The sequence below is a fragment of the Bubalus kerabau genome, chromosome 15 (genome assembly GCF_029407905.1).
Source record: "Bubalus kerabau isolate K-KA32 ecotype Philippines breed swamp buffalo chromosome 15, PCC_UOA_SB_1v2, whole genome shotgun sequence".
Taxonomy (NCBI): Eukaryota; Metazoa; Chordata; class Mammalia; order Artiodactyla; family Bovidae; genus Bubalus; species Bubalus kerabau.
The window spans coordinates 51,061,974-51,127,009 of NC_073638.1; the positions used below are offsets into that span (position 1 = coordinate 51,061,974).

The 65,036-nt window shown below is 42.4% G+C and overlaps 4 protein-coding genes and 1 pseudogene across 11 annotated transcripts; 2 read left to right on the top strand and 3 right to left on the bottom strand.

The window, feature by feature from the left end:
* The first annotated feature begins 2,705 nt into the window (after positions 1 to 2,705).
* Positions 2,706 to 3,718, top strand: LOC129629138 (olfactory receptor 51I2-like; annotated as a pseudogene).
* Positions 3,719 to 4,240: 522 nt separating this feature from the next.
* LOC129629128 (olfactory receptor 51E1) lies at positions 4,241 to 29,417 on the bottom strand. Of its 5 annotated transcripts, none has more exons than XR_008703076.1 (4): positions 29,255 to 29,379; positions 28,799 to 28,887; positions 28,434 to 28,485; positions 4,241 to 5,381 (listed from the first exon to the last, which is right to left on the bottom strand). XR_008703076.1 is itself a non-coding variant. In XM_055548897.1 (4 exons), the coding sequence occupies exons 3-4, from the start codon at positions 28,461 to 28,463 to the stop codon at positions 8,313 to 8,315; spliced, it is 1,026 nt and encodes a 341-aa protein (XP_055404872.1). In that variant the 5' UTR covers positions 28,464 to 28,485; positions 28,799 to 28,887; positions 29,255 to 29,294; the 3' UTR covers positions 5,394 to 8,312. The 5 variants fall into 5 exon arrangements, 3 of the variants coding, with proteins under 3 accessions (XP_055404872.1, XP_055404871.1, XP_055404873.1); XM_055548897.1 differs by lacking the exon at positions 4,241 to 5,381 and adding an exon at positions 5,394 to 9,308 and having other exon boundaries at positions 29,255 to 29,294; XR_008703075.1 differs by lacking the exon at positions 4,241 to 5,381 and adding an exon at positions 22,279 to 23,852.
* LOC129629134 (olfactory receptor 51D1) lies at positions 23,866 to 29,323 on the bottom strand. 2 transcript variants are annotated; one of them, XM_055548904.1, is made up of 3 exons: positions 29,255 to 29,323; positions 28,434 to 28,485; positions 23,866 to 24,985 (listed from the first exon to the last, which is right to left on the bottom strand). In XM_055548904.1, the coding sequence occupies exon 3, from the start codon at positions 24,939 to 24,941 to the stop codon at positions 23,997 to 23,999; it is 945 nt and encodes a 314-aa protein (XP_055404879.1). In that variant the 5' UTR covers positions 24,942 to 24,985; positions 28,434 to 28,485; positions 29,255 to 29,323; the 3' UTR covers positions 23,866 to 23,996. The 2 variants fall into 2 exon arrangements, with proteins under 2 accessions (XP_055404879.1, XP_055404878.1); XM_055548903.1 differs by lacking the exon at positions 29,255 to 29,323 and adding an exon at positions 28,799 to 28,886 and having other exon boundaries at positions 23,869 to 24,985.
* A 5,190-nt stretch (positions 29,418 to 34,607) lies between the features above and the next one.
* Positions 34,608 to 50,158, top strand: TRIM68 (tripartite motif containing 68). 3 transcript variants are annotated; one of them, XM_055548909.1, is made up of 7 exons: positions 35,994 to 36,117; positions 39,083 to 39,564; positions 41,757 to 41,852; positions 46,245 to 46,505; positions 46,952 to 46,974; positions 47,552 to 47,652; positions 47,855 to 50,158. In XM_055548909.1, the coding sequence occupies exons 2-7, from the start codon at positions 39,139 to 39,141 to the stop codon at positions 48,403 to 48,405; spliced, it is 1,458 nt and encodes a 485-aa protein (XP_055404884.1). In that variant the 5' UTR covers positions 35,994 to 36,117; positions 39,083 to 39,138; the 3' UTR covers positions 48,406 to 50,158. The 3 variants fall into 3 exon arrangements, with proteins under 3 accessions (XP_055404885.1, XP_055404884.1, XP_055404886.1); XM_055548911.1 differs by having other exon boundaries at positions 36,059 to 36,117; positions 39,444 to 39,564; XM_055548910.1 differs by lacking the exon at positions 39,083 to 39,564 and having other exon boundaries at positions 34,608 to 36,117.
* Positions 50,159 to 54,618: 4,460 nt separating this feature from the next.
* On the bottom strand, positions 54,619 to 56,374 carry LOC129628242 (olfactory receptor 52I2-like). The gene has a single exon (XM_055547658.1). The coding sequence runs from the start codon at positions 55,588 to 55,590 to the stop codon at positions 54,619 to 54,621; it is 972 nt and encodes a 323-aa protein (XP_055403633.1). The 5' UTR covers positions 55,591 to 56,374.
* Positions 56,375 to 65,036: the final 8,662 nt, after the last annotated feature.

Consider the following 65,036-nt stretch of genomic DNA (forward strand, 5'->3'; position numbering starts at 1 on the left):
GTCCCGTGTCAGGGACTTTACTGGCTTTCTGTGTAAACCAAAAAACATCAGCCTCTTTCTCTCTGCCTTATTCTTTCTCTTTATTTTTATTTTTATTTTGACCCCGGACCACCAGGTCCCAATCCATTATAAAACCCGTGTCATCTCTTTCTCTCGCTGACACCGTCTATCCTGAGGGTACCCTAAGATCCTGCTGGGGCTGGACCCCAACAAATTGAACTGATTGAAGTAGCTTGAGAAATCTGCCAGGAGAGGAGGTGGTAGTTTAGGTAAGAGAAATGATACCAGCCAAGCATCCACCCTAAGAAACTATAAAAGAAATGATGAGATTATGAACTATTGAATTAGGGACTGAATGATAGGAAGGAGAGCACAGATGTAAGGCATATTGGGCAGATATAGGAAGTTGATGAAAGGACATCCATTAGCTTTAATTCTAGGCAGATTATCCAATAGTAAGGTTGTAAGTACACATATGTCTGTGAAGGCCCCCATCACACTTCTTAAAGCAGTATGGATAGACCCAAATACTTGAGATTCATTGTTGACCTTAATTCTTTTTATAAATTCATTTTCAAAAATTTAACAAGACCCTTCATTGGGCATTTCTCTTATGCCCAGTCATCCATGAATCAAACATGTTTTCAATTCTATAATGCATTAATGCCTAGGATAAGACCTCAACCACCTTCCTCTTTAAAATCAGCCCTTTTCCCAATATTTAGAGGATAGGGGAATAGTAGTTTTCTTTTCCTTCTTCTCCTTTCATTGAGTTTACAGACTTGATTATTTATTTTGTCATTTATTTATTCAAACAAGCAAATATTGACTGAAAATCTGCTCTGTTCCAGGCACTGCACAATGCAAGAGCTCTGTGTCAGCAAATACAACCATATGGCTGTTGTATTCATGGCTCCTCTAGTCTAGTGAGAGAGAACAAAAGATTTCAAGGAAAGAAGCAATCATAAAATTTTAAAATATGTGGAGTGGTATCAAGGAAACTAAGTATGTGTAGGGTGAAGATAATGGGTTTGGTATATGGCTCTTGGCACCTACTTAATGAGGGTCAACCCAAATGATATTTAAGATCTAAGGACAGAGGAGTGACCCAGGAGAAAGCAAATAGAGGGATAAAGGATGAACAGGAAAGCCCCAAAGTGAAGCAGTAACTTGGATTTTTTAATAAACTGAAATAAGGTCTGTGTGGTTAAAGAATACTGAGCAAGAGGTTTTCTGTTCTGTGATAAGGGTGGAGAGTTAGAAAGGTAGGGTTGAGAGGGATAAATTGGGAGCTTGGGACTGACATATACATGCTACTATATATAAAATAAGTAACTAGTAAAGACTTGTTATATAGCACAGGGAACTCTGCTAACTCTATAATTGTCTATGTGGGAAAAGAATCTTAAAAATGAGTATATATATGTATGTGTATAACTGATTCACTTTGCTATACACCTGAAACTAACACAACATTGTAAATCAACTATATACCAATTAAAAAAAATGTTTAAAATGATAGGAGTCAGTATCACCATATAACATCATATCACAAGCATTTTATCAGACTGCACTTAGGAATGACTGAAAGATTTTAAGCAGGGGAGTAGCATAAACAAGCCACTTCTCTGAATCTCAGTTACATTATCCCTAAAGTAGGGATAGTAATCCCTTCAGAGTCTATATCACAAGATAATTGTGAAGATTAAAGGAATAATATACAGAGAAGGGTTTAAAGAAATACATATTACACAATAATAACAAAAATCATGCCTGTGGTGCTTTGCGCTTAAGACAGTTTTCAAATACTTTCTCTCATTTGAAGAAGTCACAGGAAAGAATATTGGATTTGGAGTCAGAGAGACTCGGATTTAATGTGAAGGACTACAACATAGGAGCAGTTCACTCAGAGGCCAGCCACTAGAGTTGAGTCTCAGTTTTCTCATCTGTATAATGGGAGAGGGGAGGGGGCCTTGTCCAATTCAGTCAAAAATTCTTATGCACAAATCAATCCATTTATTATACTCAAAATGTTTTGTACAAAAGTCAAAAGCAAGAAAAACATGGCACCTTAGGAATGCCTGGTTTCAGGAAGTGTAAGGCCATCTCCATGGGGGAATAAAGCAGCTAGTCACTCTTTCAGACCCTCTCTCTATCAGACTGCATGAGCTCTCATCCTTGCCTCTTCCTGGATATCTGATTCAATTGTCCTTCTCTCTCTCCAAACAGGCATTCTTCTTATATCCCAATGCACATAACAATACATCCTCTATTTGGGCAACAAGTAGACAATGATCAGATTCTCTGAATTCTAATCGCTATTTCCATACAGAGAAATTTCATCAGCTCATACCTGGGCTCAACATTAGGGATGGTAAACTTTTGCAAGATAAAATTATGTCATAGTGACATGACTCATAAGGTCCAATATTGTGGATGAGGGGGAACAGCCTTAAAAAGAAATTTATGACTTTAATAATGAAATGAGAAAATCTAGGCAATACATTAGCATAGTACATGAAATATAATAGGGGGTCTGCAAAGATTTAAATTGTTATTATCATTAGGTTTTAGACATGTTGGTAAAAAATACAACCAATTACTTGATTGTAGTGGGACTTGATCAGGTATGGGACTTGATTTTTAGAATTCAGATTCAATATTAGATTTTTCTTTACTATCATTCTGGATCCTCTCAGTGCCTGCCCAGATTAAAGAAGTCACATCTTTCTGGAGATCTGATCTGTAAACTAAAGATGCTCTCTTCCTGGTCCTTTGCCAACTTCTCCTTCTTCCAGCCACATGCTTTCCTGATGATTGGCATCCTAGGCCTGGAGGCTGTTCATGGCTGGATCTCCATCCTTTTCTCCTCCATGTACACTACAGCTCTCACTGGAAACTCCCTGATCCTCTTGACTGTGAGGAAGACCCCCAGCCTGCACTAGCCCATGTACTACTTCCTGTCCATGCTGGCCCTCACCAACGTGGGCCTCACCTTGGCCACAATGCCCACCACACTGTCTGTGCTCTGGTTTGACCATCAGCTCATCAGCTTCAATGCCTGTCTAGTCCAGATGTTCTTCCTCCACTCCTTCTCCATGGTGGAATCCTCGGTGCTCCTGGCCATGTCATTTGACCACTTTGTGGCTATCTCCAACCCCCTGCGCTATGCCTCTATCCTCACAAACAATGTCATCATCAGGATTGGGCTGGCCATTGTGGCCTGTGCTACTTTGTGCCTCTTCGCTGTGCCATTTTTGATTAAGCGTCTAAACATCTGCCCTGGAAATAATGTCCTGTCTCACTCATTCTGTTTCCATCCTGACGTGATGAGAAAAGCCTGTGCTGACATCAGCATCAATATACACTATGGGCTCTATGTGGTTGTGTCCACTGGGGGCATAGATTCCCTGCTCATTGTCCCATCCTGCACTCTCATCCTGCACATGGTCTTGAGTCTGGCCTCTCCCAGGGAGCGCATCCGAGCCCTCAACACCTGTGCCTCCCATAACCTGGCTTTCTTTGTCTTCTTTATTCCAGGTGTCACCATGTCCATGATCCATCATTTTGCGAGGCACCTTCCCGCTGTGGTACATGCCCTTGTTTCCTACATTTACCTAGTGGTGGCCCCTGCACTCAACCCCGTCATCTATGTGTCAAGTCCAAGCTCATCAGGGAGGCCATGTTCAGGATGCTAAGGGGGAAAGACAGAGGCTGACGTCATTATGACATGTTACAGAGTCTGGATACCACAAAAGACACTTTCTGTATCCTCATAGGATCCTGCTACCCTCAGCAAACATTGACAATTCCTAGTCTGTGCTCATGCAGTAGGAAGACAATGAGGCTTCTTCATGATATAAATGGATATTCACCACTTACTTTGTACCAGAAGCAGTGCTTAGGAGGAAAGGCTAAGAAATATTTTAATCATGGTCCTTTCTTTCTAGGAGTTCACAATATTGTGCCAGGATAAAGGCATGTAAATACACAATCAGAGTATAGATTTATATATACCATAATAAAATTTATGGCAAGAGATCACAAGGACAATAAATCCATACATGCTAGAACTTTCCTAGGAAGATCAGACAAATCTCCACAAAGGGGAGAAGGCTTTTTATTTCATCTTGGAAAATGTATAGGGTTTTTCTAGGCAAAGTATGAATTAAGGAAGAGGAAACTCTAGAGGAAAAAAACAACATGAAAAGCCCACTTTTAATTTTTTCATAAATTTTTATTGAACAAGTGAATAAATGTGTTAATCATGTGATATGGTGCCACCTGCCTAAGCACTAACTCTTCTTGTAACCCCTCTTAGGAGTGTCTTTTTCTCCAAGAGACTTGCTTGCCTGACAGATTCCAAGGTGAAGTCTGACACTGACAGTTGCATCCTCTCCAATAACCCCATTTCAGATTTCCAACCGAGTCTTCATACCCTTACTCTTCAAGTGTGTTAGAGTTAAGAACTCTACATCCTTGTTGGCTTCCTTAGGAATAGCAGATTACAATCTGGTTCTGCATCAGCTTCATATTCTTTGGCTCAAATTTAGGATAACAAAAACTATGAGATTGCATGAAGTACTTTGAAAGTACTTTGCTTAAGAGATAAACAATGAACATCAACTCTGAAAGCCCAAACCAATGTTATAATATATTCCTTTCCCAAGTTCAGATCTGCCTATGTCAAGAAGGCCAGCCATAGTGGAAGGGAATGACCCTCCACATGTATGTCCATTGCATACAAGGGAATCTTCTCAACTTAATTAAAATAGTGATATAAGATATGTTACTATCTTAAACAGATATAACTCAGAGATCTCATTCTACTTTTCTGAACTGAAAACAGTCCAGTTGTAAAAATCTTCAAGAAGTCAGAGCACACTGAAGAGAGAATACTTCTTCTAGCCTGACAAATCATGAATAGCTTCATTTTATAAGGATAGCAAAAGATCAGTTCATACAATGGAACAGAGTGAAACAAAGGCTTTAAAAATGCATGAAATCAATCAGAGACACCAAGTAGCTGAATAATATGTTGTGTGGAAGAATTATAAATGTTATACTGAAAAAATAAGACAGGAACAGGTATAAAAGAGAAAGGTGTAGCCTACTGTCTTTCTGAGAAGTAAAAACTTTTTAGGGGAAGTAACAAAAGATCTTTGATGGATTTTAAGCAGGGAAGTTAATCAGAGGTGTGTTTGGAAAAAACTCCTACCAGCTCTGTGGGATTTAGGACTGGTGCAAATGATATTCAAAGCAAGGAGACCAGTGTGAAGCTTTTGACAATTGTCCAAGCAGCAGGGGAGTATCTGGACTAGAGAGCTGGTAGTCATAACTGGGAACACAAGACATGTTTATAGATCCTTTCTAGGTAAAACCTAAAAAAAAAAAAAAAGAGAGAGAGAGAGAGTAAGTGACTTAAAGGCTGAAATTTCATGTTATTCCGACTTTTCTAGGACCCAGAAAAGGGCCAATTAGCTGCAATTGTGGGGCCAGAGACAAGAATATCTAAACAAAGGAAATGGGGCCAAAAGAAGATGTCCAGGTAAAATGTATATAATAAAGTTCTTTGAAAAGTGAAAGTGTTACTTGCTGAGTCGTGTTCAACTCTTTGTAACCCCATGAATTGTAGCCTACCAGACTCCTCTGCCTGTGGGTTTTCCCAGGCAAGAATATTGAAATGGGTTGCCTTTCCCTTCTCCAGGGGATCTTCCCAACCCAGGGATCAAACCCAGGTCTCCCCTATTGCAGGCAGATTCTTTACTGTTAAAACTACCCAGGAGACCTCTCATTTCCAGTCAACTCTCCTAAAAAAGGCAGCCTCTCTTTTCATCCTAATTCTTACCTCTGGGCCCTCCAGATGACCCAGTAAGTACTGAAGTAAATGACCAGATATAGTTTTGTCCCTAAATCTGGCATTTAGTACTTATTGAGAAACACAGGAACGAAGGTAGTGTAAGTGTTGATGTGTGTGCATATGGGTTTACATTTACCAAATGGTTAATCCTTTTAGGATCAAAACCATGAAACTTTATCCTGAGCATATTAACTATTATACACTTGGAATCTCTTTTGAAATCTATGATAATAGCTGCATCCCCAGAAATAAAAGTTAAAAATGTGTCTTTCTGATTTGTCTCTTTTTACTCATTTGTCTACGACTCTTGTGGGATTTCAACTATAAAACAGATACCCACATTCATCATATACCCATACAGAAGCATGTATACAAACACTTACTAGAAATCTGGAAGAATAAACACCAAAATGCCAGCAGTACTTTTTTTTTCTTTAGGGTGACAAGTTTACTGGAGTTTTTATTACATTTTTATTTCTGTTATATTTTCAGAATGTCTAAGATTTTTGTTTACTGTGATCATATACTACTTTCCTAATAAGAAAAAAGTCTTTCTCTTCTCTCTCATTCTGTTTCTTTCTTTCAATCGTAGTGTCAGGGCACTATTAGGAATTGGGATGTCCCCTATACAGTTCAGAGTGACCCTAGCTGGCATTGAGAGTAGTTTATATACCTCGATCTGCTGGTCACCACTCACCGGGCACAGCAGATTCCCTACTGCTCACAATTCTTATCTTCTGGATTCCAGTCGAAGAAACTGGATATGTTCTCCTGATATCCTTTCTACCAAGTAGTCCTGTGCTTCTGGCTATGGCCAGAAAATCTGGCCAGCCATGTACCATGCTCACTACTCTCCTACCTGCTTCTCACACTTACCTACCTCTCCTTAGGTCTGCCTAGCACTCCCCTGTGGGTGGAGATCTCATTCCTGCTCCATTCATTCCTCCCGCACTCCTGCAATGCCCACACACATTCTTCCCATTTGGCTTCCTTCTGCAAGTGCTATACTTGGCCTGGGTGGGCCTTTGGAACCATACTCATGCTAAATACAGCTATCAGAGATACAGTCTTAAAAAAAAAAGTCTGTATTGCATGACACAACATGTGGAATCTTAATTTCCCAACCAGGAATCAAACCCTTGGCACTTTGATGCTATGGGTGTCCCCAGCAGGGTACCTCAGAACCCTGGGAATACATGTTGTCCACTTTTATGTCTATTCACTTTCTGTGGACCTATGCTTGCCTTAGTTTTTCTTCCTTGCTGGTCACCTGGGCCACTGACCCTACTCAGTCTCACAATGCTTTGTGCTCTCGACTACCTGGTCTATGGTACCAGCCCTGCCCTTTCTGCCATGAGCTCCTAAGTTTTCTCAGCTGCATCTCTCTATAAAGTGTCTCTCCAGATATCCAGTGAATGCCCCAACTACTAATCATACTATTACCCGAAATAGCCACTGTTTGGGAATTGCCCAAACATATTCCTGTTGCTACGACATAAGTACAATGGCAAATAGGCTGGGAACCTTTGAAATTAAAGCCATCAACAACATTAACAGGAAATTCCTAAATACAATACTGAACGAGAAAGGAACTTAAATACAGAAAATTCAAGACTCTAGAATGTCTGACTTACTACCCCACTAGTCTAACAGCCCCTCCTCAAATATGGGATTGGGCATCAAAAGATAATGTTTTAAGCCCATGTGATCTCATTGAACATCAGTTTCCCCATCAGTACAATGGGGACACTAATCATATTCCTGCCAAAATCAAAAGGTTGATAAGAAAACTGGAAAATAAGGAAAACTGTCCAGAGTCTATGAAAATGCTCAGATACAGTATCATCTTTCATTAATGTAGATAAATGTAATCTTTTGTGAATTTACTTTCAATCCGCTTCTTAAGGAATGGTAGTCAGAAAAAAAAAAAAAGAAATCATGTTTTCTCTGTGGAGGTCACTTTGAAGAGGGAAATCCAGGTATGTCTCCTTTCCTAAGATCCAAATGGTAGGGGATTCTGAAGAGGAAATCAGTTTTAAGCCAGATTATCTAATTGTATTATGTTCTTGTATTTAATTTTTGTCATACTCAAACCTTTGATAAATGTCCTTTAGAAATATCGCCCTTATCTCAGAATGCTGTGAACTATCAGCGCAAGCAATTGTCTGAATGGTTTGGACTTGAGAATTGAACTGAATTCCAACCAAATGGGAAGTAATAACCCTCCAACCACAACCACCCCAAAGAACTACAGGGAAAAATAATATTGAAAAATAAGGATTGGGAGTATACAGTTCTGCTGCCCCTACACACATGGAGATCCTCCAACCAGTTTCATCTTTGAAGGATCAGTTGTGTTTTTATAAAGAATTTTTTTCCTAATACAGTCTTCCAAAATGTTGATATTAAAATCTGAACTGAAAGACTTTGCACGAAAAAGAAATTTGATCCCTTAGGGATCCAAAGTGTGGGTGGTCACATGAAAAAGACGAAGGATGCGCTGTCGGATCTCCTTTGTCTTCACTCCGTAGACAATAGGGTTGAGAACGGGGGGAACAAGCAGGTAGGTGTTGGCCAGGATGACAGGCAGGAGGGAGTCATGCTGCTTGCCAAACCGGTGCACCATAGACAATCCAATGAAAGGCACATAGAATATGAAAACAGCACACACATGAGAGACACATGTACCAAATGCTTTTGCCTGGGCTTCACGTGTCAAGCCCAACACAGTCTTGAGGATAAGCAGATATGACAAAGAGATGAGAAGTGAATCCAGGCCAATGGCTGAGATGATGACGATGAGGCCATAGATGATATTGACGCGGATGTCAGCACAGGCCAGCTTCATGACATCTTGGTGCAGGCAGTAGGAATGGGAAAGGATATTGGAGCGGCAGAAGGGTAGCCTTTTGATGAAGACAGGCAGGGGTGCCATAAGTGCAACCCCCCGCACCACAGCAGCCATGCCAATCTTGGTTACACGAGGCAATGTTAGCACAGTGGCATGGCGTAGTGGGTGGCAGATGGCCACATAGCGGTCAAAGGCCATGGCCAGCAGTACTGTGGACTCCATGCCAGATAAAGAGTGGATGGCAAACATCTGTAATAGACAAGCATCAAACTGGATGGTAGTGGAGTTGAACCAGAAGATGGCCATCATTTTGGGCATGGATGAGGTGGAGATGAGAACATCAAGGCCAGAAAGCATGCAAAGAAAGATGTACATGGGTTCATGAAGACTGTGCTCCGTCCGCACTATGTAGATGATCGTCAAGTTACCTAGCACAGCAATAAGGTAGAGGGAACACAGTGGGAAGGCCAGCCAGAACTGAGCTTCTTCCAAGCCTGGCAGGCCTATTAGGATGAAATACGTGGCACTGGATTCGTTGCCATTGGGACCCACCATTGTGAAGAAGCTGAGCTGCAACCAGTGCCAGGCAGGTATAGGCTGGAATACAAAGATAAACCATTGTCAGATCCTCTAAGATTTTTCTGTCATTTCCCTCCCCACCACCCCGCTCCCTGTTCCATTCCCTATTCTCTGATAAGAACTCTAACTTCATTGCCTATCCAAACTCTGATTCTATTCTAAATTCAACCTAACTATCCTTCATAACTCAAGGCCCAAATGAGCATTCACCTAGTCTTACTTACTAGCCTCACCTCAAAGTGAATTTGGAAAACAAATAAAATACTGAAGCAAAAATTCTAAGTGTTTTAAATCATGTAGTTCACCAAGAAGAGGTAGTTGACTAAGTTAATATCAGACACAGATGATAAAAACTCCCATTGCTTCTATCCTAACTACCCTGTGCTCCCCTATCTTTAATACCTACTGTAATTCTATCATTAGACTATCTTTAAGACTAATCACAGTCCAATGTAGCAATACCCTAGTAACACAGACTAACACTGAAATATAACCTTCTAATGACTTCTCCAATTCTAGCCTTAACCCTAACTTTAGCATTAACCTAAGACTTCACTCCAGTAGCTATTTAAAACAATGTAAAACTTAATAATAGCCTTCCCAGGTGTCTCAATGGTAAATAATCCACCTGCCAATGCAGGAGACATGGGTTTGATCCCTGGGTTGGAAAGATCCCCTGGAGAAGGAAATGGCAATCCCCTCCAGTATTCTTGCTTGGGAAATCCCATGGACAGCTCCAGTCCATGGGGTCATGAAAGAGTTAGACAGGACTTAGCAAGTAAACAACAAAGACTTAACTCTTGCAGCTATTTAAAACTTAATGTAAAACTTAATAATACCTATTTTATTATGGTAACCCTTAATTCCATTAAAAAAAAAAAAAGATACACGAAACTCATCCTGAACTCTAACTCTACATTTTTACTCTTGTTCAAATGTTCACCCAAAGTCTTATACTTGTTCAGACTGCCCAGTTTATATCATTAAAAGAACAATGACTGCAATGGATGCCATAGGTGTCCCACTCAGATCCCCTTCACCAAGCCAATGCATCTATATCCCTTCTGCAGTGGATGTTGAGTAAGACAGGCTCAGAATTTTCCCTTTCTACAGAAAATTTTTATTTACCAAATGAGAGGCACTTCACCCAGAAAGTCATGTTATCCCCACCAGGGCGGATCTAGGGGTCAATGAGTGCCTGACACAATGGCACACAAAGCCAGCCTCCTTGACTCCAGGTGGGGCCAAAGCTGGGAGGCAATGTGTGCTCCAAAGCTTCCTGAGGAACCAAACCTGTAGCTGGTCTCCAGCTGAAACCACAGCTTCACATTATTTTCTTTCCCTGCTCTATCCTATTTCCCTCACTCATCTTCTCGTGACAATATGTCCTTTAAATAAGAATTTCTATTTAGGCTCTGTTTCTAGGGCACCTACTAGGCCGAAGAGAGTGAGACTGACACAGAGGACTAAATGTGAAAGATGATGGCATTAGAAGCACTGGAGGAACAATCAATCCTATACCAGGGTTCCACCATCCCCAAATCTGGCTACTGAAGTGAGGGATATAAGTAGAGATTCCTGAGGTGGGAAATATCAGACTTGAGTTATCTCAGTTCACATCTCTGTTGAAACAATAAGAGAGTTAACTAACTTTCTCCCTGTTTCCCTTTCCTCCATTCATTCATGAATATTCACATGCTCCTATTATTTATTAGATTATATAAATTGTATTTACACACACCATATAGGTGTATATATTACATATATATATATATGGTTTTCTCCTCTTCCCATTATGCTAGGGTATGTTTAAGATAATGTTATTTTGGTAAGAAAAAAGGGGGCTTTCCTGGTAACTCAGACGGTAAAGAATCTACCTGCAATGCAGGAGACCTGGGTTCAATTTCTGGGTTGGGAAGATCCCCTGGAGGAGGGCGTGGCAACCCACTCCAGTATTCTTGCCTGGAGAATCCCCATGGACAGAGGAACCTGGCAGTCTACAGTCCATGAGTTTGCAAAGAGTCAGACATAACTGAGTGACTAAGCACGACACAGCAAGAAAAATAGAAGGACTAGGTTCTTAAGATTGGTCCTTGATAACTGAGGTAGGGGCTTCTACATGGGCTACCAGACAGCAGTTGAATGCAGAGAAGAGCTCACAGCCAGCATCAGGAGGGGCTTACGCCATTCACTGGGCTCAGAATGCATCGATGGTTTTTGTTCCACCATTCATCTGTCACCCAGAGGTTCCCTTGGCCCAGACACAAAGGGGAAAACACTGAGACCGTGAGTTTTAGAACAGAGAGGGACAGAGTTTAATTCCAAAAACTGGAGGGAGAAGCTCTAAGGAGTCATGCTTAATGAAGAACTTCAGGTTAAGAGACCAGTCTTCAAAGTCATTTAAATCTTCTGTATTGACCTCTCCATAGCATATGACACTGTGATTATTTCCCTCCTTCTTAAACCTTCTCCTTGATCCTTCTGCTTCTCCTCATCTCTCTGACCATTAGTCCCTGGTTCTTTCTGGATCTTCAGCCTCCTTCACTTGACCCTTAAGCATGCTTTTAAATGATAGTGCTCTCAGAATTTTATCCTCAGAGCTCTTTTCAATCTATATACATTCCCTGAGCCATCTCACCCGCTTCAGTAAACCTTCAGTAAACTGTTGATTCCCAGATATTCCTGGGAAGGCCTGAATTATCTTTTGTGATCCAGATTCATAATTCTAAAGTTACTAAAAGAAACAACCTAGTTGTCTCTGAAACACATCAAACTCTCCATGTCCAAAGATCAAGGTCTTCCAAGGGCAGTATTGTACAGCTGTTAAGACTGGATTTAAATCGAGCCTGGATTTAAATCCTAGGCAACAACTTTGTCAGCTGTACGATCTGGGGCAAATCATTTAACCTTTATAATCCTCAGTTTCCTCATCTCTAAAATGAGGATAATAGTCCCTGCTTAATAGAAATCAATGTAAGGATTAACTGAGATGATCAGTGTTAAAGTTTTAACACAACGCCTGGAACAGAGTAAATCTGCACCCAAAAAAAAAAAATTATATGTGTTGCTGTTAGCTGTTTTCCTATAGTGTTTCCCTTTTTCTGTTATGGTGGCCTAAACAGACACAGGACTTCCCAGGTGGCGCCAATGATAAAGAACTCATCTGCCAATGCAGGAGGTATAAGAGACCCAGGTTTGAAATTAGGTCACCATTTGTTGTTTTAAAAAATACCTTTTATAACTTGAAATTAATTCTGGAATAAAGACAGAACTACTAGGGTGGGGCAAAGCTCTGCCTTTCAGCATCCAGCCCTAGTTTCTCTCTGACCACTCTTCCCATGGTCCCTATACTCCAGGCACATTGGAATACATACCATTTCATAAATGTAGCATTGATTTTGTGCCTCTGTGTCTATTTTTCTTTTTTTTTTTTACTTTTCTTTTGTCCTTTCCTCCTAAATCTCCCTCCTTTTCTTCCCACTGGACAAAACTGCATCTTCCACATCCTGGTTTACTGTCTCTCTCCTATGCATTTTCCTGAACCTCTTTCCCCTTGATCCCCTTGGGTATAATTAAATGTTTCCTGTTCTGTGCTCCCAAAGAACTTTGTTTAGGTCTCTTTTTATGCATTTACCATCCTGAACTAGAATTATTGCTATGTTTGTTTGTCACTAAATTTTAAATTCCTAAATGGCAGGGACCCAATCCTGTGTTTAGTTAATGTTTGTTGAAAATAAAAGAGTTTTATCACAAGAATTCCTCAGTAAATGTCTAATGAGGGTAGCATAGCCAAGGGGATAAGAAAGACTGCCAATTGTCTGAACTATAGAGATTTTTGAGGAAAAATAAAAACTGGAAATTCATAGCAGGGTGTTGTAAGTTCAGAACAAGAATTTTTAGGATCAAACAGAAAAGATCTTTCTCATTCAGGGATCCAGAGGGCATGAGAATGGATACATAGAGAACAGGGCAAAAGCAAAGCCTTGACTCTAAATAAATGCAAAATGGACATATATAACTGGGAAGGGTTAAATCTGACTCCATATTGGATCTGCTTCTGTGACTTTAAATCTTATTTTGCCGATTTTATTATTATGTGGTTTAGTCGATAAGCCGTGTCAGACTCTTGTGACCCTATGGACTGTACTGCCAGGCTTCTTTGTCCATGGGATTCTCCAGGCAAGAATATTGGAGTGTGTTGCCGTTTCCTTCTCCAGGGGATCTTCCCGACCCCTGTCCTTCTCCAAGGGATCTTCCCAACCCAGGGGTTACAAGCAGATTCTTTACCAACTGAGCTATGAGGGAAGCCCTTTTGTAGGCATTCATAACAGCCTTGCCTCAGGGAGCCCTGCCTGCCCACCTCTGCCTGAGCCCTGGGCTATGGTCCTTTTGTTTGACTCATAGGCAGAAAGCCTGACCCTGCCCTTGAGTTCTTTGTGTGGGAAATGGTGCCCTTTGTCTCTTGCTTACTAGCTTGGCTCAGAAATTCACATGTGGAGGGCCGGAATCACAGATAGCTGTGGCATATTTGTTTATTGATATGACAAGAGATACTCCATTTCATACCACCTGTGAAATGACTACAAGGAAGTGAAACTAACACAGCCCCCTGCCTAAGGCTTGCCATTCTAGGAGACATTTGCAAGAATTAAATGGTCTTTTACTTTGTTTCCTCACCTCCCCCCATCTCTGATCCATAAAAGAATCTAGCATCTAAGCCCTGGCAGCCAGAACAATATAATTATTTTAAGACACTAGTCTGTCATTTTCTCAGTCAGCCAGCTTTCCAAAGTCATATCGCTTGCCTCAATACCTCATCTCCCAGATTTATTGGCCTATCATGTGGCAAGCAGAATGAGCTTGGACTCGGTGACACTTGCAGCAGTTTGTACCCAAGAGAGAGGGTGACCAAGGATCCCTGACCTGGAGATGTCAGCAGAAAGATTCTGGTGCTCCAGGGGGTCAGATATCAATACCATCCAGAAATTTCACATGCACAGACAATGCAAAACTGGGCAGTTGCCAGGATAAAGATGCGCTACCTTAGGAAATATACTGAGAAGAAATTATGGGTTGGCACATTCAATCCTGTTACCTAGAGGGTAAACTGATGTGTTGAGTGGAGCCCTGGGACTACAAATGCAAGTCCTGGGTCCAAGTAAATGCAGAGGATGATAATAACCTCATTGTGCTGTTGCAAAATCAATGAGGTCAGGACTGTCAAAAGACATCATAAAACAGCATCACAGTGTACAAAGTGGTTTTTTTTTCTCATGTTTGCATAAAAATGGGGAATAAGGGCTCTGAAAATGTCTGAGGTTTCCAAAAACTTTTTATCACCCCTGCTCATTTGTCACCTTAATTTCCACTTTACCTCAAGCACATCCTCATAGACACATGCATACTAACTAGGAGCCAATCTCTCCCAAAGGCAAAGACTGAGAACTGAGGAGACACCAGAAATCAGAGAGAGGAGGATTTAGCTGGCCCAGAAGAGAGGTGCCTCGACAGCATAAAGTGGACAGCTATTTGAGGTAAAATCAGGCTGGACCTCAGATGGAGGCTGCAGGAGAGAAATGAAGGACTGGAGGGGGAGCCAACACAACGACCCAAGCGTCACCCTTCAGACTGCTCAGCCCTGAAGCACCCCAGTCTTCTACAGTCCTGCCAGCTGACTGCCAGCCTGAGCAGCAGTTAGTAATTAGAACCATGGCACACACTCAGATAACATTTGGAGGCTCTGAAGGAAATTGGAGCTAAATCACTCTATTTTGAAAACAGAACATAATCAAGGAAAAATAAACAAAGAAAGGGTCTGTTTCTTTTTTAGAAAGCCTACACTGACTCATTGGAAAAGACCCTGATGCTGGGAGGGATTGGGGGCAGGAGAAGAAGGGGACGACAGAGGATGAGATGGCTGGATGGCATCACCGACTCGATGGACATGAGTTTGAGTGAACTCCGGGAGTTGGTGATGGACAGGGAGGCCTGGCGTGCTGTGATTCATGGGGTCACAAAGAGTCAGACACGACTGAGCAACTGAACTGAACTGAACTGAACACTGCCTTAAACCCCCAGGGGATAGCTCTATGCTTGAGATTTTCTCTGAAAAGTCACATCATTTTAACGAGTCTCAGGAATGTTTCTTGGAGAACTGTGAAAAATCTTAGCCCTTTCTTGAGGACAGGGCATTAGAGCCTCCAGTGAGGTGGAGTAGAAATCTATGTTGAGGCTTTCAGTCCTCCACATTCCTTCCCCCTGGCCTCCAGGACTCTTCCCTCAGTGCCTGCTCAGCCCCCAGCCCAGCCCATCCTCAGATTCTTCCCCAGAGTCTCTAAATTCCATGTCAGAGAAGCATGGAAAAGTGGTCAGGGATACACTATCCAGGAGAGCAACGAGATCACTGCCAGCACTGAGTCTATTGTTTTTATGATTAAAACAGAAATCACAGACTGCCTACAAAATGCCAGATCCTGCCTGTATAGAGATTATTTAACCCAGGAACAATTCTCCATAATAAGACTTTTATGTATCATGTCTACATTATAGGTGAGAAAACAGAAGCCCACCCCTCAAAAGTTAAATATTCCCAGGGTTTAATAGTTGGCTGGTAAAACAGAAACTTGACCTAGACTGTTCAATTCCAACACCTGTACGTTCTCCCCTTTAACTGTCTTTGTGTTGCACCTTCTGAAAGCTAATAAAATCTGCCCCAGAGGCAGAATAGAAAGGGGGCTTGGCAAGTAGAACACCTGGCCCAGTTAGATCCTTGGAAGAGAAACCAAGAGGGCCCTCCTGGACTGGGACTTAGGCACTTCCCGCCTTTCAGACCCAATTCTGGCTGTGACTTGGGCAGGGCCCACAATGGAAAGTAAAAATCTTTACCCTCTGTTGAGTACTTCCTTCTCATTCAATACAGGCCTCTCATCAAGTTGTCAAGCAGCCATCATTAATCCCATTTTGCATACAGGGATGTTGAAGCTCAATTAGAGCTCTCAGCATCATATCCATGTGCTTTCCAATATGCCAAGCTACTGCCCTGCCTCTCTCCCAGTATCCTTTTGAATGATTTTTTAAGGACTATTTCAAGGTTAATCTCCAAGGAATCCAAAATTTAAAAAATCCATGAGTCCAGAGGGCTTCTCTAGGACTCAGGACACCTGACCAGCTGTCCCCACTTGGGTTCAGTGGGGAAGGGAGACAAGGAGGGAATGGAAGAGGGGATTTGTGATCACTGTTCTTACCTTGGCTAAACACACAGAATGTTCTGTGCCTAGAACAATGGGGTGGGGGCCTCTGGTGCCCCTGCCAGCATCTGTGGGAACATCTGGAAGAAAATGTCCTTGGAGGGAAGCCCAGGAATACCTGGGAACCTCTGACTGTTACTGCCAGGCCATAGAGGGAAGGCAGTCCTCAGGGGTGATACTGTGACTGGCAGGACTACCAGGGCTCATCACTCAATTCATGGAGAGGGAACCTTCTCTTCATACTCTATAAGGGTATGATTCACACGTGCTAAGTCACTTCAGTCATGTCCAACTCTTTGTGACCCCATGGATTATAGCCCACCAGGCTCCTCTATCCATGGGATTCTCCAGGCAAGAATACGAGGGTTGCCATGCCCTCCTCCAGGGATCTTCCTGACCCAGGGATCGAACCTGCGTCTCCTATATTGCAGGCATATTCTTTACCGCTGAGCCACCGGGGAAGACCCTAGAAGAGTACCACATCTACCCGAGTCATCTGCATTTTCTGCCCCTTATACCTTGCTTGTATTTTATAATGCAGATGAACCCTTACAGGGCCATTCTAAAAAGAATGGCCACAAAGAGACTGGAAAGGTGAGAGAGTACAATTTCTGACTCTCAAAAGGCAGAGTGAGGCTCCCATCTCCACTCTCCCTCCCATCCCCGTTCTCCTCACTCAATCCAGTCTGTCCCTCCAAAATCAACCACAGTCAGAGCTCCAAGTATTCATGGCCCTGCCCCTCCACTTCCCAAGTAGGACCAGAGCCAAGAAGGTTCCCACACACCTTCACATTTTGATCCTTATCAGAGACCTTCAGAGCTTCTTTGATTATCATCTATATGCAGCAGAACAGCCTGAACTTGGACTTTGATTAATATACATTTTTTTGTTTTTTTTCAAATATCAGACTATGCCAGACTAAGCACCAGAGATACTAAAACACAGAGTAAACAAGTCATGTTTCAGCCTTCCAGTGGGGGGGGAGGGGGGGGCAGTGGGGAGAGAAATTGAGACAAATATGCAGCTATCATAACATGTTATGATAAATGCTAGGGCAGGGGTAAGTACAAGTGGCTCAGAACAAAGCAGACAATAGTTCACCAACTTGTCAGGCTCTGAGGAGGTGACATCTGAGCCAAGACTTGCATGGCCAGTCACAGTTAGCAGGGTTGGGAACACGGGGCCAGCAGCATTCAGTTAGATGACAAAACACATCAAGTGCCTACAATGTGCCCAAAACTGGAAATAAAACAGTGGATGCAACAGAAAAGATCAGTGCTTCTATGGAGCCCAAGCACTAGGAGAGCCATAATAGAAAAGAAACAAATAAGCAAGAATATTTAAGATAAAGATAAGTGCCCTGAAGATAAGACAGAGTGATGGGATAGAAAAGGACAGAGGCAGGACAGCCCTATTTGAGACAGGGGGTCAGTGAAGGTTTCTCTGAGGTGGTGACATACCAACTGAGAGATGTGTGATGAGAAAACACCGGCCATTCTAAGATCAAGGCAAAGAGCATTCCAGGCAGAGGAGGCAAGAGAAAAAGGTCTTCTGTTTTGGAGATTCATAGGAGGAAGAAGGTAAAGGTGGCCAGAGTATCAAGAGCACAGGAGAGTTGTAGGAAATGAGCTCAGAGAGGAGAGGAGGGGACAGGTCATGTAGGGACTTGCAGGGCACGGCCAGGAGCTTTGATTTAATTCTGAGTGACTTGGGGGAAATTAAGCAATAGGCTTGATCTAATTTGTTTTCAGAAGTGCATTCTACAAATGCAAAGACCCAGAGAGAATGAGAACACACCCTGTTTGGAAAGCTGCAAGTGGTTCAGTGTGTGTGCATATGTGGCGGGGCGGGGGGCAGGGGGGGTGGTAGGGGAAGGGGGGACGCCTAAAGAGTGCAAGGCAGGAGAAGTTACAGCGTGGACACAAAATCCAGTTTTTTAAGTGGGCTGAAGACTGAACCCTGATCCTAGACATGGACTGGGTCAGGATCGGAACCCCAGGAATTGTTCTAAGTTCTAGACTCAGCACAGCCTGACTTCTGATATAAAGTATAGCATGAGCTCAGACCCCATTCAGAGCCCACACCCAACACAGGGCTATAATCTGACCCTTGATCATAAACCGAGCTTCAAGCACACCAACAACCTGGGTCAAACCAGCCCTGTTCACACAACAAATCCCAGTCCAACTCTAGTGTGGTCCCAGCCCCATCTGCTCTCGACCCCACCACCTTCATTTAGCCCCATCTCCACCAGGCCCAAGATGGGTGCCCCAGCAAACTGATCACAGGAAAATGTCTTAAAAACTGCAAAAGAAGCATCCAGCACCACCCACGTTCCCTTTACCACAGGAGCACAGAAATTGCTGAGGCCATCTGTCCTGAGTCCGGGGCCTCCTTCACATCCCCGGCCCCACTCCCTACTTCTGGTTCTCCTCGGCCTGGTCTCTCATTCATTTAGCAGGCCTAATGAGGGACCCCTAGCTGCAGGAAACCCACACCCCAGGAGTCACCTCCAGTCTCCCACACTCACCTCAATTGCACTGAAGGAACGAGTGCCCTTTTCTCCAGGACTCTTCCAGCAGCGATCTGGCAGGCTGCACCGTAGTTCCGCCCTCTCAGTATCCGCCCCCTCCCTCGTCAGGCTTATTTATTCTGTCATATCTCCTCCCCTCTTTTGGCTTCTCCCTGCTGGGGGTAGGGCGCTGCCCAGAGGGTCTATCTGCAGATACCCCTCATACCCAACTGTGGGACTGATGTCCTTCTGGGCTGCTGTGTCCTGAGAAGGTGTGTTTGGGGTATGGGGAAGGAGGGTTAGTGGGTAAGGGGTCTCTAGAGTCCTCCCCAGATGGGCCCTGTGCCAGTTGGAGTATTTCTGCCAGCTCCCAACGTGAAGTTAGGGTGAATGAGTATGGAGAGTCTAGAGAAACTCATGTGTGTGGCCATGGTCTCTGGGAGAGGCTTTCTCCAAATTTCCCCCAGCCTCATCAAACTCAACCAGAGGAAAAGCAGTATATGTTTTCAGGGAGACCCCGTGATTAGGTGCCAACTCATCACCTGCCTGAAGCTTTCTCTGGCCTCCACCTTACTTCCATGGGTGGTGCCTGCTTGGTCCTTGCTGGGCCTGCATCCCAGTGGACCCATCTGTCTTTCCCAAAAGCTATAGGGCTGCGTTTTCTTTCTAGGGCCCGTCTCTAGCTAATTCATAACATGGATCCCTGGGGACCATACATCTGACTTCTATTCCCTGGCCTTGAACTTCGTGTTGAGAAAGGAGGATGTGGTTTCCTTAGCCCTCCCCTACCTCCAGCTCCAGCCATATAAGACCAATGCCATCTGGTTTCTCTCTTAAGGGCAAAAATAGTGAGAGAACATTTTAGAGGGTTAGAGATCAGTGGGAATGAGAAACTAAGTATGTCACATATTTAAATAATTTTTAATAAATCTATTAATAAAGCAGAGTGAATTTTCATTGGTTTCTCCTTGTGTTTTTACTGATCAATTTCACAACTGCAAGTTTTAAATTCACAACACAGGGTGATCTGATATAAGTTATGCAAAATTAGACAATGTCAATCAGACAATTCCAATTCAGACCATATCAAAACTAGCGATTACAAGATCTCCAGGTACCTGTAAACCTGCAGCCTGTCATTCATTGCTATCACCCTAGAGCCATCTCTGTTGCTTCCCTCAAACTCCCAAGGACTGAGAAGGTGTGAAAGACACCCCAGGGACTTCTACTTCTGGCCAAGAGAGAATAACATGAGGTAACATCCCACCTGAAGGAACCTAAAATAGACAGCATACATTAAAAAAAAAAGTCTGCAAGATACTAGATATCAGGCAATGAAGGACAATGGGCCCTGAGGCATGGAAAACAAATGGAGTGAACCTGGGGTTTCCCCAGCTTACTGCCTTGAGAGGTTCCCTGCTGCAGTCCAGGGAAGGAGAATGCAGAGTCCAGAGGATATCTTAAGTTAAAGATGTAGAGCTGGTAGTCCAGGAAGCCCCAGCTAGCTAGAATTTGAAGACCAGGTATTGGAGGTGAGAGATCTACAGAGAGAGAACTCTAGAGACATGTAGAGGATCCTGTGCAAGAATCCAGCTGAGTACTGAGCCCACATGCATGTGAACAAGCTACTTAAGACTGGGGACAGAGCCACCTGGAAAAATTAGAGTTGGCATCCCCACCCAGGGTTCATATTGGGTCACAGATAGTGACTGTTCCTCCCTGCCAGATTGGAGAATTTCAAGATTCACAGGGCATTGAGTAGAGAATACAGAAGGATCCTGCCTCTGTAGTGGGGAATAATTAACCAAATGTTATCTGCAGTATCATGTGGATTTTAGATCATAATTGATCATCAATGAGTGGGGAAAGTAGTTTGTTGACTTTATAAAATAGTACCAGTCAAACTAAGGACTTTAATTTATAGAGACAGGAACAAGAGATGAGTGTGGATGGGGGTTGGAGGGGGTTTGGAGAGGGATAAGTGAATTTGGTTTATCTTAAGTAAGTAAACCAGAACCCACTCAGGCTCTCCTTCTCTCTGAGAGGTCCCAGACAGACAGCCATTAAGCATACAGTATTTCAGGCCCTGGAGACAGAGAAGCCTAGTCCTTGTCCTCAAGGGAGACAGACAACTATGTATAAGGATATTTCAGTTCTAAAGGAGATCAGTCCTGGGTGTTCATTGGAAGGACTGATGTTGAAGCTGAAACTCCAATACTCTGGCCACCTGATGCAAGGAGCTGACTCATTGGAAAAGACCGTGATGCTGGGAAAGATTGAGGGCAGGAGGAGAAGGGGACAACAGAGTATGAGATGGTTGTATGTCATCACCGACTCAATGGACATGGGTTTGGGTGGACTCCAGGAGTTGGTGATGGACAGGGAGGCCTGGCGTGCTGCGGTTCATGGGGGTCACAAAGAGTCGGACACAACTGAGCTACTGAACTGAACTGATGGAAGATAAACATACAGCTATCATAAAACTGTTTAAGCTCTATGACAGAGGGATAAACATCCAGTTGGAAAATAAAACTTTAAAGTTTATGATCAAGGGAAACAGAGTTTGTGGGAACCTCAGGGAAGCCCTTAATATAGTCTGGCACTTAGCCAAGTTTTCAAACCAGCAACAATTACCCCAGTCATCACCATTTATCAAAATAAAGAGATTCTAGAGGACTCCAAGATTTCCCAAGATCTCCTGAGAAAGAAGGCCATGAGTTAATATAAAACCAGAGACACTGTTGCCTGGATAAGAGACTAGCTTCTGGCCTTGGCACAGCAGGGCCTTATGAAAGGTGAAGTCTCTTGTCTGAATATTCCCTAAAATGGAATAAATATGCCTCATTTAATCAGTTTTATTATTTAAAACCATTACCACCAACATGTATCGATCACTATTTTCCATGTGTTTTCACATCTGTTATTCTACTTAACCCCCACAACCACCCAACAGGAGGTACATTATATTTCATTTTTTACAGCATTTACAATTCCCAAAATTACTGAGGTGCAGTAGGTTAAGCAATGAGCCCAAATATTAAAGCTAGTGATCCTAATCTCTATTGATTCTAATCCCCACCCCACAATGTCTTTCCTGATACAGCTATCAACCATGTTTAAAGGAACTTCTTGGCAAGGTTGTGCTTTCTTTGAATTTCATTTGTAAATTTGCACATCACTTGTAAATCAGACACCAGCATGGGAAAATAAATGTCAACTCATCTGAAGCTCTGTGAAAACAATTTATTATGAGATAGTAAATAATAATGTTTTCATTAATAACAGTAAATCAGGATGGCCACACGAGGCCAAACTGGTGATGCACTGCACAATATAGGCGCAGCATTCGCATGGACCATAACGCGGATGTTGTTTCCTAAAGCTGTACAATGAGACAACCACAAATATGATCATTTCTTGCATGTTTCACTTTTCAGTTTACATAGGAGGTTCGTAGGATTTAAGCTTTACAGCATCACTGCCATTGTAGCTTCATTATTCAGAAGAGGAAATGAGATCCAGAGAGGTCTTACAGTATGCCATTTTATGATAGTTCCAGGATTTTAACCTTATAAGTCTTACTTCAGTATTCTTTCATCTCCCTCAAATGAACCTACATTATTTTCTACCTATAATTCTTCACTGTGAACATTTTTGACCTAACAGTTTCTAAGTTCATTATGGCACACTCTTGTGCCTTATAATCCACACCCATTGGACAAATGAGTGCAATATGCCTTAAAACATAGTAATCACAAACAATACATACACATACATACACACATTTGTAAACACATACCCTTCAGATATTATATTCCATCTATCTATGACTAAAGACATATATATTACACAGAAGGATTTCATATCACAAATACTTTGCATCACAGGCATACACCCAAAGATAAACAAGCCAAAAGACACAGCCCTCCCAACACTACATATTCCACACACTTATGTGTATTATATAGTCTACATTGTTACAAATATGCAACATTCTACATTCTATACCCTACCATTTATATATTATTAATACATTCTACATTTTACATATTAAATTCTACATTTACATATCACAAATATGAGGGGAAAAGGAGGCATCTATTCTCATTAGATACACATGCTCTACAACCATTCTCACATAGATGCATATCATATACCAACTAACAGAGGTCACATAAACACAGTAAGTGTGGAATTATAGACATTATCCACAAAATATTATACATGACAGGACACAGCTGCCAGGCAGACCAGCTGGCACATATTCTGTGTACTCACACACACAGGCTAAAATCACATATAGCCACACAAATATACCTACATACTCACAGCTGCAAACAAGATAAACATCACCCTTATAGAAAAATAATCTCCAATAGAACCATAAAGATGACATTGGCAGATTCCACATAAATACACCCCCATATATATAGAAACATAAATACTTTATGGGAGCTGTTTCTTTGCTTACTATCATTTCCCTCCCCTCCCTTCAATCACCATCACACAAATACCTTTATTAACCCTTAAAAATAACTGTGTTACCTCTTTGGGATCCAAGAAAGAAGTTATAGTTAACACGTATTCACTGATGTGGATACATGGGAGCAAAATAATAAAAATCATACATCAAGACCAGAATGAATCATTATGTGTATCATTTACAGCCTTTGCATGTCAAAATTACATGTATTTTCTAGCTGGGAGAGAGAAATAAGGCGAGGTCACCATAGGAAGGGAGTGTAGAGTGATCACTATCCAGCATGTCCTGTCAAAACTGGTTCTTCTGAAGTGACCCATCCCTGGAGATAGAAATTGAAGGTCTATTTAGACAACTTGGAGCACAGAGCCCAGTGGGTTGGACGTTCCAATCACCAAGACATTCAACAGGACCTGAACCCTGCCATCTTTGGTAGAGACTAAGGACACTGGGGAGGAAATCCTGCTCACCTGCCATTCTGTGAGAATATATGGAAGACCCGAGAACGAATCTCCTTGGTTTTGGCTCCATAGACTATAGGGTTAACCACAGGTGGTAGCAGTAGATAGATATTAGCCATAATCACATGGAGCAGGGAAGTGGGGCCACTCAGCCTGTGCACCACAGAGAGCCCAATGAGGGGCACGTAGAAGACCAGCACAGCACAGAGATGGGAGATGCAGGTGTTGAAAGCTTTGAGTGCTGCTCCCTGAGAGGAGAGCTCCAACACAGCCCTCAGGATGAGGATATAGGAGAAGCCAATGAAGAGGGAGTCGACACCCATGACCGAGAGGATGATAAAGAGCCCGTACACCACATTGACCGTGGTGTCAGTACAGGACAGCTTCATAATATCTTGGTGCAGACAGAAGGAGTGCGTGACAGTGTGCTTTCGGCAGTACGACAGCCGCTTCAGGATGAAGGGCAGGGGAAAGAAGAGCACAAACCCTCTGGTCAGGGCAGCTAGTCCAATTTTGGCAACCATAGGCCCTGTGAGTACAGAAGCATGCCGCAGGGGGTGGCAGATGGCCACAAAGCGGTCAAATGCCATGGCCAGCAGGACAGCTGACTCCATGGCTGACAGAGCATGGATAAGGAACATCTGGGCCAGACAGGCATTGAACTCGATCTCCTGGACACCTGTCAGGAAGAGGCTGACCATCTTGGGCATGGTGACGGAGGAGAGAACTAGGTCAATGGTGGAAAGCATGGCCAGGAAGAGGTACATGGGCTCATGCAGGCGCCTTTCCACACGAATGATGAGGATAATGGCCAGGTTGCCCAGGCTGGCCAAGGCATACATACAACACAGTGGGAAAGCCAGCCAAAAGTGGGTGTCAGGTCCCAGGCCAGGGATGCCCACCAGCAGGAAGTATGCTGGGTGGACCAGAGTTCCATTTGGCACAGTCATGGCAGGAACGAAGAGCCAAGGTTTCTGTATCCCAAATCTGAGGTCTATGAAAGGGAAGAGGAGAAATATCACTCAGTCATGGTTCAGCGGAGAGAAAGGACTTAGGAAAGGGCACTGAACCAGTGAGGGCAGCAAACAGAATGTCTAAGTTAATTCCAAAACATCAGTCTCATTCTGCTTTAATTCTTCTTTTTTTTTTTAACATTTTTAAAAGACCTTTTATTTTATATTGGGGGTACAGCTGATTAACAATGCTGTCACAATTTCAGATGAGCAGCAAAGGAACTCAGCTGTACATACACATGTAACTGTCCTCCCTTAGATTTAAGGGACTAGTTCTGATAGAATGCCTGATGAACTATGGATGGAGATTCATGATGTTGTACAGGAGACAGGGGTCAAGACCATCCCCAAGAAAAAGAAATGCAAAAAGGCAAAATGGCTGTCTGAGGAGGCCTTACAAATAGCTGTGAAAGAAGAGAAGTGAAAAGCAAAGGAGAAAAGAAAAGATATAAGCATCTGAATGCAGAGTTCCAAAGAATAGCAAGGAGAGATAAGAAAGCCTTCCTCAGCCATCAATGCAAAGAAATAGAGGAAAACAATAGAATGGGAAAGACTAGGGATCTCTTCAAGAAAATTAGAGATACCAAGGGAACATTTCATGCAAAGATGGGCTCGATAAAGGACAGAAATGGTATGGACCTAACAGAAGCAGAAGATATTAAGAAGAGGTGGCAAGAATACACAGAACTGTACAAAAAAGAACTTCATGACCCAAATAATTACGATGGTGTGATCACTCATCTAGAGCCAGACATCCTGGAATGCAAAGGCAAGTGGACCTTAGGAAGCATCAGTACAAACAAAGCTAGTGGAGGTGATGGAATTCCAGTTGAGCTATTTCAAATCCTAAAAGATGATGCTGTGAAAGTGCTGCACTCAATATGCCAGCAAATTTGGAAAACTCAGCAGTGGCCACAGGACTGGAAAAGGTCAGTTTTCATTCCAATCCCAAAGAAAGGCAATGCCAAAGAATGCTCAAACTACCACACAATTGCACTCATCTCACACGCTAGTAAATAAATGCTCAAAATTCTCCAAGCCAGGTTTCAGCAATACATGAACTGTGAACTTCCAGATGTTCAAGGTGGTTTTAGAAAAGGTAGAGGAACCAGAAATCAAATTAACAACATCCACTCGATCATCAAAAAAGCAAGAGAGTTCCAGAAAAACATCTATTTCTGCTTTATTGACTATGTCAAAGCCTTTGACTGTGTGGATCACAATAACCTGTGGAAAATTCTGAAAGAGATGGGAATACCAGACCACCTGATCTGCCTCTTCAGAAACCTGTATACAGGTCAGAAAGCAACAGTTAGAACTGGACATGGAAAAACAGACTGGTTCCAAATAGGAAAAGGAGTACGTCAAGGCTGTATATTGTCACCCTGCTTATTTAACTTCTATGCAGAGTACATCATGAGAAATGCTGGGCTGGAAGAAGCACAAGCTGGAATCAAGATTGCCGGGAGAAATACCAATAATCTCAGATATGCAGATGACACCACCCATATGGCAGCAAGTGAAGAACTAAAGAGCCTCTTGTTGAAAGTGAAAGAGGAGAGTGAAAAAGTTGGCTCAAAGCTCAACATTCAGAAAACGAAGATCATGGTACCTGGTCCCATCACTTCATGGCAAATAAATGGGGAAACAGTGTCAGACTTTATTTTTCTGGGCTCCAAAGTCACTGCAGATGGTGACTGCAGCCATGAAATTAAAAGACACTTACTCCTTGGAAGGAAAGTTATAACCAACCTAGATAGCATATTAAAAAGCAGAGACATCACTTTGCCAACAAAGGTCCGTCTAGTCAAGGCTATGGTTTTTCCTGTGGTCATGTATGGATGTGAGAGTTGGACTATAAAGAAAGCTGAGCACCAAAGAATTGATGCTTTTGAACTGTGGTATCGGAGAAGACTTTTGAGAGTCCCTTGGATTGCAAGGCAATCCAACCAGTCCATTCTAAAGGAGATCAGTCCTGGGTGTTCATTGGAAGGACTGATATCGAAGCTGAAACTCCAATACTTTGGCCACCTGATGGAAGAGCTGATTCATTTGAAAAGACTCTGATGCTCGGAAAGATTGAGGGCAGGAGGAGAAGGGGACGACAGAGGATGAGATGGTTGGATGGCATCACCGACTCAATGGACATGGATTTGGGTGAACTCCGGGAGTTGGTGATGGACAGGGAGGCCTGGCGTGCTGCAGTACATGGGGTCGCAAAGAGTCAGACATGACTGAGCAACTGAACTGAACTGAACTGAACCCTCCCTTAAACTCCCCTCCCATTCAGGCTGCAACATAACATTATCTGCTCTAGTTTATCACAGATGTAACCCCCCGAGGGTCCCATTAATCTCAGTGTGAAGCCCACCCAGGATACATGTGCAACGCCCTTCATTTCCAGAGCTGATGTTGCTGACCACATATCCTGCTTTTGGTCCCTTCTAAACCAGCACTGCCAGACTTGCACAAATCCTGCCAGAACCCAGCTTTGCTAGTGCATGTTTGGGTTAGGGTATGTCTGGGTTCAGAGTTTGAGGTCAGTCTGTGCTTGCCTTTTAAAATCCATTCTCAACTAACTTCAGGGCAGGAAGTAGGGTGGGGGTGGGAGTGTCCATCTGAGACTCAATTTCAAGAGATAGGTTTGTGTTTCAGCTTGAGTAGCATTTCTCAGACTTCACTGATGGAATTAGCTAAAGCTGTTATTGAAAACACTGTGTATACTCCAGACCCAGAGAATGGGATTTTCCAGGGGAGGGGTCCAGAAATCTGGTTAAAAAGAACAATAAATCTCTTCTGTCCCAGTGATTTTTTTTTTTAACCAGAGAAATTTAGGAAAAGTTGTTCTGGTGTTCTGGGAGGGAGGGAGATTCCAGCCCTTAACAAAGAATGAAACATAGTTTTTCAGTGGGATCTCTCAAGGCCCACATGAGAGTCATCCTCAGATTTGCTTAGCTGGAGTGTAACATGGAAGCCAGACGCAGCTGAGACATGAAAAGACAAATCAGTCCGCATTGCTGCCAGTGCTATGTGGTATCCACAGGCATATCCTCCTTCCTCCACTACCCTCCCTGGTGAACACAGAAGGAGCTCAGCTTCCTTCCTCTACACAGACCACTCTGTTCTAAGCCTCTGTCCTGAGATCCAAACACATATAACATGTTTCCTCTTCATATTTCTACTTGGATAATCCAAGAGTTTCATACTCATTTTGTCCCAAATAGGACCCCTCTGAATGGTATCAATGAGTCACTCATGTCATCCTGGTCAGGGAAGCTAGACCCATCTCTGCTCTTTCTCCTCTACTGTAATTTTGTTTTTCCAAGTAATCCATCATGGCTTTCTTTTTATTCAACATGTCCTCCCTCCCTCCCAACCTCATTATATCATTTATTCTGCTCTGATTATGAGAAGAACTTCCGAACTCACCTCCCTGCTTCCAGAATCAGATTCTTCCATCCACCTTCCACATGGCTGACATCTAAACAGAAAAACTGGATATGTCAGGCTCCTGTTTAGCAAGTTACAGGTGACTCCCATAGCCTTCAAGATGAAATTGGAATCCAACAGTCTGCATTCAAAGCCCTTCCCAGTGTGGATCCCACTTAACTTTCCTGCCAAGCTTCTCAATTTGTTTCTGCATTTACCAGTTGCCACCACCACCACCACCATACACAAATATTTTTCTCTGGGTAAATTAATTCCCCTTGCCTCATGTTGCAGTGAAAGGTGAGAAGCTAGAACTGAGGGGGGTTCCTGGCAAAGGGGTAGACAAAGTTTGGAATGAGCCTCACAGCGGTTAGAAGGAATTCCTCTTTGGAAAGGTCACTGAACTGCGTCTGGGATCCTGACGGTGGGTTCCGGAAAAGGGCGCGCTGGCAGGCTGTGTAAGCGAAGGGCAGGCTTCCTCAGGCAATGCGCCCTCCCTTCCCGGTCTCCGCGAACTTCCCAGGACCTGGGCAAGGTTCCCGTCCCGTGCCCTCCCCTCCCCACCCTGACCTAAGCCTGGCACACTTTCCTACAATGACGCTGCCCCAGGCAACTGCCCTTATATAGCTTCTCTGGGGGCTCTAGGGAGCGTGAGGGATGATGAACAGTGAACTTCGCCAGACTCCCTGGGAGCACCGCTTGGCTCAGGCACCCAAGGAAAGCCGAACCCCGACTCCTACCCCGGGGGCCTGCACTCAGTTACCATTTTAAGGCCCTTCAGGAGACTAGAGAGAGAGGGAGTACAGTGGAGGTGAGATTACCGGCACTGGAAGAAAAAAGCTACTGGAATGGAGGTGAGGGCGCTCATTTAAAAGTACACAGATGTGAATATTCTTGTTCTCTGCCCGGACGCGCTGTCCTCGGGGATCCGGAGCTGGGCTAAGCCAAGGCCTCTCGCTTCTCGATGGTGCCCCCTTATGGTAATATAGGCGAATTGCAGTCTCGTCGCTGCTTGCTCGCTGACTCGGATGAACTAAGGACCTAACTTACCTTGTATCTGAGCTCCTACCACTGCACTACGGCTGCCCCTAAGCTCTTTCTCCTCTCCCTAATAAGCCAATTCTTTATTCCTCAGACTTATAGTAATACTCTCCTGTCCCCACCTCCCCATCCAAAATGAGACAGTGTAGAATGTCTGTTTAAATGTGGGGCTCTATCAAGGAACAAACATGTCCAAATCTGGGCTCAACCACTTACCATTCTTAGCCTCAGTTTGATGTGAAAAATAAAATGAGATACTAGCAATTCTCCAGTGAATGATTGTGACAGAGGATGAGACGGTTGGATAGCATCACTGACTCAATGGACATGAGTTTGAGCAATTCCAGGAGATGGTGAAGGACAGGGAAGCCTGGCATGCTGCAGGTCATAGGGTTGAAAAGAGTCGGACATGACTTAGTGACTGAACAATAACAACGATTAGGTATTTTCCAGTGAATTATTATGTTCATTATTATTGCTCAAAACAACAGGAAAAACCAACAAAATTGGAGAAAATCAAGTCGAGATAGTGTTAGAACAGCCAAAGGAAGCAAATACATTAGAGAGAAAGAGTGGACAGCAGTGCTGGAGGCTGCTGAGAGATCAAGTAGTTGGAGAACTGAGAATGAAAGGTCCCTGGTTACCTCGTGAAGAACTGTTGAGGTGGTTGGTAGGAATGGAATCTTGAATACAGCAGAGTGAGGAGTGAGTGAGTTGGGAAGAAATGGAGAAAGTGGATGTAGACCACAATTTTGATAAGTTTGTATGTGAAAAGAAGGAATGAAATGGATTGTACATGAAGTATTAATAGCTCAAAAGAGAATTTCTACAAATTTGAAGCTTAAAGAGATTAAACCCAAGTAAATGTCAACAGGATGGAATTAGTAGCTGCTGCTGCTGCTGCTAAGTCGCTTCAGTTATGTCCAACTCTGTGCGACCCCATAGATGGCAGGCCCACCAGGCTTCCCTGTCCCTGGGATTCTCCAGACAAGAACACTGGAGTGGGTTCCCAATTAGTAGAGAGTCCTTTATTTCTCATATTCGTAGTGAAGTTCTTCAATGCTGTGACCCAGGTAGACCCTCTGTCCTTCCCCCTCTATACAGTGACCATGAGAAATCTTAATTGCTCCCATATCATCCCCCAAACAGTCCAAACCAACACCCTAAACTCCAGACATGGTCATGCCTACTGGACATTATTTAAGCATCCCTCAGGCATCTCAAACTCAATGTCTCCAACCACGTTCACTATCTCTGATCCTCAGTCTATGCCTCCAGTCTGTGTTTTCTGTTCTGCGTCTGCTGCCTCAGCCAGGAACCTAGAATCCATCATCTCTGCCTTCTCCCTCTCTCTTACCTCTCTCTTATCCCATCCAATCAGTCACCAAGTTCTCTTTAATTTACTTCCTGGAAATCTTGTGAATCAGATTCTTTTTGTCCATGTCTTTTGCCTCCTAACCAAGATAATCTCTGCCTAGATCATCAGAATCATTTGTTCACCTGCCAGCCTCATAGAATATCTTTGCCATCAATTCAGTGTCCACCAGTGTGATCTTCCAAACACATATCAGTTCATAACATCTTCCCATTGATTTTAGAATAGGAAGTTTAAATTCACACTTCATAATATAGCTATTAAAGCTTTCATGTGCCATCTCTGTGCACTTTTCCATTCCATCTTTAATCACTCTAACTCCCTTTCTGAGTGCCAAGTCCCAGACACATTGAAATTGGCCCCCTGCTTCAAAGTGCCAGGCTTTCTCACCTTGCAACTTTCACATATTTTCCCTTATGGTAAAAATATTCACCCTCCTCCCTGTTTTTATTAAGTTTTAGCTTTGAGATATCTGTTTAAACCTCCTTCCTTAGAAAGATCTTTCCCGAGGCCTAAATTTGATGGAATCACTTGACTCTTTTTCCCTTTGTTTCAAATAAACCCTTTAAGGTTATGAGATTAATTAGTCTCCATAATTCTGAGCAGATCTTATCCTCCTATTTTTGGAGAGGGGAGATGGACACTAATGTGTATATTTAAAGGGGGAGATTTACAGAGTACTCTTTCATTCACTCTTCATGCAGAAATTATTGGTCCTCATTGATGTTCACTCATAGCTCACAATTCAGTTACTTCAACTAAGGCATGTGTAACAGGTAGATCCCTTAAATTGTTCTTAGTAGCATCAAGTTGGCACAATTTTTGAATGAAGGGGTTTCATGGTCACTTTTCAAGCTTTTTTTTTTCACTTATTATAGTAATAAGAATGGTATTTTACTGAGTAAGGTGAACTTTTAAAATTACAGTATATCCCTATATTTTTGTTTCAATATTTTTCTAAAGAAAAAAATCATTCAACATACACAAAATGTTAAAATGTCCAACCAATAATGGAGACCTCTGGCCAGAGATATACTCAAATTCTTGGCTTAGGAGTTGCTAAACTATATAAACTTGCTGATAATAATTCCCAATCGATATCATGACCCACCAAGTGTCTCTCAACAAGGTCCTACACTGGAATTCTCTCTGCTCCTCAAATGAAAGTTCTCTTTTCTTACACTCACTTCCAAGCACTTGCTTTGTCTGGCATAGTCAAGCTCTATGTCTCTCCTATACATACTAACCATTCTTATATTTCACTGTACATACTGGTTCTACAAGGAAATCTTTCCTGTATGAAAATGTCCTCTTATTTACAAACGTATCCAAGCTTCTTTTGCAGATAAGTAATGCCATTGTTTTTTGTTAGGAAACACTGGTGGACAAAGCCACGCAAGGCCACAGATAGCCCTCATGAAAATAGAACATGGCTTTAAAATAAGTCTTTACATTAATAGTTTGAAATAAGACAAGAAAAAGAAATATGTGGTATGAGAATTAAAAAAATACATGCAATCATTATCTGTGGATTAGTGCTTTTATCACTAATTTTAGTGATTTTATCGGAGAAGGCAATGGCACCCGACTCCAGTACTTTTGCCTGGAAAATTCCATGGATGGAGGAGCCTGGTAGGCTGCAATCCCTGGGGTCGCTAGAGTCAGACATGACTGAGCGACTTCACTTTCACTTTTCACTTTCATGCACTTGAGAAGGAAATGGCAACCCACTCCAGTGTTCTTGCCTGGAGAATCCCAGGGACGGGGGAGCCTGGTGGGCTGCCGTCTATGGGGTCGCACAGAGTCGGACATGACTGAAGCAACTTAGCAGCAGCAGTGATTTTATATATGTGTGTATATCTCCAAAAGAATAAATTAAATGGAATTTAATTGAAGAATTTAATTATATCCCCCAATTTTTCAAAACATTCAATGCAATCTCAGTAATAGCCTAACAGATAATTTTGTAGAACTTGACAAGCTTAATTAAAAATTTATAGCAAAATGTAAATTGCTGAAAATAGCCACCACACTCAAAATATTGGAACAATGTGGAAAGACTTGATATATCAAATATCAGGGCTTATTATAAAGGTATAATAACTATGAAAGTGTGATATTGGTACAGAGTAGACAATGGGGCCAAGGACTTTCCACTCATAAAAGCCCATTTCCTTTATTCATTCTTGTGTCAATGGACACTTAAGTTGTTTCTATGTCTTAGCTTTTATAGATAATGCTGCAGTGAACATGGCGGTGCAGATATATTTTTGAGGTAGTGATTTTATTTTCTGTAGATATATACCCAGAAGTGGGATTTCTGGATCATAGGATACTGAAAGAGGAACTCCCCAGGTCAGTAGGGGCCCAATATGCTACTGAAGATCAGTGGAGACATAACTCCAGAAAGAATGAAGGGATGGAGCCAAAGCAAAAACAATACCCGGTTGTGGATGTGGCTGGTGATAGAAGCAAGGTCCAATGTTGTAAAGAGCAATATTGCATAGGAACCTGGAATGTTAGATCCATGAATCAAGGCAAATTGGAAGTGGTCAACAGGAGATGGCAAGAGTGAACGTTGACATTTTAGGAATCAGCAAACTAAAATGGACTGAAATGGGTGAATTTAACTCAGATGACTATTATATCTACTACTGTGGGCAAGAATCCCTTAGAAGAAATGGAGTAGCCATCATAGTCAACAAAAGAGTCCAAAATGTAGTACTTGGATGCAATCTCAAAAAGGACAGAATGATCTCTGTTCATTTCCAAGGCAAACCATTCAATATCTGGATCACGTAGCAATTCTATTTTTTTTTTTTAATTTTTGAGGAACCTCTGTACTGTTTTCCATGATAGCTGTACTAATTTACATTCTCACTAACAGTGGAAGGAATGATGCTAAAGCTGAAACTCCAGTACTTTGGCCACCTCATGCGAAGAGTTAATTCATTGGAAAAGACTCTGATGCTGGGAGGGATTGGGGGCAAGAGGAAAAGGGGACGACAGAGGATGAAATGGTTGGATGGCATCACCGACTCGATGGATGTGAGTTTGAGTGAACTCCGGGAGTTGGTGATGGACAAGGAGGCCTGGCGTGCTGCGATTCATGGGGTTGCAAAGAGTCAGACACGACTGAGTGACTGAACTGACCGACTGACTGACTGATAATACTGTATGCTATGAAAATTTTATAACAATTCATTCATTAGTGTATAGGCTACAGTGAAGCAATCATATCAATCACACCAGTCTACCAAAAAGCAATCATATTGCTGCTTGTTATCCATGAATTGTTATAACTATAAATAAATATTAGTTTCTTTTTCATGTTATCTTTTGATTTTTATGTCTAATGTTAATAATATATTTAACATCTACAGTGTTTTATATCATATAAGACAATATTGATGTAGGTGCATACTTGCTAAGTCACTTCAGTTGTGTCTGACTCTTTGCGACTCTAGGGACTGTAGCCCACCAGGCTCCTCTGTCCATGAGATTCTCCAGGCAAGAATACTGGAGTGGGTTGCCATGCTCTCCTCCAGGGATCTGGACCCTCATCTCCTGTGGCTCCTGCATTGCAGGTGGATTCTTTACCACTGAGTCACCAGGGAAGCCCACTGATGAAGGTACTGTTAGATAGTTCATCTTGTAAACAGATGTAAAGTTATGATGTCAATCAATATAGCATAGTAGAATAACTGCATTTTCTCCTCCTTATAATTTTCTTAATAACATTTTTCTCTAGTTTACTTTATCATGATTATAGTATATAATACAAAATATGTTAATTGACTGTTTATGTTATTGGTAAGACTTCAGGTCAACTGTAGGCTACTAGCAATTAAGGTTTGGGGGAGTCAAAAATTATACACAGATTTTTGACTGTACAGTTGGCCCCTGCAATGTTTAAAGGCCAACTTAACAACCAATTTGAGTTTTTTGAACAGAGTCTGTGGCCTATGGTTATAATTCCAGAACCCAGCATAAAGTATAAAAAGTGAGTGCTCAAAATATGTTGAAAGTGTCCTATTTCAATTAATCCATTTATTATTCTGTTAGGCAGCCATGTCTCCAGATTCAAGTGAGATGTCCCATACAGCTCAGACCTCAACTACCTCTTTTCTTCTTTTTTTGTTCATGGCCTCATTAGTTTCAGGAATTTTCTGGGCCTCACCCTTCAGAATTTAAACCACGTCCTGAGCCCTGACTTGGCATGAAAATCCACAGAGTCTATTAGTCCCAACAAGAAAATCATTTTGAACTAAGCTTCAACTGAGAGGATTTCCTGGTTATTTTCAATGCAAACAGTGTGTGCCTTTATTTGCTTATCCAGTAAACACTGAAGTATCAGGTAAAGGACAAGGTGCAGAGACTACAAAGAAATCATCACCTTAAGTAGCAGTCTATGTGTTTCTGTGAGGGTCGAGCACCCCTTGTTTTGTTTTGTTTTTTTCCAATTTCTATAGAAGTTTCGAAAGAGGAATTCCACTTTCACTCCGCCAGTTCCCACCATATGTTTCTAATTGTAAAGCGGGGTTGTGGCAATAGTGATGAGAGGCTGCCTGCTGAAGTACTGAAGGATAAGAGCTTGCCAGAAAGCCCAGGGTTTTTTAATGAGAAACCACCATCTGGAGCCAGGAGAGGTCGCTCATCTTGCAGGAAACTACAAAGTCCACTGCATTTTCAGTGCCCAGCCCTGCACTAAACTGGGTCACAGAACCAGACCTGATTGATCTCATAGGGTGCTGAGTTTAACGTAGAAAACTGGCTAAGGAATACTATTAGGTCCAGGGCTACCACCTGGAAGGAACAACGTTCACCCAGAAGAACCACTAGTCATCCAGAGCGGAAGCGTAAGACGCAAGGGGTTCTTTGACCCGGGGGCTAGCTGGGCTTCTGCTACTGCCTAGCCTGAACGGCCTCATCCTGGAGTTTCACCTCTTCGACCGGTCCTCGACTGACTTCTGGGCCCTTCTACAGTTTAAAGCGTTCAGAGTAGGGGAAGGGGCCAGAAAAACACAAAATACACCTTCTGGGCGAGAGGTGGGTGCAGCCCTGTCCCCTGCTCCGACTGGCTAGGGTTCTCCCGATCCCTATCTGTGATTGGCTGCTTCCCCAAAGATGCCGCCGGCGGGGCGGATCCCGACGCCAGGTCCTGCACGCCATTCATTGGCTCCTTCCCTGTGGGCGGGGCCTCAGAGCGCTGCGGGAAAGGCGGCCGAAGAGGTGGACGCTGCTGAGGTCTTCGTCTCCGGGCCAGCGGTAAGTGCCTCTCTGGCGTGGCCAAGCGCTTCGGACGCTGCGGAGACTCGACCATGGGAACCAACTGGGCGTCTCCATTTTCGGTTTCCGCCTCGAAGCGCTAGTTCCGGGTGACGAGGGAGGTGGGTAGACAGTTGTGCCTCTTCAGAGGTCCTGCAAGCGATCAGCCTTACTCTGCCCTCACCCGCCCTGTGCCCTGGCGCTCTGCCTGGCATCCTGTGCCCCGGAAGTTACCATCCCCCTCTGCTCCCGAATCGCGGAGGTCACCACCTCCCTCTCTGGCCCCACCTCTCGAGTCTCTTTCAGGCTCCTCCCCCTTTCCCCTCAAACGTCTTTCCTTGAGGGCCCGGGTCTGCTAAACGCAAGGTTGAAGCAATTAAACGTTTCATAATTAAAGTCTTGTCCGAGGAATTTGTGTATAATAAAAACAAAATAATAAGGCAATAGCTACTAGCCCTAAATCCTTTTTAGCACAGACTTGCAGAGGCCATCACTTTACTTTTTTGTGTTTAGAGCTTTTTATGGCTCTTGAGAGTCCCTTGGACTGCAAGGAAATCCATCCAGTCCATTCTGAAGGAGATGAGCCCTGGGATTTCTTTGGAAGGAATGATGCTAAAGCTGAAACTCCAATACTTTGGCCATCTCATGCGAAGAGTTGACTCATTGGAAAAGACTTTGATGCTGGGAGGGATTGGGGGCAGGAGGAGAAGGGGACGACAGAGGATGAGATGGCTGGATGGCATCACTGACTCGATGGACATGAGTCTGGGTGAACTCCAGGAGTTGGTGATGGACAGGGAGGCCTGGCATGCTGCGATTCATGGGGTCGCAAAGAGTCGGACACGACTGAGCGACTGAACTGAACTGATGGCTCTCTAAATAATATGCTTCCATCCTATTTTCTTGATTTATCATTTTGGTATTTACCCGACTTCCCTTCTGCTACCATCTTCTCAGTTTTCAGTAGCTATTTTTATTCATTTGTTGGTCTTCTGTAGCTATAAATCATAGATATCAGTGTCTGTTGTGTAGCTGGTATCTCTTGGTGCCCCTCCGTTTTAGATGAGGATGTTGATATTTCTTACATATACAGCCTTCTAACAGCTGGACCTCAACATTTACATTTAATTCTCACGTATTCAAAAATATTTGAGCACTGTTTTTGGCCTTGAGAATGTGGTAGTAAACAGACTATGTCCCTATCCTCATGAAACTTGTACTGTGGGAAGTAAGACACATAGATGTCAAATGACATTCAGAGCAGGAATTTGGAGGTCATTTCAAGCTGGAAGGACAGCAGGAATCCAAGTGGGATGGAATGAATGGATATGGGGGGTCTGCAAGAAAGTGTGGAAGTTTCCCCTTTTACTTGACAGGGCTGTTTCAGCGTCAAGAGGGAACTTCCTGTTGGAATGAGGCCTGGGGAACCAGGATAGGCTGTTCGGTAGGTTAGTGACAGTAAGACAAGCTTTTAGGGCACTGATCCTACAGTGTGGTAGTGACAGTGGAAGGAGGAAAAGCAAGAGGCAGGGAGGCCAGTGAGAAGGCAAGACCTGTAATTACAAGATTGCCTGTAACAGTCCTTCAAAATCTACTTATTGCCCCACTTCTTACTGAAGCCTTACTGAACTACCCTAAATCACCGTGATTTCTCTCTCCTGTTGAATTTTTATTATCCTTGAAGCTAGAGAGATTAGATACTTTGCCCAGGATAGAATGATGGAGCCCAGGACCAAGCATCTGTAATATGAGAAGAGTAGAGTAATGATTTCTACTTAGGGTTGTGAAATACATTGAGTCAGTTCATTTAAAAAGCTCAAAGGATTGCCTCGCATATAGTGTATTCAAGGAGTGTTTGCTATGCTCTCAACTCCCTAACTAGCTATAAAAGCATTTGGGGTTTAGGAACTATTTTCTGTGTCTAGGTCAAGTATTTATATGCAGCAGTACTGCATGGCAGGCACTGTTTAAGGTCCTCAGGATACAATGGTGACTAAGACCATCAGGGCTTTTCCCTTTATAGACTAGCGGGTAATACACACTTGCACAGTGAACAAATACATATTGCCAACTGTACCAAGAGCCTACCACTGTTCCTTTGTACACACATATAGCCTGGGCAGAAATCTCAGGTCTCTTGCTGGAGTAGTGAATTCATCAATAATGGGTTTAATTATCATCAGATGACCTTTGTTTTTATCTTCCAAGGGCTATTTATCCATACCTGCTTCTAACATATCACTGAGGAGATTGTCTTGGCATCTTAGTGGATGTTAGTACTGGAAAAGTGGGCAGAGGAGGTGGGGAAGTATTGGTGGTTTCCTTACACTTCAGTGTGTATCACAAGAAAACAAAATTAGCCTACAGGCAATGGGCTTCTGGCATATTAACTTTTGTGCATCTTGACGTAAATATACATAGAAACATCCTGGAGAGTGAGGCTGGGGGTATTTCTGACCTTAGTTTGGCTACTGAAACACCACATGGCTAAGTTCTCTTGAATTCACCTAAGTTCAAGAGGAATAATGTTACTCTGCAGAGCATGATAGAGGTAGAGTGAGAATGGTCTGGCCAGTGAACCCCAAGGAGGTCAGAGAGGATCAGGCGAATGGAAACGAGAATTCTCAACATCCCAACTCTCAGGAATCCCCAAATGCCCCTTCTGTGATGTGAGAAATGTGACTCAGTCAGATTCAGTTGGGAAGGCCAGTGCTTATTAAACAGGGTCCATGAAGGGAATGGCTACTTACTCCAGTATTCTTGGCTTGGAAGTCCCATGGGCAGAGGAACCTGGCAGGCTACAGTCCATGGGGTCCCAGAGAGCCAGGCATAACTTGGTGACTAAACCACCACCATAAAAGATCCAAATGAGGCAGCTGTTGTTTTCAGTCACTACCTATTCCTATTATGGCTCCCCCTGCTCTTCTGCTCCTTTTTCTCTTATTTGTGTTTCTTTCCTTCTCAGCCTTCAGTGCCTCCGCCTGGTTTTGTTCATGTTCTGTGGAGGGTGTGACAGGAATCATGGATCCTGCAGCATTGATGGAAGCTGTAGTAGAAGAAGTGGCCTGTCCCATCTGCATGACCTTCCTGAAGGAGCCTGTGAGCATCGACTGTGGCCACAGCTTCTGCCACAGCTGTCTCTCAGGACTCTGGGAGGTCCCAGGAGAATCCCAGAACTGGGCTTACTCGTGTCCCCTCTGCCGGGCTCCCATCGAGCCCAGGAACCTGCGGCCTAATTGGCAGCTGGCCAATGTTGTGGAAAAAGTCCGCCGGCTGGGGCTACATCCTGGAATGGGGCTGAGGGCTGATATGTGCGAACCCCACAGAGAACAGCTGAAGATGTTCTGCAAAGAGGACAGCCTGATCGTGTGTGAGGCCTGCGGCCGGTCCCCTGAGCATCAGGCCCACAGTGTCGTGCCCATGGAGGATGTCGCCTGGGATTATAAGGTGGGAGATGGAGGCCAGTCCCCGTCCCCAATCCAGTTTCTCCCCTGCCCCTCGCTTGGCTATCTCTAGATCAAGAACTTGAGAGGGAGCCCCAGAGACAAGATGAGAACTGATTCCTTTGACTTCTCACACCACCAGGTCCTGGGTGCCTGATCCAGTGAGCCGCACCTCTCCTTGCTTTTATGACCTTTCTTCCTTCCCTCCCACTTCCAAACCTACCCCCACCCCTTTCTTGATCCCACAGGCCTTAATGCCTAACCCAAACTTGCTATCCTTACTGAGAATTTGAGGGAGACCAGTTTGGGTTAGCTGGGGTTCTGGGTGCCTTGGATGAGGTCATCAAGACTGTACCTATCAGAACCTGCAAACTCCTAGCAATGCCACAAATAATCTTTTGATATCAGGTGAGTCACTTTAAACCCCTCATTTTATAGACAGAAATGAAGGCTTGGAAATATGAGATCATGATCATTGGTTTTAGAGCTAGAAAGGACCATGGCAGAGTCATTTAGGATTGAGTTAGATTGTCTGGTCTCATGTTGTAGGGTCCCTTTGGGCTTACGTTAGTGAAAGGAAGCTCAAAGACTAGAACTCAGGTCTTCTTTCTCCTTACCTAGTGTTCTTTCTCATCTCCTTACCTTTTATTTATTGGGGGGATTTTGGGAAAGCCATCTCTGACACACACACACTGCTCCTTTTTTTTGCTATCCTTATTGACTTCTAACTTCTTTTTCCTTAGATGTCCATCAGTTCAGTTCAGTTCAGTCGCTCAGTCGTGTCCAACTCTTTGCGACCCCATGAATCGCAGCACGCCAGGCCTCCCTGTCCATCACCAACTCCCAGAGTTCACTCAAACTCAAGTCCGTCAAGTCGGTGATGCCATCCAGCCATCTCATCCTCTGTAGTCCCCTTCTCCTCCTGGCCCCAATCCTCCCAGCATCAGGGTCTTTTCCAGTGAGTCAACTCTTTGCATCAGGTGGCCAAAGTATTGGAGTTTCAGCTTCAGCATCAATCCTTCCAGTGAACACCCAGGCTGACATCTTTATCAGAATCATTATCCCAATGATTCTGTGATACATTGATCCTCTACTGGTCTTAATTCTTAAAGTTGAGATTAGAAGGTAAGTGTTAGATGAATCCCTGATTTAGCTGTTTTCCTTTGCAAAGAGAATTTCTGAAAAATTAAGAGTTTATTTTGTTTTGCAAGTGTTAGAATAGGGAGGCAACATACCTTACACACAAGAATTAAAGAGCTAAGTTAAATCCCAGCCCAGCCATTTACCAGCTGAATAACTTTGAATAGATCACTCTCTAAGCCTCAGTTTTATTGGTAAATCTTTAATAAAATGGTTGATATTGTTATAAGATTACTTTATGCTTTCCAGTAGTAATCTCTTGCATTAGTATCTAAGATAGTACTCTTTTAACGTCCATATAAACCATGCAAGGATCTTGCAAAAATTCAGATTCTAATTCAGGGAGGTCTAGAGTGAAGCCCCGGAGAAGGCAATGGCACCCCACTCCAGTACTCTTGCCTGGAAAATCCCATGGACAGAGGAGCCTGGTAGGCTGCAGTCCATGAGGTCGCTGAGAGTTGGACACAACTGAGCAACTTCACTTTCACTTTTCACTTTCATGCATTGGAGAAGGAAATGGCAACCCACTCCAGTGTTCTTGCCTGGAGAATCCCAGGGACGGGGGAGCCTGGTGGGAGGCCATCTATGGGGTCGCACAGAGTCAGACATGACTGAAGTGACTTAGCAGCAGTAGCAGCAGGGTGAAGCCCAAGGTCCTGCGTTGCTAACAAGATCCCAGGTGATACTGATGCTGCTGATACACTTGGGCCACACTTTGAATAACAGTGTTTAGGAGGCTGTAGGGTAACAAGACAGGAGAGTATGAGAAGAGTCATGCATAGGAAGAGTCCAAGGTAGTTTTCTGGCAAAGTTGGAAACAGATCTTTTCTTCTACTTTACAGAAACTTAGAGACTGGGAGATTAAATGATTCTCAGATGGAAAGACCTTGGCTGTCATCTGGGCAGGAATCTTCTGTGGCTTCCCTTTTCTCCCAGCGTCCATTCTGGCCCATCCTCTGAGGGATGCTTGTTTTCCCATCACCTGCCAATGCTTGGAAGCCTGGCAATCCACGCAGGCTGCCCAAGGTGGCCTCATGAGGTTTTTATCTCTTTCAGTGGAAACTCCATGAGGCTCTGGAACATCTGAGGAAAGAGCAGGAAGAGGCCTGGAAGCTGGAAGTTGGTGAGAGGAAACGAACTGCCAACTGGAAGGCAAGTTGCCCCCTGAGGAAAAGAGTCTGTATGGTCCCTGTGTTGTCCTGAAGCTGGCTTCTTCATGGCCCCCTCCTTATCCCTGTGAGGCAGAATATGGGGTTTGAGGTCAGAAAGCCTGGGGTCCTCATACAGCTTTCTGTACCAGGTGTGCAGCTTTAAGCAAACCTTGGAACCACTTGCTTTTAAGTTCCTTGAATGTGATATAGGGAGAACCTCTGGGTTTATATCCTCATATGTGAGAAAGGAAAAGTGCACACCTCACATGTACTTTAGCTCACAGAGGTGTGACTTGTTTAATGCTTAGTAGAGCATAGTTTCTGTTTCTGTTTCCTCAGCTAAAGCATATTTACTAAAAGTTAAGTAATTAATGTATTGGAAAATCAGCTTGGAAATAAACTCGAGGCCCGTAACTGTCAAACTATCTCAATCAACGGGAGGTAGCATTGAATCAATCTAAAACAGCATGAAGAATTGATATAACACCAGTAAGAAACAAAAGCAACTAACAGTGTAATTTTATACTGCCTTAGAGGCTTAAGGGTAATGCTTCTGAAAACAGAATATATTCTGAAAATGGAAACTAATCTAGAACATAGAGTGCCAAGATAGTATCCTGAGCCCTACTGGGGTTAAGAAGAGTTAGTAATAGGGACTAAGGAGCATGTCCTGGAGCTGTGGGAATAGGAAAGTAGGAAAAATATCCTTTATCTTTGCCTTTATAGTGCCTGGCACACAGTTGGTACCAAAACATTTCAGAGTGTGTGTATATGTACATGCCAGTGTCCTCAATCCTGGGTGGCCTTTATACAACCAGTATCTGTGCTGGTTGTTTTTTTTTTTTTTTTTTTTTTTTTCAATTAGAGGATAGTTACTTTGCAATATTGTATTGGTTTCTGCCATACATCAGCATGAATCACCCATAGGGATACATATGTCCCCTCCCTCTTGAACCTCTCTCCTACTTGCCAATGTATCCCTCCCCTCTGCTCACAGAGCACCAGATTGAGCTCCCTGCTTCATATAGCAAATTCCCACTGGCTATTTGTTTTACAAATGGTATGTATATGTTTCAATGCTGCTCTTTCAATTCATCCCACCCTTTTCTTCCGCGACCGTGTCCACCAGTCTCTTCTCTGTCTCAGCATCTCTGTTGCTGCCCTGCAAATAGGTTCATCAATACCATCTTTCTAGATTCCACATCTATGCATTAATATATGATACTTGTTTTTCTCTTTCTGACTGACTTCATTCTGTATAATAGGCTCTAGGTTCACCTACCTCATTAGAACTGACTCAAATGTATTCCTTTTTATGGCTGAGTAATATACCATTCTGTATATGTACCACAACTTCTTTGTTCATCTGTCAGTGAACATCTAGGTTGCTTCCATATCCTAGCTATTGTAAATAGTGCTACAATGAACATTGGGGTACATGTGTCTTCAGTTATGGTTTCCTTAAGAGTATACGCTGAGTAGTGGGATTGTTGGGTCATTTGGTAGTTTTATTCGTAGTTTTTTAAGGAATCTCCATACTTTTCTCTATAGTGGCTATATCATTCCAACTAACAGTGCAAGAGAGTTTCCCTTTTCTCCAGACCCTCTCCAGCATTTATTGTTTGTAGATTTTTTGATGATGGCCATTCTGACAGATGTGAGGCGATACCTCATTGTTGTTTTGATTGTATTTCTCTAATAATCAGCAATGTTGAGCATTTTTTCATGCATTTATTAGCCATCTGTATGTCTTCTTTGGTGAAATGTTTAGGTCTTCTGCCCACTTTTTGATTGGGTTGTTTTTCTGGTATACAGCTGCATAAGCTGCTTGTATATTTTGGAGATTAATCCTTTGTCAGTTGTTTCATTTGCTGTTATTTTCTCCCATACCAAGGGCTGTCTTTTCACCTTGTTTATAGTTTCCTTTGCTGTGCAAAAGCTTTTAAGTTTAATTAGGTTCTTTTTTTTTTTAATTAGGTTCTATTTCTTTATTTTTGTTTTTATTTCCATTAGTCTAGAAAGCGGGTCTTTGAGGATCTTGCTGTGATTTATGTCAGAGTGTGTTCTGCCTATGTTTTCCTATAAGAGTTTTATAGTTTATGTCTTACATTAAGGTCTTTTAATCCATTTTGAGTTTATCTTTGTGTATGGTGTTAGAAAGTATTCTAATTTCATTCTGTTACACATAGCTGCCTAATTTTCCCAGCACCACTTACTTGAAGAGACTATCTTTTCTCCATTGTATATTTTTGCCTCCTTTGTCAAACATAAGGTGCCCATGTGTGTGTGGATTTATCTCTGGGCTTTCTCTCTTGTTCCATTCTTGGTCTGTATTTCTGTTTTTGTGCCAGTACTGTACTGTCTTGATGACTATAGCTTTATAGTATAATCTGAAGTCAGGAAGGTTGATTCCTCCAACTCCATTCTTCTTTCTCAAGATTGCTTTGGCTATTTGGGGTCTTTTATGTTTCCATACAAATTATGAAAATTTTTGTTCTAGTTCTGTGAAAAATATCGTTGGTAGTTTGATAGGGATTGCATTGAATATGTAGATTGTTTTGGGTAGTATAATCATTTTCACAAGATCCTGCCAGTCCGAGAGCATGATATATCTCTCCATCTGTCTGTGTCATCTTTGATTTCTTTTCAGCAGTGTCTTACAGTTTTCTGCATACAGGTCTTTTGTCTCTTTAGGTAGGTTTATTCCTAGGTATTTTATTCTTTTTGTTGCAATGGTGAATGGGAATGTGTCCTTAATTTATCTTTCTGATTTTTCATTGTTAGTGTATAAGAATGCAAGAGATTTCTATGTATTAATTTTATATCCTGCAACTTTACTATATTCATTGATTAGCACTAGTAATTTTCTTGTGGCATCTTTAGGGTTTTCTAGATATAGTATCATGTCATCTGCAAACAGTTTTACTTCTTCTTTTCCAATCTGGATTCCTTTAATTTCTTTTACTTCTCTGATTATTGTGGCTAGAACTTCCAAAACTATGTTGAATAATAGTGACAAGAGTGGCCACCCTTGTCTTGTTCCTGATGTTAGGTGAGATGCTTTCAGATTTTCACCATTAAGAATACTGTTTGCTATTGATGCTTTTGAACTGTGGTGTTGGAGAAGACTCTTGAGAGTCCCTTGGACTGCAAGGAGATCCAACCAGTCCATTCTGAAGGAGATCAGCCCTGGGATTTCTTTGGAAGGAATGATGCTAAAGCTGAAACTCCAGTACTTTGGCCACCTCATGTGAAGAGTTGACTCATTGGAAAAGACTCTGATGCTGGGAGGGATTGGGGGCAGGAGGAGAAGGGGACGACAGAGGATGAGATGGCTAGATGGCATCACTGACTCGATGGACATGAGTCTGAGTGAACTCCGGGAGTTGGTGATGGACAGGGAGGCCTGGCGTACTGCAGTTCATGGGGTCGCAAAGAGTCGGACACGACTGAGCGACTGATCTGATCTATCATCTATGACCTTTATTATGTTCAGGTATGTTCCTTCTATGCCTACTTTCTGGAGAGTTTTTATTATAAATGGGTGTTGAATTGTATCAAAAGCTTTCTCAGCATCTATTGAGATCATATGGTTTTTATCTTTCAGTTTGTTAATATGGTGTATCATATTGATTGATTTGCATCCCTGGGATAAAGCCCACTTGATCGTAAATATTATCTTTCTAATGTGTTGTTGGATTCTGTTTGCTAGAATTTTGTTGAGGATTTTTGCATCTATGTTCATCAGTGACATTGGCCTGTAATTTTCTTTTTTTGTTGGCATCTTTGTCTGGTTTTAGTATCAGGATGATGGTGGCCTCACAGAATGAGTTTGGGAGTTTTTATTCCTCTTCAATTTTCTGGAAGAATTTGAGCAGAATAGGTGTTAGCTGTTCTATAAACTTTTGATAGTATTCACCTGTAAAGCCATCTGGCCCTGGGCTTTTGTTTGTTGGAAGATTTTTTATTACACTTTTGATTTCGGTGCTTGTGGTTCATCTGTTCATCTTTTCTATTTCTTCCTGGTTCAGTTTTGGAAGGTTATACTTTTCTAAGAATTTCTCCATTTCTTACAGGTTATCCTTTTTATTGGCATATAGTTGCTAGTAGTAATCTCTTATGATTTTTGTATTTTGGTGTTGTCTGTTGTAACTTCCCCTTTTTCATTTCTAATTTTATTGGTTTCAGTCTTCTCCCTTTTTTACTTAATGTCTGGCTAATGGCTTGTCAGATTTTGTTTATCTTCTCAAAGAACCAGCTTTTAGTTTTATTGATCTTTGCTACTGTCTCCTTCATTTCTTTTTCATTTATTTCTGCTCTGACCTTTATGATTTCTTTCCTTCTACTAACTTTTGGGGGGGTTTTGTGCTGATTTCGAATCCTGGCTGTGCAGATACAGGTGGAAACCCGAAAGCAGAGCATCATATGGGAGTTTGAGAAATATCGGCGATTACTAAAGAAAAAACAGCCACCAGGTCGGCTGCTGGAGGTGGAGGCCGCTGCAGCTCTGGCCAGCCTGCAGCAGGAGGAAAGGGAGACCATGCAGAAACTAGAGTTGAATCATGAGGCACTCATCCAGCAGAGCCGGGTCCTATGGAGGATGATCGCAGAGCTGGAAGAGAGGTCTCAGAGGCCTGTCCGCTGGATGCTGCAGGTGAGGAGCAGGTTTTCCTGGAAAGTCTGAGCCAGACCTGAAGGTAGCCTGGCATTCTGAGAGAGGGGATTGCCTAGTCTTCAGTAGGGCCTGTCAGCACTTGGCCAGCCAGCATGGATCTTGTTACCCACCACCAATACCAGTTGTTCCCATACCCTGATCTGGTGAATGGCCTCACAGCCTCCTAGATGGGCATCGTTTAGGCAGCTCTTGCATCATAGCTATTCCTCCCCTCTGGCCAGAGAGTTGAGATGGAGCCCAAGGTCGGCCAATCTGGCAAGAGGGCTAGGGCTGCCCTGCCCACTCCTGTAGGCTCCTCCCCTCTACTCCTGCATGCCTCCTCTCCAGCTCTCTACCTCCCTCTCCATAGAGAGACCTCTGTGTCTGTCTGGTCCCTTTGAGGAATAGAGCATACTCATGTGCTGCCTTTCTTTTTCTCCTTCCAGGGTATTCAGGAAGTCTTGAACAGGTATGTTTCCATCTTTGGGATAGTGGGGCCTGGACAGAGCTAGAAATGGGGAAGGAACGTAGACCAAGTACCTACAGAAAAGTGGATGCTGGTCTGTAACCTCCCTATTCTGTTGTATTGGATAAAAAAGTTTTGAACATCTTTCTTTTTTTAATTCGTATTGTTACTTGGTCAAATTCATTTCAACCACTACCAATAAGAATTTCGGTGAGAGCTATAAAATGTGTGGTGGCCTGAGCAGGTGGCCCAAGGAGAGGGAGTGCCTGCAGGTGTCTGCATGAGCGTTGGTCCTCTGAGTCTGCGTACCAGCCCTTCTCCTCTGCTGTGCACCTCTGCCTCTCCCAATGTCAGAGTCACACCTAACCCTTCCCACGGCCCAGGAATGTGATTATCTCTCTGTGCCATAAACTGTTCGGCCCAGTCAAACAATCGTCACCTCCCTGTTCTGCCTGGTGTTGTGAGGAGGGCCAGCTCACTGACTCCATCCCTAGCCAAGCCCCCTTCCCTGTACTAAGGGAAGGCCCCACCCTTTGGCAGAGACAGGATTGCTGACCCCAAGGCCTTCCCCATCTACCAGGAGCAACTCCTGGAGTCTGCAGAGACCGGAACCAGTCTCCCTGGAGCTGAAGACAGACTGCCGTGTGCTGGGGCTCAGAGAGATCCTGAAGACATATGCAGGTAATGAGTACAGGGCAGGCTTGTGGGGAGTGGGGAGTGGGTCCCCTCCCCGAGGAATGAAATCTCCCAGTGCCCTCTGGATGCCCCATCTGTCCTCACCCTCACCTGTCATGGAGGAAATCTGTGGCTGTATCTGTCACAGAGACGTCACCCAAGCCCCCTCACTCTGTGTCAGGGTGCCAACCAAGACCTTTTTCCTCAGCGGATGTGCGGCTGGATCCAGACACTGCCTACTCTCGCCTCATCGTGTCTGAGGACAGGAAATGTGTGCGCTATGGAGACACCAAGCAGAAGCTGCCCGACAACCCTGAAAGATTTTACCGCTACAACATTGTCCTGGGCAGTCAGTGCATCTCCTCGGGCCGGCACTACTGGGAGGTGGAGGTGGGAGACAGGTCCGAATGGGGCCTGGGCGTATGCAAGGAGAACGTAGACCGGAAGGAAGTGGTCTTCTTATCCCCCCACTATGGATTCTGGGTGATCAGGCTGAGGAAGGGCAATGAGTACCGGGCAGGCACTGATGAGTACCCCCTCCTATCCTTGCCCGTCCCTCCCCGCCGGGTGGGAGTCTTCCTGGATTATGAGGCTCATGACATCTCCTTCTACAACGTGACTGACAATGGCTCCCACATTTTCACTTTCCCCCACTACCCTTTCCCTGGGCGCCTCCTGCCCTATTTCAGCCCTTGCTACAGCATCGGAGCCAACAACACCGCTCCCCTGGCCATCTGCTCCCTGGATGGGGAAGACTAAGCCACCGTTTTAGCCAGAGGCCTTGGAATTTCACCTGGCCCACAGGGGTCTGAAGGGAAGACCCTGCCCCTGGTGAGGTGATCCTGCCCAGAGAACTGAGCTGAGCCTGGAACCCAGGGATTCCACTGCCTGACCCAGTGGTCTCTCTCTCCTGGGCCAACATCTCCCACTAAATTACTCATTAAAAAGCCGAGGCTTGGCCAGAGGAGCATTGCAGCCCTGTGGGAAGTGTAACAAGCCTTTTGGTGAGGATCACAGTGGTCCTAAGGATAAAGACAGTCCTTTCTGCAGGTCACATCCCTCGTCCACATCTGTGTCAGGACCATAATTCAAGGAGGATAATGAAGTAGATTTCACCTTCAGGAAATCCACTGGGTCAGGTTTACCAATAACCAGAAGAATCCTGTCCATCTCCAGAGCTGGTTACTGTGCCAACACCAGCAGGAGGATGCTTCACCTGAGGTTTGCCACCTCTGAGCACCCATGTTTGACCCCAGCACTCTGACCTCCCAGCTGGAGAAATGTGTCACTGACTGCCCAGATCCCCCACAGTGGCTGTCCCCTCTCTGAGCACAAGCTGGGTGAGTCACTATCTCAGACTCTAAGTAAACCTGTGTCCCAGTCCTGCCCTTTTCTCTAAATATCAGGATCAGAAACCTATGAACCTTTGTTTCTATTTTCACTTCATGGATGAAGAAACTGAAATGGCCTTAATACAGCCAGTTATTTCTCACAGAGGTGTGGAGAGAAGAATACATAGATAATATAAGTATTTCTCACACTCAAATGAAACAAAGTTGATGAGCTCACTTCTCAGGTCACACGGCTGCATATCATTCATTACATTCAGGTCTGAACACCCCAATCTTTGAAAGATTTTAAATGTCCTCAATGGGAAAATGGGTGTAGTAACTGCATCCTCTCCTACCTCACAGAGTCGTTGTGAATATCTCAGATCCATCCTGAACGTTTGTTCCTTTCTCAGGGACAAGGAAGGCAAGCCATGGCTTTTGCCTGTGGTGACCTTCCCATCTTGCCTTTTCCCAGCATCTTTGCAGCACTGCCTTAGTTTCCTAGCACCTCTTCTGACAGTTCTGCCCTTCAATAGAGAGATGCCCTGCCTGGGAAACTTCAGGCCACTGTAATATATTCAACATAGGTATGTGTTTGTCTTTGGGTTAGAACAGGGACTGTGACATCAGGGTAGAGACTAGAAATAATACAAAGAAAAATGTAAAACAAATGCATTGAAAGGAAGGCTCACCCATAATCTCCTTGGGCAAAAATTTGGATCTTTGTATGTCACCAAGGGAATGTTCATAGTTCTAGTAACTACATAATATTCTGCCTTTATCTTCTCTAAATCTGTGACAAATGAAAGCAGGAGGAAAGCGTGGGAATAAAGAATAGGACTAGGCACAAAGAGCTATATATAATAATGAAGGTGAATTAAGACTATATCTGGGCTATTGTGTGTGGTGAAATTAATTCATTACAGGTCTTCAGGGTATGAAGTGGGAACAGTTGTGCTGGAATCAAACTGTGAGGCAAGCATATGAAAACTGGGCTTTGCCTATTTCAGGGGCTACAAGATACACATATTGTCACATTGATGCTGTGTAACACAACCTCTGATATAGTTTAAGCTTGAAGGTGGTGACTGTTGACTTAGGATTGGGCAGCAAAGTAGACACGGGTTAGATACATGCAGAAGCAACATAATTCCTGTAATAAAGAACAGTATAAATTGTCTTTCTGACTTCGTTGTATTGGTTGTTCACATGTAAAGGAGGTAAAGCAAGCCAAAATGGAGAAATAAGCTCATTCTACCCACCATGCTTTCAAGTTGCTCCTTGAGCATTAGCACAGAGTGGGAGAACTTTCTATCATCTGCCTGGAAGGGAATGAACTGGTAAGTCACACACCTGGTCCTGGCAAAGGGTTGAGCTGATCTACATGAGAAGGACTTTGTTTTTGTGTGTATAGGGGGGCCGGGCAGAGGAATTCCCTGGGTAAGTGTGTGTATAGACATGAGAAATAGATATGCAGGAAGTGCTTCCAGTTATGTCCATGGAAACTTCTCAGAGAGGCTAGGGACTGAAACACTGTTGTTTTTTTACGATGGTTTTCTTAAGACAAACCTTGGAAGGCTCCTAGAAAAAGAATTGCTGGGTGAAGTCAGTCAAACTTAGGATGAAATAAGGAGTAGAATGTGTTCATTTGTAATGTGCTCTTTGGACTGTTGTTTTGTTTCTGTCTTTATATTTATAAGCTAATTTGGGTGCCATGATTACTTGTTAGAAGAATTACAAGGTTAAACATACTATGTGTTAATCATAATGTCTGATTTTTAAGACCAGGCAAGATAAAAGGTCTTAAGTATCTGACAATCCTTTTCTCTAGGGTAGTTGCCAACAATAATCTTCTAAGAATAAGGATCTTATTTGTTCAATTCACCACTGTAGCTCCATTCTGGCACTGAGTATGTTTTTGTAAATATTTAAGTTCAGCGAATTTTCTTCTATATACCTAGAATCAAAACAAAAGTAAGCTCTTCTTGCCCCATAGGGGCATGAAAGACTGAATATTATTTAATTGCAATCCCATTCAAAAACTTATTTGATGGCTAATTACATGAGTAGTCCAGAAGGGGAAGAGGCTGGTGGCTATGTGGAGGGCAAAGTGCCTGCACTGCTCCTAGAATGCCTAGGGTTGTACCTCCATGTTGGTGTGATCATTCACTACAAGCCAAGGATGAGCTTTGCCCATTTTTGTTTTGCTGCCAGAGAAAATAGAAACCAAGGGTTGCAATGTCTGGCCCTTGAGAGAAAAGGCTATTCAAAGGGTAAAGCGTTTGGGTTCTACAAAATGTGGACAGAGGGAAAATCCTTGGGTTCCCAACTCTCCACAGGAAACCCAATATCCCTTTTTTTCAAGCAAGATTGGCTGCAATTTCTTAAAGTTCTTATAGTTAAATGAGCATATGTTCCTCTGCTTGGACAAAGGTCCTATCTGAATATACTGGAAGAAGCACAGGGTTTTCTGTTTGGGGTAGCCATGGCAGGGACCCAGCCCACTTTGGGAAGTATGAAGTTTGATATTTGAGAACGTCTCATCTGGCTTCAGGGAATACTAATGTGGATGAAACACAAAGCTGGCAGGGCAGGGTTCTTATGGAAATGCCAGAAAAAAAATTCCTGTTTTGCATGCAGGCTGGACTATCCTTTTGTCACTTTCCATCAAATTCTTTAGTGCATCTAATAATTCTTAGATTTAATAGGCATAACTAAGTCACTGGGTAGCTTGTGGAGAGAGAGTAGTGAGACTTGTCAAGATGGAAATCTTACCAAACACGCTTAACCATCACACCGTCTTGATCATTTTATGTTATGGGGTTGCAAGGGGTTGATCTGAGTTTTACAGGTGGATTCCTACTTCTTTGATTTTCAGAAATAAAATACATTCTAAGCAAGTACATAATATTAGAAAAAGGTATAGCTGCTAAGATGTTACGCATCACTTCACTTTGGAACAGTTTTGACGTAAATGCTGATCTACACAGAAATACATTTAAATGGTGCCTAGGACTACCCTTTCAAAGTATGAAATTAAAAACTTATTGGGTATATGTTTAAAGTATATACAATATTTCAAGTGTTGTTTTATGTGATTTCCACTCATTTTTAATTTAATTTAATCTTCAGTACCCTCTATGAATTAGCATTATTTCCCCATTAATAGAAAGGAGGTAAAGACTCAGACACAATAACTTGCCATCAACACTTATTAGGAAATTATATTTTATTATGATTTGCATATGTACCAAATCAAATATATATATCTCTTACATATGAAATATCTTTCTTTTAACATATACAGACTTATTCAGTTTAAGATTTTCTGAAAGGGGAAAATAAAAACAAACTCACATTGCCTTAGCCTCTGTTGCTTAGAAACAAAAAGCTGATGATAACTATTAGGTTGGTACAAAAATAATTGGGGTTTTGCATTGTTGAAATTTACCATTTGATATTGGGATACATTCTTAAGTGTGGTTATTGTATACCTCATTTTAATGTACATATATCACATGATTTTTTGCTAGTTATTACTTGCTGCTTATATTTATTTTAGACAATATAACTAATGTTAGACAAAAAGTAAATTCAAGGGACTTTTTTATTCAAGTTCAAATGAGTTGTAAAGCAGCAGAGATAACCCACAACATCAACAATGCATTTGACCCAACTGCTAACAAATGTACAGTGAAGTGGTGATTCAAGTTTTGCAAAGGAGATGAGTGTCTTGAAGATGATGAGCATAGAGGCCAGACATCAAAAGTTGACAGCATATTGTAAAGTAATTAACCTCCAATTAAAAAAAAAGGTTGACAGCAACCAATCGTTGAAGCTGATCCTCTTAGAACTACACAGGAAGTTGCCAAAGAACTCAGCATTGACCATTCTATGGTCATTTGCATTTGAAGCAAATTGTAAAGGTGAAAAAGCTCAATAAGTGGGTGCCTCATGACCTGACTGCGTTTCAAAATAATCATCGTTTTGAAGTGTCGTCTTCTCTTATTCTATGCAACAACAAACCATTTCTAGATCAGATTGTGACGTGTGATGAAAAGTGGGTTTCATAGACAACCAGTGAAGACCAGCTCAGTGGTTGGACTAAGAAGAAGCTTCAAAGCACTTCCCAAAGCCAAACTTGCACCACAAAAAGGTCATGGTCACTGTTTGGTGGTCTATTGCCAGTCTGAGCCACTACAGCTTTCTGTATCCTGGCAACACCATTACATCTGAAAAGTATGCTCAGCAAATTGATGAGACGCACTGAAAACTGCAGCACCTGCAGCCAACATTGGTCAATAGAAAGGACCCGATTCTACTCCACAACAATGCACAACCATATGTCACTCAACCATGCTACAAAAGTTGAACAAATTGGTCTGTGAAGTTTTGCCTCATCTGCCTTATTCACCTGACCTTTCTCCAACTGACTACCACTTCTTCAAGCTTCTTGACAACTTTTTGCAGAGAAGACAATGCTATAACCAGCAGGAGGCAGAAGATGCTTTAAAGAGTTCATCAAATCTTGAAGCACAAATTTTTACACTACAGGAATAAACAAACATTTCTCTTTGGTAAAAATGTGTTGATTATAATGGTTCTTATTTTGATTAATAAAGATGTATTTTAGTCTAGCTATAATGACTTAAAATTCACAGTGCAAAATCGCAGTTATGTTTGTACCAACCTAATACAGTATTCCAACCAGCTTTAACAATGTGTGTTAGTCACTCAGTCATGTCCAATTCTTTGTGACCCCATGGACTGTAGCCCACCAGGCTTCTCTGTCCATGGAATTTTCCAGGCAAGAATACTGGAGTGGATTGCCATTTCCTTCTCCAGAGGAACTTCCCAATCCAGGGATCAAACCCTGGTCTCCTGCCTTGCAGGCAGATTCTTTACTGTTTGAGCTACAGGAAAATTTACAATAGTGGATATATTAAAAGGCTATAGAGACATATCTTATAGAACTTAATAAGAGATATGTACCTGGGTGGTCCAAATTAATTTTAACCAGATAACCAAAGACTCAGTTTCCTCATCTCATTTTGCTCATCTGCTTCTCTTGCTGTGGAACAGATTTCTCTTTCCAAGTTCATGTTAGAAAATGGCCACCATCAGTGATCCCATATTTATATCCACTCAGATAAGTCCATTTTCACTAGAAATGGACTTTGGTCCAGGTGTGAGCATGTGACCCATGTTGAGTGGATTCATCAATGGCTAGAGGTTAATGGCCTATATATTAACAGTTGCTTCCATATAATCACACAAGATGAACAATTGTGAGGAAACCAGTCAGGTATGGGAGACCCAACAGTTGGTTTCTTCTACAGAGGGTTCAGTCAGATACTAAGTTGAAAATGTTGGTCAGAATCTAAGCAAAGAAATATCCCATTTCTATATACTCTACCAAACTTATCTCTGATTCAGTTACTAGGTGACTGAAACCATAAAAAGCATTGTCAGAAAATTATGTCATTTACATCCGTGGTAGAAATTGAAAAGGTAGGCAAAAATACTCTCCACGGTTTCATCTTGGAATTTCTATGCTGCCAGGTGAACCAAACGAGATCCACAAACTCTAAGACATCTTTGAAGTTGGCTGGAATCTTCAAGGGCTCAACAGACAAAGTGTTCATGAACCCAAGTCGGAGTGGTTAAAGAGGCAGTGAATCAGCAAGCTCCATGTTCGATTCCGTATTTGCTTGGTCCTCAAGCCATAGATGATGGGATTCAAGGTTGATGGGAAAATCAGATACAAGTCAGCTAACAGCACTTGGGTGCTCAAAGGTATTATGTCCTCCCCTAGCCAGGCCACATAGACTGATGCCATCCCAGGCAGGTAGAACAGAGCCATAACCCCCACATGGGAACCACATGTGCTTAATGCTTTCAACTGAGCATTCTTTGAAAGATCAAAAACGGCCTGGAGAATCAGGATATAGGAGGCAGCAATAAACACCACATCAGAACCCACAATAATGGAGGAAACAATCAGGCTATAAAGACTACTGGGCCTGGGGTCGGCACAAGCCAACTTGGCCACAGCTATGTGCTCACAGTAGGAATGGAGAACCACGTTGGAGCCACAGAAGGGCAGATGACTCACCATCCAGCTCAGTGGAGTCATTGATATAATAGCTCTGATGGTGATGGCCACAGTCATTTCCAGCATCACTCGAAGTGTGAGAATTCTCTTATAGTGTAGGGGCTTACAGATGGCCACATAGCGGTCAAAAGCCATGGCCAGCAGCAGTCCCGTCTCCATAGCTGTGGCTGCATGGACAAAATACATCTGAGTGAAACAAGCATTAAAGCTGATGGAGTTGTCTCCTGAGGAGAAGATGCTCACCATCTTGGGCACCACTGAGGAGGCCATAAGCATGTCTACAGCAGCCAGAACACACAGGAAGCAGTACATGGGCTCCTGTAGAGTGGAATCCATCCAGATGACAGTCACTATGAAGGTGTTTCCTAACAGGGCTGTGGTATACATGATGCTCAGTGAGATAGCCAGCCAAAGATGTGAAGACTGCAAACCTGGGATACCCACCAGGATGAAGGTGGCAGGGACTTCCATTGTATGGTTGTAGGGTGACCCCAGCATCACAGATGAGACTGCTTTCCTGTTAATGTATAAAATTAGGTAAGAAAAGGATACAATCCTGTAAGATGTGTTCCCAGCTCTGGTGTTAAAAGGGCCTGATGTTATTCTCAACTCAGTGGGCCACAGATTTAAGGAACTGACATGTGACAAACTTTTCCTGCTCTACTTTCCATCATTTTCAGTATTAATTGCCTTACTAATTTCTATTCATTCTTCAAAAGTCAGCTCATAAGCTACCTCCTTTGGAAAGTCTTTTCTTCTCTACCACCTCCCCCAGACCCTGCCAGAACTAAATTAGGTAACTTAAGAACTTATAGAATCTCCTATGCTGACCTCTGAGGGATCTAAATTGACCATTCCAGTACTTTGCCTGGGACTTTATTCAATTATGTGTGTCTTGGTCATGGCCTTATAACTTGTACCAAGTGTGTGACCCAGAGTTCTGTTGCCCAGATCCATTAAGAGAAGATATGTGTACTCATCATAGCTAACAGTTGAATGAATGAGAAATCAGAGGAAAGAGTTTTTCTTTTATTTCTGTATGATAAGTTCCTAATATTTAATCATTGTTGAATGAAACAATGAACTTCTTGAGGTTGAACACGTCGCAAACTGCATCTTTTCCTTCCTCAAATGCTCACTGCCCTGATACTAGATCTCTCAAGGCCTCAGGCTAGTGGGTAAACACATGGATATTGTGTGACTATGTTGACTTTACAATATTCAATAAAGCCCAAGAACTCTATCCCAGGTGTCCAGGCAACCCTAAATAAAGAGTGCTTATTTGCCAAGTCTTAAGACCAGACTGCTGTTAATTATAACATCCTGTCCATCCCCTCAGGAAGAGGCTTTCAGGCTGAGACCTTTCCATATCCTTGGACACTCTTTACTTGATTCTTTCAGATTGTTTCTCATTAGGCTTGGATTCTTCCTGAAAAATTGGATCACTCAGATTGACAGTACTGGCCTCAGAATCCCATCAGCTGCTGTAGCATTTTCTCCTGTTAACCAAACATGTTAATCAAATGTTAGACCAACATTTACCTGGTTCTCAATGCTAACCAATGACATGCATTTGCCCCTTCCGGTAGCCCCCTGGAGAGCCTACCACTGATTGACCCCACACCTAGCTGCCAACAGCACCCTTGACAAGAGACCTCAAATGTTTTTTAAAAAGTCAAATTTCTAGAATATGATTGTAAACTGTGGTCTTCATTGAAACAGACAAAACCCTAAACATGAGAAATGCCTTATAATGAAACAGACTGAATAAAGTAGTTATTGTTCAGTTGCTAAGTCATGTCCGACTCTTAGTGACCCCATGGACTACAGCTTGCCTGGCTTCCCTGTCCTTCACTATCTCCAGGAGTTTCCTCAAACTCCTGTCAATTGAGTTAATGCTATCCAACCACCTCATCCTCTGTTGCCCCTTTTCCTTGTGCCCTCAATCTTTCCCAGCATCAAGGTCTTTTCCAATGAGTCAGTTCTTCATATCAGGTGGCCAAACCGTGTCAGAGAACCTTGCTGTGTCTAGCCACTGGGTGAGACATCTGCAGTGATAGATCATGAGAGGAGAAGGGTACAGAGTGAAAAAGATTTATTCAGGACATCTTTAAGATTGCTGTGTGTTTCCTGGATGCCACAGACTCAAGGTTAAGCATTATTCCTTAAAGAATCAAAAAAGAGGTTGAGGAACCAGACTGCCTCCTCCCCCCACCCACCTCTGATCCCAGATCTTTCCCTCTGCATCCCTGCTCTGTATAAACCCACCTTTCTTCTGAGGGCAGTCTCAGCTGATGCCTGCCCATCTCTCCAACTTGTAGCAGTCCCTACCTTTCATTCCCTTGATGCTTCATTTCCCTCATTACTTTTTCTTCTTGATTAGCACTGCTAGACATTTACATATCTTGTTAGTCCTTTCCAATGACATGGTTTGGTTGGTACTTTTTTCTTATTATTTTACTCTTCAGTCTATTGCTACTGAAAAATTTTTTGCTAAGATCAACAATTATCTCTATCAGTGACATGTTGAAGAAAGTTTTCAGTCCATCAACACTTTTCACTGTTTCAATCCAGCACTTTCAGTCTTAAATTTTACTTAACCTATCCAAAACATTTAACATTACTGCTTGGTCTCATATTTTGGGGTTAAATTTTTATTAAAATATGCATACTATAAAATGGACAGTTGATAAAATTTTATCTGTGAGGACATGAACATACCCCCATGGCTACTATCCAGATCAAGATATACAATTGCTTCCTGGTTCTTGAGGTGCACTGTTCTTCATGTTATGGCCAAGTTTTTCTAAAACATTTCCAGCCCACAACCTGCCTCTGCCTTCAACCCTACAGAGACATTCACATGAAGAGCTGGAGAGCCAATCACTAAAGAAGAACTTAGACAATCACTTAATTCAATAATAAAATTGAAGGATATGTGAGAATTTTTTATTCCTATTTAAAGAATTGAACATGTTCCTAGCTCTGGTGTTAAAAGAGCCTGATATTATTCTCAACTCAGTGGGCCACAGGTTTAAGGAACTGACATATGACAAAGTTTTCCTGCTCCACCTTCCATCATTCTTAGTATTCATTGCCTTGCTAATTTCTATTCATTCTTCAAAAGTCAGCTCATAAGCTACCTCCTTTGGAAAGTCTTTTCTTCTCTACCACCTCCCCCAACCCCTGCCGGAACTAAATTAGGTAACTTAAAAACTTATGGAATCTCCTATGCTGACCTCTTGGAGAAGGAAATGGCAACCCACTCCAGTGTTCTTGCCTGGAGAATCCCAGGGATGGAGGAGCCTGGTGGGCTGCCGTCTCTGGGGTTGCACAGAGTTGGACACAACTGAAGCAACTTAGCAGCAGCAGCAGCAAAGGATTGGAAATACTCAATTCAAATGAAGATTGCCTTAAAGGTAAAGAAGGAATGCATAATTTACTCAAATGAAGCCTTCGTGTTTATGATAAACCAATGCCTCCCCTCTCTAGGACAAAAAGCACATGCTTCTAATAAGCCCTACTGCTCAGTTTCTATTCTCTCAAATTCCCCTGGTCCCTGAAAACCCTGTCTTGATTATCACAAAGTTAGACTAACCGCTTCCTCTCTTAGCTTTGAATCAAAATAGTTATGTGTTCCTGTTCCTGTTCTCTCCCCAGTTGTCCCATGATTTCCAGGATGTGAACTTGCTATCAGCAGTACCCACTAGCCCTGGCCAGCCCATTTTAGTGAGGTTGAGAGCTTATATCCTCCTTTCTAGGATGGCTCTGGCTTTGAGACTTCAAGCCCAACACCCAGTCCCCAGGTCAGTTACCCACATCCCTGGAATTTTCTCTATTTGACTTCCTCTGGATGTCCACATTTCTTCCTCTCAAAAGAAAGGGGATTTATATAAGATCCTTCAGGACAAGCAACATGAGCTCATATATGAACAACATGGATGCATGGTGAGGAGTTTTGTCATTTTCAAATACCTCCCATTAAGAGTCCTCTTCCCCCTGTAGCTTCTCTATCACCCTGCTTTTCCCCTGGACACCCCAGCTTTCCTTGGCCTCTGCCCAGCAGCCAAGCACTGTAACTTCTCCAGAGACTGATTTTTGTCTGTGCTCTGGTCCCCAGAGTTTTCCAGATTGTAAGAACAGGCAGATGCCTAATGGTTAAGGAGTCTTTGTTTCTTTAAATCCTCAGAGGCTACTTAAGAGTTAGAAGAATATAGAGTGTATTCTGAAAGGAAAACAAAAGGCCCAAGATTAGTTCAATTTTGAAAAATGTAAAACAAATGCATTGAAAGAAAGCTTACTCACAATCTCCTTGGGCTAAATTTTGGGTCTTTGTATGTCACCAAGAGAACCTTCATGATTCTGATAACTACATGGTATTCTGCCTTCCTTTCTTCTAAATCTATGACAAAAGGAGGAAAACAGGAGGCAATTGTGGAGAGAAAGGATAGGACTAGGCACAAAAAGCCATATATTATAATGAAGGAGAATTAAGACTATAGGCAATTGGCCCTTTAGAGTGATTGTTGGGTGCGATGAAAAAAATTCATTACAGGTCTTTAAAATATGATGTGGGAATGGTTGTGCTGGAAACAAACTGTGAGGCAAGCATATGAGAACTGTGGGCTTTGCCTGTTGCAGGGGCTGCAATATATACATTATGTATGGTCACACTGATGCTGTGTAATGCAACCTCTGACGTAGTTTTAAGTTTGAAGGTAGTGACTGTTGAGTTAGGATTTGGCAACAAACTAGATACTAGGTTAGGTACAGGCAGAAGGAAAATAATTCCTATAATGAAGAATAGTTTAAAAAAAAAAATCTACCTTAATTGTATCAGTTGTTCACATAGGAAGGAGGTGAAACAGGCCAAAATGAAAAATAAACTCATTCTGTCCACCATGCTTTGAAATTACTTCTTCAACATGATTAGCAGCAGAAGAGGAGAACTTTCCATCTGCCTGGAAAGGAATGAACTGGTAAGTCACACACCTGGTCCTGGCAAAGGGTTGAGCAGTTCTATATTAGAGGGAACATGTGTTTTTTGTGTGTGGGAGGGTGGATCCCTGGGGAAGTGTGTATTGACTGGAGAAATGGATCTGTAGGAAGTGCTTCCACTTATGTCCATGGAAACTTAGCAGGGATGCCAGGGGCCAAATCAACGATGTTCTTTTTGTGCTTTTATTAAGACAAATCTTGGAAGGTTCCTGGAAAATGAAGATTATTAGGTGAATTCATTAAAATCTTGAATGAATTAAGGAATGCAATGGCTTCATTTGTAATGTGATCTTTCGGTTGTTTGCTTTTCTGTTTATAAGCTGATTTGGATGTTATGATTACTTGTTAAAAGAATTAAGGTTAAACCTATTATGTGTTATCATAACGTCTGATTTTCAAGACCAGCCAAGAAGATAAAAGGTCTTAAGTGTATAAAAATTCTTTCCTCTAGGTTAATTGTTTATACTTCTCTTCTAAGAATGAGGACCCCTTTTCATAATGAGTATGTATATTTTTAATTTTTTTAAATAAAGAAAGTATATACACACAGTCACAGATACAGGAAAAAACATTATAAGAAAAGATCCTGTTAACAACTGTATTTACAAAAACAACACCAAAAATTCCAGGAATAATTTAATAGAAGTAATATACAGGAACTAGATGGAAAAATATTATAAAATGCTACTAAGAGATATAACAGAAAATCTAAATAAGTGAAATATATTTTGTCCTTTGATAAGATTCAATATTGAAAAGATATTATTTATTCTTAATCTATATATTACATGAAGTTCCAATTGATTTCCCTTTGTAACTATTAAAATGTTGATCTAGAACAGGGGTCAGTGAAGTTTTTCTCTAAAGTATCTTAATATTTTAGGTTTTATGGGTAACATAGTCTCCAATGTAACTATATAATTCTGTCTTGTGGTGAGAAAGCAGCCACAGATAATGCTTAATAAATGTATATTCTGATAAAAAATATATGGACACTGAAAAAACAAAATGAACAAAAAACCAAAAAACAAGAACCTTTTATGTCTGATTCACCATTGTAGCTCCAGTCTGGCAGTGTGTGCATATATAAATATTTAAGTGAGGGAACTTTCATTCATATGCCTAGAATCAAAACAAAAATAACCTCTTCTTGCCACATAAGGGCATGAAAGACAGGATGTTATTTAATTACAATCCCATTCAAAAATTTAATGGCTAATTACAAAAATGGTCCAGAAGGGGAAGAGGCAGGTAGCCATGTGGAGGGCAAGAGGCTGCACTGCTCCTGGGATGCCTAGGGCTGTACCTGCAGTTTAATGTGATCATTCACTGTAAGATAGGAATGAGCTTTGCCCATGCGTATATTTTACTGGCAGAAAAACCGAGTGGTGCAATGCCTGAGCCTTGAGGGGAAATGCTTTTCAAAGGGTAAAATGCTTGGGTCCTGCAAAAGGTGGAGACAAAGGTCAAGAATCCTTGAGTTCCCACCTCCTTGCAGAAAATCTAATCTCCATTTTTTTTCAATAAAGATTGGTTGTAATCTCTTAAAAATCAAAACACTGAGAGTCTACTGTGGGTCCCAGTTTATAGTTAAATGAGCATATGTTGCTTTATGTAATAGGTCAGGGGTCATATCTGAATATATTGGGAGAAGCACAGGGTTTTTTGTTTGGGGTAGCCATGGCAGAGAACCAGTCCATTTTCGGAAGTATGAAGTTCAGTATTTGAGTACCAGCAGTGGATCTCAGCTGGCTTCAGTGAATTCCAAAGTGAAAGAAACACAAAGTTGGCAGATAGGCTTCTAATGGAAATACCAGCAAGAAATCTCTACTTGCTGGCTGGACTATCCCTTTGTTGCTTGCTATCAGATTCTTTAATGCATCTAATAATTTTTTTTATTTAATGGATGTGGCCAAGTCAGTGGGTTGCATGTGGAAACAGAATATTGTGATTTGTCAAAATGGAAATCTTATCAAATATACTTAACCATCTCATGCTCTTGATTTGGTTTTATGTTATGATGTTGCAAGCGGATGGGAACTCATTATCTGATTTTTAGGGGTAGATTCATACTTCTTTGATTTTTCAGAAATAAAAAAACATTCTAAGGAAGTAAATAATATAAATGTTAGCAAAATGTATGGTTGCTAAGTTGTTAAGCATCAAATCTCTTTGGAAAAGTTATTACATGAATACTGATCTACATTAGGGGCTTCCCTGCTGGCTCAGAGGGTAAAGCATCTGCCTGCAATGCAGGAGACCCAGGTTTGATCCCTGGGTTGGGAAGATCCCATGGAGAAGGAAATGGAAACCCACTCTGGTACTCTTGCCTGGAAAATCCCATGGATGGAGAAGCCTGGTATGCTACAGTCCACAGGGTCACAAAGAGTCGGACACAACTGAGCAAATTCACTTTCACAGTTTCAATAGTGCCTACAAATACCCCTTAAAATTATGAAATTAAAATTTTATTGGGTTTATTTTTAGGTATATACAGTATGTCAAGTGTTGTTTTATGTGATTTCTACTCATTTTTAATCTTCAGTACCCTCTATAAATTAGAGGGTTTGTTTTCCCATCAGTAGAAAGGAGATAAAGACTCAGATACAGTAATTTTTCATCAGCACTTATTAGAAAATTACATTTTATTAAGATTTTCAAATGTAATAGAGTCAAATATATAGACATATCTATTATATATGAAATCTCTTTCTTCTAACATATACTGACTATTCAGTTTAAAACTTTCTGAAAGGAAGAGAAAAAGACAAACACATTGCCTAAATTTCTGTTGCTTAGAAACAAAAAGCTGGTGATTAGTACAGTATTCCAAGTAGCTTAACAACAGAGGGTATATTAAAAGAATATAGAGGTATATCTTGTAGAACTTAATAACAGGGATGTACCTAGGTATCCTAAATGAATTGGGACCAGAGAGCCAGACAGTTTCTTTATACCATTTTCCTAATTTGCTTCTCCTTCTGTGAAAGAGTTCCAAGTTCATGTGTTAGAAAATGGCTACCATCAGTGATTCCAAGTTTATACCTTCTCAGATAAACCAGAATCCATCATCACTGGAGATGGACTCTGTCAAGGTGTGAGCACATGAGCCAAGTTCAGTGGGTTCATCAATTCATAGAGGTCACTGTCATATATATTAACAGTTGCTTCCATATAATTTCATAAGGAGATACACATGTGTGCAACGTGACTTCAAGCGTGTCCAACTCTTTTTGATCTCATGGACTGTAGCCTACCAGGCTCCTCTGTCTATAGGATTTTTGAGGCAAGAATACTGGAGTGAGTTGCCATTTCCTTTTCCAAGGGATCTTCCTGACCCAGGGATTGAACCCATGTCTCTTATGTCTCCTGCATTTGGCAGGCAGGTTCTTTACCAGTAGCTCCACCTCAGAATTCCAAGATGTACAGTTTGTGAGAAAATTAGTCAGGTATGGTACAACCAACACTTGGCTTCTTTTGCAAAGGGACTGCTGCTGCTGCTGCTAAATCGCTTCAGTCGTGTCCGACTCTGTGCGACCCCATAAATGGCAGCCCATCAGGCTCCCCCGTCCCTAGGATTCTCCAGGCAAGAACACTGGAGTGGGTTGCCATTTCCTTCTCCAATGCATGAAAGTTAAAAGTGAAAGTGAAGTCACTCAGTCGTGTCCAACTCCTAGCAACTCCATGGACTGCAGCCTACCAGGCTCCTCCATCCATGGTATTTTCCAGGCAAGAGTACTGGAGTGAGGTGCCATTGCCTTCTCCGTGCAAAGGGACTAGTAGGATACTAAGTTGAAAATGCAGGTCAGGAACTAAGGAAAGGAAATCTCCAAATCTATCATCTCTGCCTAAACTGTACGTTTCAGATCCTAGTTGATTGAAACCATTAAAGTTGTCAGATAATTAATCATCTCATTGGTCCTTGCTAGAGAAGGAACAGTTAAGCAAAGAAATCCAGTACTTGGATGCAGTCTCAAAAACAACAGAGTGATCTCTGTTCATTTCCAAGGCAAACCATTCAATATCACAGTAGTCCAAGTCCATGCCCTGACCAGTAACACTGAAGAAGCTGAAGTTGAACGGTTCTATGAACACCTACAAGACCTTCTAGAACTAACACCCAAAAAAGATGTCCTTTTCATTATAGGGGACTGGAATGCAAAAGTAAGAAGTCAAGAAACACCTTGAATAACAGGCAAATTTGGCCTTGGAGTACAGAATGAAGCGGGGCAAAGGCTAATAGAGTTTTGCCAAGAGAACACACTGGTCAAAGCAAACGCCCTCTTCCAACAACACATGAGAAGACTCTACACATGAACATCACCAGACGGTCAATACCAAAATGAAATTTATTATATTCTTTGCAGCCAAAGATGGAGAAGCTCTATACAGTCAGCAAAAACAACACTGGGAGCTGACTGTGGCTCAGATCATGAACTCCTTCTTGCCAAATTCAGACTTAAATTGAAGAAAGTAGGGAAAACCACTAGACCATTCAGGTATGACCTAAATCAAATTCCTTACGATTACACAGTAGAAGTGAGAAATAGATTTAAGGGACTAGATCTGATAGACAGAGTACCTAAAGAACTATGATTGGAGGTCCCTGACATTGTAAAGAAGACAGGAATCAAGACCATCTCCAAGAAAAAGATATGCAAAGAAGCAAAATGGCTATCTGAGGACGTCTTACAAATAGCTCAGAAAAGAAGCAAAAAGCAAAGGAGAAAAGGAAAGATATACCTATTTGAATGAAGAGTTCTAAAGAATAGCAAGGAGAGATAAGAAAGACTTCCTTAGTGATAAGTGCAAAGACATAGAGGAAAGCAATTGAATGGGAAAGACTAGAGATCTCGTCAAGAAAATCAGAGATACCAAGGGACCATTTCATGCAAAGATGGGCAGAATAAAGGATAGAAATGGTATGGACCTAACAGAAGCAAAAG

What these genes read in the sequence shown, in the direction of transcription:
- LOC129629134 (XM_055548904.1), bottom strand. Translation starts at nt 24,941, where the DNA reads ATGACTGTGCCAAATGGAACTCTGGTCCACCCAGCATACTTCCTGCTG.
- LOC129629128 (XM_055548896.1), bottom strand. Translation starts at nt 29,301, where the DNA reads ATGAGCGCCCTCACCTCCATTCCAGTAGCTTTTTTCTTCCAGTGCCG. An exon ending in GCTTTTTTCTTCCAGTGCCG is followed by an intron (nt 28,486 to 29,254) that starts GTAATCTCACCT and finishes TTTTCTGTTTAG; the next exon opens with ATGTCAGCCATGTGGAAGGT. An exon ending in CTGATTCTGGAAGCAGGGAG is followed by an intron (nt 9,309 to 28,433) that starts GTGAGTTCGGAA and finishes TTTGTATTCCAG; the next exon opens with CCTATACCTGCCTGGCACTG.
- TRIM68 (XM_055548909.1), top strand. Translation starts at nt 39,139, where the DNA reads ATGGATCCTGCAGCATTGATGGAAGCTGTAGTAGAAGAAGTGGCCTGT. An exon ending in ATGTCGCCTGGGATTATAAG is followed by an intron (nt 39,565 to 41,756) that starts GTGGGAGATGGA and finishes TATCTCTTTCAG; the next exon opens with TGGAAACTCCATGAGGCTCT. An exon ending in CTGTCCGCTGGATGCTGCAG is followed by an intron (nt 46,506 to 46,951) that starts GTGAGGAGCAGG and finishes TTCTCCTTCCAG; the next exon opens with GGTATTCAGGAAGTCTTGAA.
- LOC129628242 (XM_055547658.1), bottom strand. Translation starts at nt 55,590, where the DNA reads ATGCTGGGGTCACCCTACAACCATACAATGGAAGTCCCTGCCACCTTC.